The following is a 72089-nucleotide window of genomic DNA, read 5'->3' as shown; positions in this document are numbered from 1 at the left end:
TTCATCACTTTGTGCTCTACCTTTCCATGCATTGGTATAAAAAATAGGTTGAAATGAACGATTTTCTTCCAGCTATATTTACTTGGGAATCTCGAGGTAGGGATATAATCCAGTGAGTTATTAAAGATATCATACTTATAAGCAAACGCACAACGCTTGGTATGAATCCTCGTTAATGCTTGAATCCTCTTAACACATACAGATTACGTCTGTAATTGAATATTTTTGCGTTAAGTGTTCACTAGGAAGGTTGCATAACTTTTGTAGAAACGTAAGATTGCGATTATCTACCTCCAGCTCTAACGGGAACCACCCCAGCAGACGCAATGCCATATCAGTTCAGGTCCACGTTGTATGTATACGTTTAGTTGCTAATCTGATGTATTTTTCAAGCTTCAGACGATCGTGTGCTGATATGTCATCCGAGAGTTCGATACCGTACAAGACTGAAGGTATACATACTTTCTTGACTTATTGGCTTAGTGTTAGTGGGTTAACGTCACCAGTGGTCTTTTCCATTGCAATGATTGAGAAAAGAGGACAGGTGCACGCCCTTTTCTGACTCGGTCGTCAATTGCTTTGGTGCATTTGAGTGTACTTTCAAGTATGATGCTTTGCTGTTCCTGTGCTGGTTATATATTCAGTGCCGAAAATGTTATTTGTTGCAATGTTGTGTTTGTTAGGACAAAAATATTGTTTTGTTTCTGTAAACATTTAAGTCATATCCCCACGTATATGCATATTTTTTCACAATATGCAATTGCTATTCTATTGCTGTTGTATTTCCACATAGCAGTGTTATATCACCTGCAAGTGTTGGATAATGAATACTGTTGTTAAGGGTAAAATCTTTGACAGTAGTTTCTAGTTTGTTTAAGAGACCGTTTATAAAGAGGAGATAACTCCAAGTGGAAAGTTCTCCCCCTTGCCGGATGCCCCTGCTTTACATCGAAGTGGTTCAAATTTATCCCATTTACAAAAACTTACCCTTTAAGGACACGGTACATATTCGCAATTAAGCGTAGAAACGTTCCTTTTAACTCAATTTTTATCATTTCAATTATTATTGCACTGTGTGGTACACTGTCAAAAGCTCCGACGGTGTTCAGTAGAGCAGCATAGATGTTTGACCCTAGTTAGAAACTCTCCTAGATCGATTACTGAAGGTTGAAGGAAGCAGTAATTGAGTCCAGGTAATTCCAGGCGTTTTGTTAATTGGGGGCTGTACTCATACATTATGTAAATAATGCCAGTGAGTCGATCGTTTGAGTAGCAGGTGCTCAAAGAGATTGTATATAACTCGTAGTGATGTTATTGGCCTATAACTACTGGGATTTGTTTTAGTGTTCCGTCTTCATGTAATGGAATTATGATTCCAACTTCACAACTTTCAGGCACAAAATAACAGTTTATCATCATTATAAATAATTTGGCTATGTATCTGTATAAAACTTTGCCACCATGTTTAAAATGTTAAGATGTGATACCCGCATGACCTGGTGCTTTTCGTAGTTTCAGAACCCGAACCGCTAATTCTACATCTGCTGTTTGTACTTCTTTCTTTAGATCAGGGTCGTGGCTTCGATCTCCAGATGTATGAACTCGTCAACATTACTATCTAATGTATCAAGAAACTCATTGTTATAATCTGGTTTTCGTTTTTGAGAAAAAAAAATCAAAGAAACGTCCGAACACACATTCTATATCGTGGGATTCGCGCTCAGTTCTTGTTTCCGATTGTTTTCATTGATTGGAATTGAGCGACTGCCTTTATGCTTGCGAGTGACTTTCCGGAACAATTTCATCTCGCAGTTGGCAGCCGAGTTTAAGTCATCAAAATGTTTTTTTCTTTTTCTCTAGATATTGCAGTTTTCTGTTCGTTGATAACGCTCGATCGTTTTGCTGTTTTGTACTGCTTGAAGTGAACATTTTTATGACCTCTTGGTCGGCCCTCCGATATCCACTTCAAGCGGCAGGTACGCTATGCTTTATGCGCTTGTTTGACTTCTTCGTTCAAATGTGGTTTAGAATATTTATTGCATTTACTCAAGCGAAGACAATTCTCATAATGCTTTTTAGTTTTGAGTTTCTCCCTATACATATGTAACTTGCCATCTGAGCATTTGTTCCATGCGATAAATGGCTTTTCATGTAATGCATTTATAAACGATGGTATGATACAATGAGTAACAGTAGGCAAGTGATCAGATTCACATGTACAAGCTATTTTTACTAAAAACGTCAAGGAAACCATGCGTTCTTCTGTCACAATTATTTCCATCAAGTTGCACGTTAAAATCAACTCAAATCACTATGAGCCCTTCAGACGAGACCATCGACACATTCTTCGTAAGCGTCATAATCATATTTTTATCGACGGTAAGTATACATTTATTATGAATGTATTTGCAATTGCATTATTAACATTTGATATCAGTTATACGTTTGGATAAAATTTCACGAACAGTTATTGCCCTGTATAAGGAACGCAACGTTTTAAGAAATCCATCACAGTTTGGCTTCTGTTATGTTCGCTTATACAAGCAATGTCAATGTTGTATGATTCAAGTTAATGGCTAAGGGATCCCGCTGTAGACATCGCGCCACGGACGATTCAGGTGAGGATACTGCAATGTGGGGATGCCGGTGTGTCCATTAATGATATTGTAATGATTAGTAACACTATGAATGTGTAATCAATTTTCTTCATTGTCATAGATATTGGTGTCTCCATTAAATACGTTCTGCCACGCCGTCTGCGAATACCACTTCCGGTAATACATTTTACGTGGCCAAAAGATCTATTTTCAATCGTTTATGAATCACTTTTTTAATTAGTTAGTTTTGCAGCTAAACTCCTCAGATGTGTGTCAATCAGTTTTACTGAATCGGGGGTTATTCCGTTGTCAGTTAAGAATTTTAGAATACCGTCTCTGTTTGAATTCTTTGATATCCCGCCAACGTAATAGCGTTGTGCACGTCGCGCATGTACGCTTGCGAATACCGCTTTTTCAGGTTCTTCGTCGTACTGTCATTCGGTGTTCGAGGCTGCAATTGTTAGTTCACTTCTGAACTTCTGATGATCGTTGTTCGCAAATGCTGTTACCCACATGTATATCTGGATGGTTATTAGTTCTGCTCGTGAGCCTATCACTCACATGAACTTCAATGTGTTGCGCTTTTTCCGTAGTATTTGTTGAGGCGCAATTGTCAGTATGAGGAGTAATCTGCGATGTATCGGACGATCTAAATAACGAGGGTACTTGCATTTGTGGATTTGAAGAGGTAAGGAGGTTTTTGTGTGGACCTACGCTTCAATTACTTACATTTTCATTTCCGACTTGGGAATGTGACGTAACCTGAAATTATTCTCGAGGCAAATGAACATGACGTATGGTGTCCGTCACTGGGCTAGCTGTTGACTACTCGAGGACTTTTGCTTGTTGGTGTTCCGTGCATGTTTTGAGCTATAACGGCCTTTATCGTATTGTCCATATGTCTATTTTTTAAAGGGTCTTTGTTTTGCAATGGACATGCGGGGTCTGGTTCATGACATTTCCTACTTACAACGGATGCGTATGTTTGTTTAGAAACTTTCTTGCGATTTTTCAATAGAGGAGATACTACATTTCAACTTGTTGATATAGTCTAGGTCAATAGTGCGAAGGCGTTTACCTTCACTAATACTATCAGCAAGCATGCTTTTATACATGATCATTTCATTTGTTAGGATCACACTTGATCTGCTTTTGATAAACATTGTCCTGCTTCAGAATTTCGATATCACTGTGAGACATTGTATATTAGCTTTCATTTCAGCTAGCTCATGTTGTAGTGTGATACATAAATTAGACGTCATCATATTCATATTTTCTATGGGTTGCTCGCCTTTTGGTGGATATTTCATTGATACATTTTGCTTCTTGATTGTCAATTAAATCTTGCAGGGCACAGCAACTTTGGTGAATCGTACCGAACTTACATCTGACTTTGTGGAGCGTCTTTGCACAAGGGATGCCTTTAGGGCACGTTTCAATTTCTTTGGCTTGATTGAGCAAGATTGACCGGTATAAACATATAATCTGTATCAGAAGTAACTCCCTTTGGTTGCCAATAAACACAAACTATCCTTGCGTTTCATATATACATTAGGCATTTATTTGCCTTTTTGTAATCTAACTTCTATGTATTATTTCAGAAATTTAAAGCTAATATGCAAGCACATATTTCTTTGAATGTTTAGAGGTTTAAATTTGCCCTTGTTGATACTTGTTTAGCGGATATACGACAAGGCAACAATAAATTCCTAAGGCCAAAAAAAAATACCTGTGTTTCCGGTTACATGGCGAAAAGAATAGGGTCGGTCGGTCGGGATTGTTTTTTTGTTTTTTTTTTACAGTTTCGATTTCATTCAAAATTCTGTTCATCAGATCAATTATAAAAAAAAAATTATACCTAAGCTTTCCATAATTAACAAAAAGTCAGAAAAAAACACCATTGTGAAACGTCTGAAATCATTTCCTTACCTTCGACTACCGTATTTTCCCGCCAATTTTGCCCATGAAATTTGGTGTGTTTTTTTGTATACAATACTCCCTTATAAGACGCTATCGGTTTTTAGAACAAATCCAGCTCTTCAATTTCTACAAATGTATGATGATGTTCTAACGAAACAGTCATTTATCAACTAAATTTGTTAATTTGCTTGACGAAAATCGCCGATTTTCATGTCAACTGTGACCTCCCTTATGTGGAGGTAGGATAATAATTAAACAAGAAAACGCGGATATAGATTTATTTTTCGTATCTTATTTCATTATTTATAATTTATAATTTATCATTTTTCTCGTAACAATCAAACTTTCATTCATATTCGTAGTGAATTCAAAAACTTTAGTCATTGTTTTAAGATTCCCAGACGACGATAATTGATTATTATATTTTTTCGATCGTATGGTATTTTCTTACCAACCTAGACGAAATCCTCGCCTTTGATCTTATTACCGCTCGTCACAAATTGTACCGTTTGATCTGCATCCGACACACTCCTATAAATGTGTTGTTATCACTTTCGCAGGGATTTTGTTTGGATTTCAGTTCATGGGATTTAAATTAGGCGAAATAAATAACCATTGATAACTGTGGATATATATATGTAACGATTAATTAAATGGGAACCTTGCAGTTAAGCCTGCATGAATTCGCAAAGCCTAATCGTAAGAAGCCTGCATGATATACACAAAGCCTAATATTAAACAGTAAGTTATATTTTGGACATGGATAAATAACTACGCGAACTTTATCCTAAATATTTTCATTATAAAGACAGCAAAATGTGTCTCCTGTGAACAACCACGTGTTTCGACCATAAACATGCGTTTGTCAATTTGAAGATATCGGACAGGGATCGCCGAACTCCGCCATTTTGTTTCCCTGTTGACAAAGCGTCTCGGTAATACATAATCAGGAATGTAAGTTTATTCTCAGGGGACAGAGACAGACCAACAACGAAAGTAATGACGATTTTTTTTTACTTTTATGTCTAAAAAAGATTAGGGTTGGCGAAAAAAATAGGGTCGGTCGGGTCACCGGAAACACAGGTATTTTTTTTTTTGGCCTAAAAGTTTTAGTTGACCGCTCCCCGGTGGTACTCTTAAAATAGGTTGCATAACGCATATTGTTCTTTTGTTTTTGTATTTGAATGCATTCTTGGTTTGCTGTTTGGTGTAAGGACAACATTGAGGTAGTGTACTAGTAAACTAGATAACCTCGCAGTAAACCCGTCGTTACTTTGACCGTTCTAAGAAATAAACCCCAACATTTGTTGATAACGGTATTTGAATGTGTGTCTCTCTTTGTGTGTCTGCCAGGCCTTCATCCTTGTTCATTTCAGTATAAAATTATTCAATTCTGAATGTTTAGATGTTGAGCTTGTCATTAAAAGTCATCGGGACAGGTTGGAACTTCAGCAATATATCGTTCGCAGGTAAATTGTGTTATGTTAACATGTATTTGAAATATAAACTGATTAACGCTATTGATCAAATGTCAAACATCTTTATCAAAATCGACTAATACGGTGTTGTTTCTTTCATAAACACCAATTTCTTATAATGCAATGCGCTACAACGCATATTTGGCGTTGAACGAGTTGCCTTATATAAGGAAAAGCAGAAACAATGTGTTGACGCTAGCATCCGATAGGATCAAATGCTTTTCAGCGTCGATATTTACAAAGTACAATGTGCAGCTGAATATTATGATATCTCTCCTCCCTCAAAAATTGCGGACTCCAAGGTAAAGAGAAAGACGCAAACGGGTTCATTTATAATTCGTAACAAAATGACGCTGTATGGTTTATTTGCCGCAAGTAATATTGAAACAAAATGTTTCTTAGATGATATTTGTATTAACATTTATCATTTTTATTAGTATTGTTGTGCCCAGATCTTTGGACACAAGAGACATTAATTTTAAGTTGAAATTGTTATAAAATTTACATAAACACAAATTATAAATGTAACATATTATATTAAAAATGATCTTATTTAACATTTACCCGATTCTATTCAGAACATGATGAGATTCGGACGGGTTAAAATATCATGAACTGACTTTGTATTTACATTTGTCAAAAGTGCACTTCAGATAAACTTTACCCCACCCGGTAATTGTAAGCATTTAGTGAACATTTTTAACATATGCATGCTTTTAAATTTAAAACGTAAATAGCTTTCTTCGATATGTTGGTGTTAAAACGCATTTGTTTTCCTCACCGCTGGTGCGACGTTATATCCATATTTCTTGCATTATTTATCGTAAGTTTCTGTACTCCCACAACTTCCGCTGTTTTAAGGTCAAGTGCAGTCATATATAAGGTGACTCACCCTGTTAATTTATTTATGATTACATTCCAAAACTAAGGGATATGTTCAGAGCCTCTCTTTGTATCAGAGAAATGATTGCCATTAATTCCTATAAACGTTCTATTTTGTGGCAGTCACATGACTGCCATGTCACTGCCATCATTTTTCTTGACACGGCCAACGTTTTGGGTGGCATTGCCATCATTTTTCTTGACACTGCCAACGTTTTCGGTGGCATTGCCATCATTTTTCTTGGCGGTAGCGTTTCGCCAACCTACGGTTGCTGTGCGAGTAAAAACGCCACGATTTTTGTTGGCAGTCAGACTGAGTCAACCCTTTGTTCAGAGCAGAACCACGTTACGTTCGCTAATTTAAAAGTAATAAACCTGAGTTTCAATTGAAAAAATAACGATAGTTACATTAAATAACTGCTTGATATAATAATCACTCACCAAACATATAACTTATGTGACTTTGTATAATTAAACATTTATAAGTATTTTACTAACGTTCAATTTTGATAAAACTGATAAAGGCCTACAGTATTAACAAAACGTACGCATACGTATTGAAGTTATAAAGCACAGACAACTGTATTGAGCAAGTAGGGTGACTTTTGTGTGTTGTCTCGCTTAGATTGCCATTACCAGAACAATATTGAAATCGCGTTGTACTAAAGAAATAACACCGCTAGATTCGTGAATAATATAACAAATAAAATATATTATATATAATACGGCTTTTTCGGAACGTGCGCACCAGCAAAAACATTATGACCTTTAATAAATATGATGTTATAAATACATAATATTTCTGTAACATTTGTACCTAGTTCGAGTGATGTTTCACCTTTATTAATGCAATAAAACTTTTAAAAACTTATAAACTGATTTCAATACGTGGTTGAAATTCGTAAGAACTATATAGAAGATCTGCGTAATATCAGAGTTGAGTCGGTCACTTGAGAGCGCCAAGCTGAGCTTGTTAGCACGGCCCACAAGAAGTTGAAACGAAGTTGTGATATACATTTGTGTGAAGTACGTTCACTAGCGTGAAACTAGTGTGAGCCCCCTACAGTATTTACGGTTATTGACAAAGAGAATAAATTCATTTTGAAAAGCTTGTTTTACTGTTTCAACTTATCATTTTGGTCAGGTTTTCTGGTGTTAATGGTATTTGTGGTGTCATACATCTTCCTATCTTATAAGGCCTTATAGTGAACCGTAATATATATATATATACTTGAAATAAACAAAATATCATATTGTACGAGTATACAGTGCTAACCGCTTACCTTTTTTCTTCTTTTTCCTTTACACCCTAACAAATTTAACATCCTTATTAGTCGTAGTTTTGTAGGTAAAATGATAAACTTTAAACGGGGAACTTGATTACATTGAGTTTTATTTTCCTGTATATGTAGAACTCCAAACATCCTATTTTTTGTGCATGTTACACGCCAGTGCCCTTAGGTTACCTGCACTTTCATATGATATGTATGCAGTTGACTTCCATGATTTATTTTGAGTGTTGATTTGCAGTAAAAACTGTTTGATTGATATATAATTGTAATTTATTTCTATTGCTGTCGCTTTGGTTTTCAAAATCATGTGTATTTTTCTAGTCTAAATCAAACAACGAAATGATACTTAATTTCATTGCATTGCATTTATTTGGTTAACCAGATAAGCCCTTGTCACATACAACAAACAACACATATACAACAGGTCTATTACAGAAAAATTGGGAAAATCGTAGGACAGTCGTTGGTGTGTCGTACAAAAATCAGGTAATTTTGCGGCGGAAAATGCTGTTGTGGGCTCATGTCGTTGAGTCCTAGTTCAGTCAAGTCAAGTAATATTCATACATAAAGTCGCAAAGTATTACACAAGCTCTGAAAAGCTTTTATAGCCGACTTGTAATTGTATTACATGATAACAGACATAGCACATATTTAAAGTATATATATTATTAGTATGGTAATACAGAATCAAATAAAATTGAAAAACATAGATATTTACCTCTTAAAGGCACCACCTGAGCAAATGCGGGACTAAAGATAACAATCATATTTACTATCAAAAGCACAGTTGGTACATATATATCACAGAATTTGTGAGAAAGAACTCAAGCAATCAATAGTATATGCTAAGATGAATACAATACAGGCATACAAGCTTATGAATACAAACATTAAACACTTTTGTGGAAGCTGCTGATCTTGGCCTTGGCCTTAAACTGCTAAAAGAAAGAAATAAAACAATGAAAAAGATTAAAAGCACAAAAGTGCAACCGATAAGATAATACTAAAAATTATATTCCCCCCAAATCAGATTTCGAAAGAGCTGATCAGCAATTACCTCACAAGGTCACAAAAGACTCTGCAAATTAGAACAAAACACTCAAAAATTCAAGCAGCATGGGCAGTCAGAGGCCCATCCCCTGCTTCATTCATTTACAAATACATGGCAGCTATGGTAATAAAACGAGCAACAGACACATAACAAAATAAAAGACATTTGCAAACACTGAAACATGCAAGCAAAGAGAAATGAAAAAGGTTATAAATGAATGCATACACTCGAAATGAAAATAAAAAAGAAGGCAAATAAACCTGTAACAGAGAATAGAACAATAAAATAGCGTAACATAACTAGATAACTTACTTGTAAGCCAGCACGTGGGCCCACTTATCCGGCAATCGCAGAGCAGTGACACTTTGGTCCATTCTAGCTGCTGATCAGGGACTTGAACTGATTGTATGACGAACACTCTCTGAGTGTGTCAGGGAAGTTCTACACAGTTACTGTACCTAAAATTATATTTTGAATCTTTAGAGGTAATAAGATCGTGTAAATAACTGGGTCCTTGTTTATTTAAAATTTTGGAAGTTTCCAGAACTAAAGTTCGCATCATTCTAAGACGGGAACCCAGAAACGTGTTTTTTTCCTGTAATTTTTCATTTTTTCTTTATATTAACTTCTCCTGTGAAGTACCAAGTTAACAGACAATAATTTCATGATAAATGAAAAATACATATTAAATATTTTTATACTTTTGACGATTCTTTTAATGACATTCAGTTGTCTTGCAACATTTTACATATATTAGCTATGTGAGTGTTGAAGTTTAACATAAAATAAAAGGTTACACCTAATAACTTGACTTCATCACAAGTAATGTTTACGCCATCAAGATTAAAAGAGATGTCTATTTTATGAATCTCCTTGCCAAGGGCAATTGCCTAAAACTTTTCGGGGTTTGCTTTCATATGACTTTCACCAAACCAATCACCAATTTCGACACACTGTTTCCGTTCAGACAGATGTTTACAATTTTAAGGGCTGAATCAGACAAACCATAATGTTAACATTTCTGGATATTTATTTAGGTTATGTGGTAAGCAAACAAAGGCCTTTGAGAGAGGTCCATGAGCACTGCTGCCAGATAGCAGTCCTGGTCTAAAGCCTGTCTCCAGTTTTCGGCAATTTTAAGAAGTGTAGTACTGCACCCTTGATCCGATCAAAAGGCAGCTAACATTGGATTAAATATGCTGTCCAAATGTTCTAGCAGCTGGGTATAAATGGCTCTCTCAAGGGTCTTTGATGCTATGGGAAGAAGGCTTACAGGGCGGTAGTTTCCCTTATCTAAGATACTTTTTTCTTATGGATAGGTACAACTTACGCAATTTTCATACTATCTTACAGTCATTAAATGATCTATTTATAAGATGAGACAGTGGATTTGCTATAACCGGACTGGATTATTTTAACATTTAACCGAAATAGTTACTTAACATGTGGCTTTCTTGCCATTTTCTATTTAACTTTTTCAAAACAAAATTAACATTTATTGGTTTAAAACTCATATTTCTGTCTTTCCCTTCCATTGTTTTATTACATATAGTTCCTTTATTTGTGAAGAAAAGCTTAATTGTTTGTTTACCATATTACGAATTTTCCTATAATTATGCCAGTTTCTGTATCTTTTATCTTCCTTAAATTTATTAAAAACCATTTTCTTTTTATATACCAGTGTCTTTAACTCTGAATTCATTAAAGGAGCTGGGCATCTTGGTTTTTAAAGGTGCATGTGTTTCGTTACAATAAGTATTTTCTGAGCCAAAGTCCGATGCTGCATGATTTACACTATCTTGATACACAACTTCATTAAACTCTTAATTAGATAAATCATTATAAAAAGCCGATAGGTAAAAAAGTAAAAGTTCGATATTAACGACGAGAAACATCTGAGTTCAACTGAAAACAAACCATGTTATGACAATCGCTAACACCACAATTAAAAAAACTGTACCATTTATCATACATGTTGGTTAAAATATCATCAATAAGACTAGGTTTCGATTTAAAACATATAGGTTCCTTAACTATATATATGTTTTTCAGGTAACGAATATCACAGATTTTCAAGAGGTTTTTACACATATCTACCTGTTACATATCATTATCTCCAAGAAACAAAAAACTGTCATTAGTTACAGTTATTTTGTCCATGGTTTTAATAAAATCATTATAACAGTCGTAGAAAGGACGTAAGATGATGGAACACATAAAAAAAAATCAAAACACTGATAGTGCTGAATGGCTTGAGCGATGATTTATTCTATGTGATATTCAAAAAAAGATCATATGAATGACAGCATGGCACTCGCTCGCTCGCTCTCACGACTATCCGTCTACTCATCCAACCTACTGACAAAACCTGCCCGCCCGCTCACTGACTCACTCACTCACTCGTCACCAACTCACAGAAATAGCTAACCCACCATATCGATATGGTGTATCCCCTTAGCAACAAAATAAAGCGTACACCAAAGCAAGAAACTAAACTTGTATACTAGTGAGTTGTGACAATCAACAATTTTAAGAGAATGTGAGCGCAATTGTTGTATACAAAATAATCCTTCAATTCCGATCAAAGCTTAAACAAAGAGAGTATAAGAACTTATTTACAAATGTACATAGACCGATTATCCGTTACAGTACTATATGGAAATAAGAATCATTACACAAGCTTATGACTTGCATACGCAGGGGTGGATATATTTCAACTTCTGCGCAATTACATACCCCGTTACCCAAGAAGTTGAAGTATGAACGCCAAAACGAGTTTGCAAAATCTGAGGTATAACATGAAATGCTACTTGGTATAGTTCGACCATTTAACTAAGTTCACTGCTAGAACAGTGCAGGCATAAGAAAGGAACCGCACTGAATCAATTATGTATTGTTTATCTGAATTATCTCCCTGTGGTGTGTTTTTATAGAACTTTTATGCCATATTGCTACATCGAGGTCAAACCCAAAATTGCAAGGACTGTTCCAGTTTATAGAAGTTCTCTCTTACGAATTCGCGTTTGATAGGTGTGTTTAACTACTTATATACTCAAAATTGTTCATACTCTTACAAGAACTCTTACAACAAACAGTATTCCAGGTATGTTTCACAGTCTATTTTTCATTGAAATCTGGTACTTTCGAGTATGATGTTGAACTCCACATGGACTCAGGTGACTTTTGTAGTCTATTACAAAAGACTTGAGCTAAAGCTTAAGCCTTTAGAAAAAACATTTCAGCCTCGTTGGTAATTCTCTGCATCAGGTACATTTCGTAGGTTTGTCGTGCCATGCCATACGACTGTGTTGCGGTACAAATACGAATTGCGTACGATTTATGGGTCATAAGAGGCAACAATTCTCATAAGAATATCCAACGATAATCCTACAATTGTCTTACGTTAAATCCACGATAGTCCTGTGAATGTCACTTCTTATATTTCGTCCTTTCTATGACTGCTGTAGGTTAATCCTACTACTTTGACTTCTACATCCTTTATCTGTTTTATCACTGCAGTTGTAAAACATTTATTGTATATGTAAACAAAACTATGCAACTTTCAAGTCAATCTCTCCAAAACGTATGTCAGTCCACTCTGTTGTAGCCCTGCGGAAATCATACAACAAAAGATATCGTAAGGCTGTCTGTGACAAGGGCTTGAACTCGAAGAACTCTAAGTTTGAAAAGACAAGGAAAACACTTAAACCGTACGTTGTTGTGCGTAAGTATTGCGTTATACATGAAAAAACCTAAATAAACCTTTTTTTAACCAAAATGAGGGGTTGTTTTTCAAAAAAGGACTGAAAGTCAAAAAGATGGAAAAATAATGTTTCACCTGGTAAAAGCTGCACGACGTTCGCTATGTTAGGACTCTTATGTATTGTCATAAATTTGGCGTCGGCACTGTTGTGCTAAACTTGTAAAAGTGGAACTAAAAATACTTGAAACACTTTTTTAACATGTTTTAACGTAAACATATGACTATGAATCATACAAAAGACATACCTTCCGAGGCATTTAACATTCAGAATCAAAAAGCTTCGAATTGAATTGAGTAACCCTTCTCACGTAGTAACACGGTTTACAAAAGTTGGTGTTCTGCTCCTCGACATCATAAACATATCTATGGCAATCTTATCTTCGCGTGTCGTTCCATTCATTCCTTTCTTTACAGGGAAGATATATGGTTACCGCAGTTTCACTTACTATTGTGGTAACCACATCTCTGTTAAGTTTTGTCAAGTAATGAACACTGATAAATGTATTTTGTTAATTTATCCTTATTCTTTAAAAAAGTCCTTTTTAGCGAACTGAAATTAAAATATTTCTAACGTCCCTAAAACCTTTATGATATAGATACATATTCAGTGAGAATTGACATTATTTCAACTTTCGGCCTTTCTTGGGCTGTCTTGAAGAACCTAAAGTAGAGGCTGTATTATACGAATGTGAATGTGAAATTTGACTGCTGTGATGTCAACGGGTGTCTTACTGAGCTTTATCAGAATACAAACGATAGCGTTTATGTATAGTAACAATTTGTTATTGTAACCAACTATGTGTGCTAAGTCTATGTGTGCTAAGTCTATAGCCTTCGAACTCAATAGCTTTCATGCAAAACATCATCACAAGATATTTAAAGCTATACTCTCTGCTTTGGTTAGTTTATGTGTCAGTTGTCCTTAATTAGGTATATTAAGGTATATTTAACTATAGCTTACGTGTGCTATTCGGTTGACAATATAACAGGATATAACACCAATCTGTGGTTAAGTGGTAATTACCTTGATCATCATTGCAGGTGTCGCAGGATTGATCCCCCACCTCAGTATTTATAAAAAAAAAAGCTACCGTCTTTCTAGAGGGGTATTAAACAGGAGTCGCATATGACAATGCTAAACACTGGATCACGCTAAAGAAGAAGAGTTGTTCTAACGAATGTTGTGTCCGGTGTGTGAACTATGGCCAACTTCTAACTAGACTCTTCCTGGGTCAGACGCGGATGGATGCATTTTCTGATGGCGTCGTAAAATAAAAGAACCCAAAAAAGGCTAGTTCGCTTGCGTGAGCGACTGAACGCATGACTGAGCCCGGCTGCCGAGCTGAACTGTTTTTAATTACGTTATCCTTTTTATTCTTTGTTATTTCTATAAAATTTCATTTATAACTTTCATGTGTATAGTTAAGGGCACATGAACAATTTTGAGCACAAAGATACAACGTAAAATAGCTCTTTTCTGAGTGAGGTTTTTATTACCGGTGATCTCACACCATTGAGGATGAAGTTGCGTGAGCTGGTAAAAACAAATCCCGACACATCAAAGGTCTTTACAAATGATGGCAACTTCAACTGTACCTACAATGATGAGCATGTCGTTATCACTTACCATATCTTGTCCATATCGGATTGGACGTCGACCTTAACCAACTTTGGTTGCAGGACCTGATCTAGGGAGACTCGGGTGGTGATGACGCCAGTGAATCCGACACAGTTTCTAGTCATGGCATTCATTGTCGAAATACGCATCTAAATCATGACCATGTGTATTGTTTACTTTGTAATAATTCTTGTACTGTTAAACTTTCCTTTGTCAATGTATGTGGCTTAATACCAAAGGTTTATGATCCATACTTAATCGATTTTGTAAAGAGATATGACGTGTGCTGTCTAGCTGAAACATAATTTGATGTATATGATCCAGTTATTTTTGAGAACTATACTTTAAAAAGCATAAATAGAGAAAAAAATCCGTAAATCTGTTGGTGTCGGAGTACTTATTAAAATCAACTGAAAATGTTATGTGGATTAAATTAATATATGATTATTGCATTTTTGGTATAGTATACATTTCCCCGGAGTGTTCATCATATAGTTCCATTGATATTTTTGATGATTTGGAAAGAAACCTTTAAGGCTTTAATGAACAATTTGATGATTGTAAGTTATTATTATTGGTATTTGTGGGGATTTTAAAGCTAGGTGTGGATGTTTACCAGAGTTGGTTTACTTTTATAATTACATTGCCAATTAGAACTTTGATCATGTTACAAAACAAGCTATTTGTAAAGATAATCTTCTTGAACTTGGTTTTCCATTAGAGCATTCATCTGAGGATAAGATTTTGAATAATTATGGTTACAGAATTGTTGAGCTATGCAACTTTGTTGATTTGCATTTTGCAATTGGTAGATGTGTTTCTGATGCATACATTGGTACACCCACCTGTACTAGTGGCAATGTTATAGATTATACTGTATTGTCTGGAATTAATATTCCTAAACTTAGACATTTTGATGTTTTAGATTTTGATCCACCTTTATCAGATGTTCACTGTGTCATTGAAGCATGCATCATGCTAAGAGAAAACATTGTACACAATGATTTTGAGAAAGAGTCTGTTGTTGATGAATGTATTGTTTTGAACAAGCCTACATGGGATAAGAATTTGGCAGACAGCTTTAAAGACAGTTTTGATCAAACCTTTATTAATGATCTCTCTATTGAAATTCATCATTTGTATGACAGTAAAAATTATAATGATGATGTAATGAATAAAGTTACCAATAAAGTCAGCAATCTTTTGTTGAGGGCTGCAAATGAGTGTGATCTCATCAATGAGAATAAATCTGCACTACTAATAAACAAAGAATGTTAATAGGTAGTAATAAACCATGGTTTGATGAAAATTGTAGCAATTTAAGAAGTAAAAATTGTCAAGCAAAAACAATTTTAGAAGGAACAGATCCAGATATTATCAAGAAGAAATGTAATCTAGTTGTAGGAAGTACAAAAAGGAAATAAATAATAAATTAAATTCGTTCACAGGTGAGTATGTTATGAAACTTAAACGGTTAAAGAAATCAGACCCTAAAGCTCAATGGAATCTGTTAAATAAATATTATTCTGAGAAATCAAAAATTTTAACAAAATATCTAGTGAGCTGTTTTTGAACATTTTATTAAATTAAATGAAAAGGTCGTAAATGTAAATGATGATTTTATTCAACTAGATTTGCAAAATAGTTCAAATACAAATAGTGAACTCAACGCTACTGTGTCAGTAGATGAGATAAAAAAGTTATTGCATTGTTAAAAAATAATTAATCATCTTCATTATTTGATGATATACTCAATAAATATTTTAAAAAATGTTCATGAATTTATGTTGCCATTGTTTTGCAAGCCTTTTAATGTAATTCTTGACATTCTTGGTATTTTTCCTGATATATGAAGTAATGGCATTATATTGCCCTTGTTCAAAAATAAAGGTGATATTAAGGACCCTGATAATTATAGAGGTATTACTATTTTGAGTTATTTCAGTATTTTTTTACATCATTATTGAACGCACGTCTGAATGCATTTCTTGAAAATTATAACATTTTATGTGAGGAACAAGCAGGATTTCGGAAAAACTATAGCACTGATGATCATATATTCTCTTTAAAAATGCTTATTGGTATGTATTTAGCTAAAAGCAAGAAATTGTATTGTTCTTTTATTAACTACCGCAAATTGTTTGACTCTGTCAATAGAGTTGCTCTTCAACAAAAGTTGTTGAGCTATAATATTGATGACAAATGCTTTAATAATTATTTACAATATATATATATGATACAGCTAGATCTTGTGTTAAAACAAATAAAAAATTGTATGAATTTTTACCAGTCAGTCCGGTGTCCGTCAAGTTGAAAACTTGTTTCCTGTGCTGTTCTCATTAGTTTTGAATGATTTAAGTGAATTTATGGCGACTCAGTATAATGGTTTACAAACAGCCTGTGATGATGTTGAAAAATACCTTAGTGTCGATTATGTGCCTGTATTTTTAAAGGTATTTTTAATATTATATGCAGACGAAACAGCTATTCTGGTTGAAAATGCGGATGAATTGCAATCCGCTTTGAACGCTATGTCTAAATACTGCCAGAGATGGGGCTAATAAATAAAAAGGGCTAAAACAAAGATATTATATTTTGGAAGAACAAAGGAGGACTAAGAAATATGCCACATTTTCATTTTGATGGTAATAATGTTGAATTTGTTGATAATTTCTCATATCTTGGAGTTAAATCCTCTAATAATGAAAATTTTAATGGCACAAAAATATCTTAGCAATGAAGCTAGAAAGGCTATGTTTCAGCTGTTATCAAAGCTCGTAAATTATTACTGACTATCTTTTTGACTCAATGATAGCCCCTATTATTTTTATGGATCAGATGTGTGGGGAATTGAAAACCTAGAATTTTATCGCTTCCAGTTAAAGTTTTGTAAACTTATCCTCGACCTAAAGCAGTCTACTTTTAGTTTGGTTTATAGGGAATTTGGAATTTTACCAACTTTCTGTACGTATTAAATGTCAAATTCTTACTAATTGGTGTAATGCTGTTATTTCTAAATATTCGAAAATCTCAAATATTTTGTATAAAACTTTGATTAATATATATGCTGACGATGTTTCAAATTTCAGCAGGATTCATTTTGTACATACTACTTTAAATAGCCTTGGGTTGTCAAGCTTTTGGTAAGATTAACATGTTAGTTCTCCAGTTGCTTTCAAAAACCTTGTTAAACATCGCCTCCGTGACCAGTTTATCCAAAACTGGTTAAGCACAATAGATCAATCAAGTAAATGTCTAAATTATTGCATCTTTAAAAAGGATTTTTCCATTGAAAATTATTTTCATGTATTATCCCCTAACCTTGCTAATATATTGTGTTAATTTCGAACTGTTAATCATAAACTGCCTACTGAAAAAAGGAAGATTTTTTACTATAGAAAGAATTAGTAAAACATGCAATTCATGCAATGTTTACCACGATGTAATAGGTGATTAATTTCACTATATCTTTCAATGTTTATTTTTCAACTCAGATAGAAAAAAATGTATTGACGCTTATTATTACAATAATCCTAAATTTTAAAATTTGAACAGCTTATGAATAGTACAAATAAATTTAACTTTGTTAAGATTATCTGTATTCTGTTTAAAAACATAATTTCTTTGTTTTGATTAATTGTTATGCCCTGTTCCTTGTTCACATGATATAATTTTACACACAAATTAATCACAATAATATGTCTCATTCTCCATCTTTGAACATTTTTCTTGTATAGTCCACCTAACCCATTATCATTACCATTATTACTTTATTTTAAACATGTTTTAATGTTCATATTGCTTGTTGCATTTTTGTCAGATGCTTAAAATGAGCCTTGACTACAATCGGAACTCCTCTGCCATTTTTATCGAAAATAATCTCGGATGTATGCCAGTACACCTGTAAAGGTAGTTCGTAAAAGTTTGAATCCTATCATTAATTTAATGTAGTTGTTTAGCTTATGTTTGTTGATCTACGTTTAAATGATTGAGATTAAAGTGTATTATTGCAAACATACTTAAGATTACCATGAGTTAAGTCATTAACGTTAACTGCAAAATTGAATTACTAGGCGATCTACGTGCAGCGGACTTACACATTTTGTTGAGGGCTGCAATTTTTTACAATTTTTGAGTATGTAAATCGTCCAAATACATCCGAGTTTGTTTTCGATAAAAATAGCCGAGGAGTTCCGAATGCCTTGACTAATAAAACTTTCAAACTTTCCAACACAGTTACTACCCTTATTTACAATTACACCATTTGTGAACAATGAATTTTTACAGCACGATTGGCAGAGGTACAGAGAAATTCTTCACTGAAGAGCTAAAAGAGTTGTTTTCAGATAACGTAAAGGTGCTGTATTGAACCGTCTAAGTAGCTACTTTCGTCATTATTATGTCTGCCGCTGGAGAGTTCGTTTCTTTTTCACTTAGAGTTAAAGTCAGTTTCTATATTTCAATGACGTACTGTTCGTGTACTGTATGCATAGTACCGTATGATTACACTGTCATCATATCATTTAATAATACATTTAAACACCGTTCATCCGAAGTTGTTAGGACCCAGACAAAACTTTCGGAATAACGATATATTGGATAAACAATTTTAAGGAAAATGATAGCTTTCCCGAATTATTGGTGACGTAAATATCAAGTTGTGAAGATTATGCGTTACCAACATGTTACATTTGGTCATGATGATCGTTCAGTATACATGTTTGTTGAATTATTGTTTAAAATATGACAAATAGTTTGTTAATATACTTTTTTAATACTTGTTTTATTAAAACAATATTATACATTTAAAACAAAATAACAGCACATGTACTACATGTATATCATATTTTTGAACACTTTAATGGCATTTTGAATAAATGCCCTTTTTTCATTCAATCCATGTCTTTGTTTTTCTCTTCATCCATATCATCCATATTAGTTTGCCTTAGACTGATTTCGTGCAAATCTATCTTTAGTCAATATATAACAAAATGACAGCACATGTATGCTCATATCACAGTATTCCCTATGGTTAAAAAAATTAGATGATGTAGTTCGAAATAAGAATTGATAAATAGGTGTGAAATATCAAATCGGAACCGTAACTTTTCTACGAAATAGCTATTTCGGATTATTGATTTAAAATTTAATTAAAGAAAGAAGAAATAAATTGGGACCGAAAAAAATAGACTCGAAATAGTGATAATTTCGGATAAACGGTGTTCGGAAAAAAGGCTGTTTAAATGTAATTCATTTCAACAATTAAAACATGGTGTAATGAAATATAATGAATTATTCATTATGTCAAATGTATTTGATGAAATTCAAACGCCATCCACAAGAATTAGGGCCCTTTGTCATTTACCAGAACTAGGGCCCTTGTGTATTTATTATCGTTATAATAGACTAAATAGAGTGTCATGAAAAAATATTGGTAAGTCAAGCTCCTACAACAGTATGGCGTTAGGAGGATTTGATACAATTTTTACAGATGATCATGTGAGAATGGTCATTAAAAATGATTGTTTGCTGTGTTCATTTTGACCAAAATTAAATCCTTTCTGAAGTTTTTTTTATAAAATAGTGATTATAGAGAAAAGATATTGTGTGTTTATTAAACATACACGGTTTGGAAGGTTTGCTTTAAACTTGGTGTTCAGATATATTTTGAAGATGATCTTAATCATCCTTATGGGTTTTGCTGCATACATTTTGACCTGATAATTGTAGCTCCCTGTTTTTCGCTTCTCATGATATTAAAGATAGTAAAACATTTATATTTTGCGTGTTCATTTATAATTTCCATTGGACTTACTATAGCATAACGTATTGTGACAAATACATGATTGTGGGCCATCCAAATATTTATCTTTAAAAGTGGTCTTTACTGGACCTAAAAAAGGTTTCCTGGCACTTCTTGTTCATAAAAATAGTTGTGGCTTTTTGACGTCACAGAATTTTAAATAACTGGCCTTTGAGAACTCACTACGTAAAAAATTAAATACTTTGTTTAAAAATCTACTAAATTTTGGAGTTTCAATACTTATTATGTTTGCTATAAAGAGAGTTTTAAACATAAACAGTAAAAACATGACTTTGAGTATCAGTCAGTCGAATGAGTTTTAAGTTGCATTTTTTCCAATTTACAGCTAATAGTTTTTTTATAAAACTCATTGAAACTGAAACTTCTGACATTGAAAACTAGTGTTTGTGGAAGTCACCCATGTACCTGTGGACAAGAAAGGTGAACTTTGTCTTGCGATTGGATTTTAGACAGATAGGTATCTGATAAACAATTACATGAATTTAATTGCCTGGTAATGCCAAAAAACATTTATATTTATTTTACATGTTTGAAAAGAATTTATGTCCTTATGTAAGTTATAAAGGAATATGTAATTTTTGTTAACAAACAGGTTGGTTTTGCTTTCAACGGTTGTAAAATAAGGTATTTCACGTCATCGGCATGAAAGATACCATTTTGACTGTTACCAAGATTATAAAATCTTCGTAACATGTTCAGAATTGCCAGTCAATCAAACCAAAATATGCGAATTAAAATACAAAAATGGCTATAACTTTGAAATTTACCTGAATTAAGATAGCATCAAACAACATGACCAATACAGTATAACTCTTAAGAAGATAACTCGGCAGTTGCTCAAATAACAAAAGATGCAATAAAGCAAGATGTACAAGTCAGAATGCCAGATGAACAAGCCAAAAAGCAAAATGGAATTCAGTTTTGTTTCAATACCATTCCATACATTCCATTTGCATAAGGCTCCTCAATACGAAAAGGAAGCGCGAAATGCTTTTAAAAAGTTCGTTATCACTTATTTTAGTATGGCCACTGTAACAAAGTCAAGCAAGGTTTTTTGGCTATTCAGTATGCGTCCCCCTGTGTTCTATTTCCCGAAGTGAATAACTCTGGATAGTATGAATATCACTTGATAAAAATGGCTACTCAGAAACATGTGATACTCGCGCTACAAAATACTAATGTTAATAAAAAGTTCATGCAAATCAAACAGGTTGGAAGATCAGTATATACACACATATTCAATACTCAAAAAATAATTTATTTATGGTCGAAGGGTGTTGCCCTTGAAATCAAATAATCTAAGGGAGGGTATACGATATATTATTTATTTTGAATATATGCGGATGGTTTAAATAGAGATTATTTTGTACTTTAAGTATTTAAAACCGTCAATATGGAAAAAGGAATGATCCGATTGGTCGCCTTTGGTATTATTTCCAAATATAATAAAACAAAGCAATAGTTCTTTACAATTTTGGTTCTGCTGGTGCCCAATCGTATTATCTACCTTAGGCAGGAGCTAAATCAAGTTTTACTTCAACAGTTAAATATTTTATATGAAATATATGTTGTCATTTGTATATGTTCATGACACACATATGTTTAAACCAACTGCTTCAGGGTATATTCCCATCAATGGATATAGCTAGGGGCCGTTTTAAGGGTGACACTCCTCTGCTAGACAACGTCCAGGCGTCACGCTCACGTCATCAACGGCAATATCGCTGAGATAACTTTCACCCACTTCAGCCATAAACGTCCAGGCGTCACGCTCACGTCGTCAACGGCAACATCGCTGATATAACTTTCACCCAACTCAGCCATCAACGTCCAGGCGTCACGCTCGCGTCGTCAACGGCAACATCGCTGAGATAACTTTCACCCAACTCAGCCATCAACGTCCAAACGTCACGCTCACGTCGTCAACTGCAACATCGCTGAGATAGCTTTCACCCAACTCAGCCATCAACGTCAGCTTAATAAGTACACAAAAATAAAGATAAAGATATAATACAACAAAAACTATTTTATTAATTCATTAAATTGAATCTCTATATATAAGTATATCATTGAAGGATTACCACGTACTAGGGATGCAAACGAATGGCAAAATTGATATTTGATTATTCGATAATCCTTTCGATCGAATATTTGATTACCAAAATAAATATTTAAGAAGCGTAGTAAACTACTTTTGTTATAGTAGAAATAGCCGGGGCATTTTAACCCTTCTTCGTTGTAGCTTGTACACGCGAAAGACCCTGATTTTTCCAAAAAGTTAGCACTAAAAATCCCCATTTACAAAAAAACGAACAAAAGCAATAGCTTTTGAACAAACAAAAACGCAAACTAATTTCAATTTCACTTAAGAAGGCGAATATCGTATATTCCCGGTTTAATGTCGTGATGCACCAACGGATTCCTTAGGACGAGCAGCCTCGTTCTAAGATTGACCTCTACTCAAAATAACTATGGAAAACCCAAACCGACTCGGGAATTATTTAAAAAAAATAAAACGAAAATAACCCTGTGTTACTCATCTATTGTATAGCAATGTCCTAAAACGTTATTGTATACTACATTGTATTACATTTCAAAGCAAGCACGCGATATCGAAGCATGGCAAACAGTTTGTAGCTCATAACTAGCACATTTCATTCATATCATTATGGTGATTTGAGCAATGTTGCACAGCTAAATTGGCAGCCATGATACCATTTTGGTTGCCGATTCCGTATATCATCTATTAATGGTCATAACAGTTTACCGAAAATAATTGAAAATTGTTTGATGTCACTTGTCTGATAGCCATTTTATTTTTAAATTACGGGTACCGTTTATAGTTCCCGACGATATGTCCCTAATTGACATATGACGCGTGTATAGTGTCATCACGTTCAAGCATCAGACATAAGGGACAAATTGTTCTAAAAACAAGACAAGCAACAAAAACACAGTTGTAGGCAAAAGGTTTATTATTGTATTTATCAAACAAAAAACATCGAAAATTCGAATACCGAATTTGACATCCGAATTCCAAACGTTCGATCGAATATTCGAATATTCGTTTGCATCCCTACCACGTACAATGATTTAGTTACTGAGCCTTAAAATACGCATTTTGAACATACAACTATAGTAAGACGGTCATGTACTTACATAAAACGTGTCGTTCATAGGGTCAGCCTTAATGGAGCACACCATGCGCAGCCACTCTTTTCCTTGATTCTCCGATCATGTGAAAATATCCTTTCCTTTCTTCTAGTCCCAGTGTGTTTAGGGGAGCGAAGAACCGATGAGACCCCGTACATGTGATAAAACATTTTAACGCAGTACGTTCTTATGGGAAAGTTCGGGGATCTTAATATCGCCTTTCTTTCAGTGTTTCTTGTGGCGTCGACGTAAATGAAAAAAAACTAAATTGTAAATAAACTGGTTTCAATAACACGACCTCTAAACGCCAGCTCCACCACTTTACGGTGGTGCAAAGAAAAAGAGCTGTCGACACTTCCGTGGTTGAGCTGTGCCCTATGTTTACATGAACAAACGTGAGTATGATTTATATTTTATTTGATAATTTCATTTAACGGATATATTTCGAAAATCGGAGAATGTGGTACCGTGTTAGAACAATTTTACTGTAGACTGGTTACTATTTTGTTTCAATATTGTGCAAACTGTGGTGCCAGGAGCTTTTCTCCCGAATCGGACTTGTGCATATTTTGAGATCTGAGATCGTAAGATTTGAGTACATTTCGGTGCTTACGCACCCCGTAAGAACATTCTCACGCATGCAAACATAACTGGTATGTATGGTACCTATGCCGGAACACAACAAAACTGAAAAGCACTTCTTAAAAAGGAAAAATGTACATATTTATAAAAGTGGTGGCGCTGTCGCCCTAGTGGTGGCGCTATCGAGTATGTTTTGCGCTTGAAGTAATATAAAAAGTTAACGCTTTTGGAATTAATACAACAGTTGCTATGTTTATCATTCATTGAACATTATGCTGGTTATGCATACTACTTGCGGAAACAAAACTCTACGCGAACTACCTTAACCTTACTGATCTCAAACATGTTGTTTTATGGCACTCACACAACAAAACGAAGTAATTATTGTTTAGAATTTCACTAGGTTCACCTATTTTCATTGTAATTCCGCGTTTACGCCGCCATTTTACTTTTGAATCTTGGTGAAATCCTGAGATTCCCAAATGTAGCGTAGGAATCAGCATGTCTTTCAACCAGGTGATGATGCTTGTTAGTTAATTGTTCATAATTCACATTGAATGCCCTAATAAATCATTGTTGTAATCCAGTCTGATGTCTTATATCCCATTTCAGAAACTTCAAGGTCATTTATCGATTCGTCTGCATCCTTGAATATTTTACAATGGCTGTCGGTCATATCTAGGTCAGATCATTTTAGGTCAGGTCAATGACCGTGATTGTTGGGTCATTTAACTATAGGAGTCTACAAAGGCGTAAAATTTCAGTCTTGGGACAGTCGAATTTTGATCCTTAAAATGCTTGTCAATGAATATTATACTGTACACAGGAACAATATGAAATGGAAGATTAAAACAAACCTGATTATTTAAATAGAACATTAAATAAGTAAACAACCGATTGGCAAGAATTAAATTAACAGGCAGCGATTTTATATTGAATTTACAAGTTTATACAGATAACTATATTTTACTGTTTTACTTCGACGTGCTGTGTCATCGTAAATTTTAGCCAACGCGTTTTGCTGTGTACGGTGCCGCCGACTACTTCTGTATAGATCTGGTGTTTGACGTTTGTTACTTATATTTCTTTCATGCTTTTCGGTGAAATGTGGAGTTTTATCAGTGAAATAACAGCAGTAAAAATATCAATTTGATATTTTCACTACAAAATAAGGAGTGATAATATCAACTTTCTAAACTACTTTTAAAATCCATTGTAGTTACCCCCCCCCCCCTTGATCAAAACAGAACACTCCACTATTGAAACAGAATATGTTTGCAAATAAATAAAATATTTGAAATTTAAAGAAATGTTACAGTTTAAATAAAGAACATACCGTTTATTAGAAAAATGGTTATCCCGTTTTTTAAACGTTTTCCTGATCTTGAAGATGAATGTTCGAACGTTTGCTTTCATACCAACCAAATTACAGACGAAAACAACTGTTCGAACGAATGTTATATAATCGTTCAAATGTATTTTGCACTCTTTGTCGTTGTAATACGTTATACGAACTTCCCGGATAATTCACACAACAATTTACAGATTTACTGTTTTTTTATCCCACACACGCCTTAAAATCTGTCAACAAACGAGCGTGGTCCTCGTCTTAACCTGGAAATCGACCTATCTTCAAGCAAAACAGACTAGTCTTTGACAGTAAGATGACTGAATATCCATGTATCATACAACACACTCTTAAACTAAGAAAACTGTTTTATATCCATTTATTATCCACGATTGTTTGGCCAACACATTTGACCTTTCAAATTCTCATTCAATAAATGGCGGCGGAGTAATTTGGCTATGTATTCATACCACGCTTAACATAAAAGTGTTATCGTTATTTTTTGGAACATGGATGCACTTATAAAACTTCATTGATAACTGTTCATAATTTATTTGCACTAAAAAAACGAGCGAATAATATACTATAAAAAGGAATATCAGAGAACTCTGTCTCAACAAACCGGAAATAGAAAATTTACAGCATTTTTTTGCATGAGGGGCGCCCCACGGGTAGCGGCGTAAATAACACCCTTTTCAAAAAAGGGGGTAATTAAGAAAAATAATTAAAATTCTATAAAACTCGGAAAATAAGCATAAAAAAAACAACAGAAAATTAGTTTATTTCAGTGTAAGATTGTATTCTATTCCACTTGTGATCATAGAAAAACTATATCTTATTATTATAGAAAATATGTATTTCTATGACAATCGTAAAATAAAATACGATCTTACACTGAAATATACAATTAGCCTCTATTAATATGCCTATACTCCAAACATAAAACGTAAAACGTTCATTGGCGTCATCATTTTACGAAAGCGGGTATAACTTCACTCTCTCTCGAAACGTCTGTGTCGCCCCATTCATAAGGGGAGAGGTTAATACGGTGACATAGTAAACCTGTACTTTGTCACCTGAGTCACGGAACACCCTGGCCCAAAGCGAAAGGTAACTTGGACACTCTCAATAATGACATCGAACCACAGGGGCGAGGTCGTAACAATAAACATTATTTATATTCCCCATAAGCTTAGGACTATCAGCAGTATTGGTGGTACTGTATACTGTTTTAAAAGAATCGTATAATTATTCAACCTCGAAATTTCCAGCAGGTTGGACACGTTTTTATTACTGTTTCTTTAATTTTTCCAGACGTCTTTTGGTTTTGAGTCGCTAAGGTTTGCTAAAACATCTTTTTTTCTTTTATTCTATATTTATTTTTATTTACGCGTTTAATCTCAGTGTACATAGTAAGTCTTCGCTGCAATATACTCACAACGGAAATTTGCACAAGTTTTATTACGTACATATTTATTTCTAGCCTTCTTGAAATCTTACATTTTAGTATACAGCATTAAACTACGGCTTTTTATTAATATGTGAAATCTTGACCGTTTTAACTGTTCGTTCAACAGACATACACGCAGCTGAATCGTGAAGTATCTGTATGAATGAATTTGTAATATGATCAGACAGACAGGCAGACATACAGACAGACAATTTATTTCAACTTGAACACTGCTTATAATTATCAATGTCGTCGTGAATCTATAGTAAAAAATAATGTGGTACAAACGAGTATACAAGCAAGAAATAACACAAAAAGGTAATACGTAACAACTTATTGGTTAACTAATGTAATTGTTATAATTTATCTAAATCTACAAATTTTACCATAATAAATTCTAACATCAATTATAGAGGATCTTACTTTTAGAAAGTCTTTTAAAACGGACATAGTTTAATAATCTCAGTTCTGGTTTTTGATTTCTCAAATTGTAAATATTTAAATACAGACGATCTTAAATAATAGAATTTCTTAATATATTTATTTCCAATATTTCAAATGTATTCAATGACGGACACGCACAGACAAACTGAGAATAATCTTCAATATAGTTGGATTTACAACATAGACAATATCTTTGATTTCGTACATTATTATTTCTAGCATTACTACCGGTTTGAATATGAAGAGGCTGCAAAGACAGTCTAAGTATACAAAAGAAAAATCGTAAACTTTTGGGCAAAATGTCCGGATAACTTTCATATTTAAGACTAGTCTTTAACTGTCTATACATAGCTACCAATGTCCTTTGGTATGTCTAAGGTATCATACCAATCTTGTTTAAACGCATCGTATATTCTACATATGAAAACTGTCATGAATGTATTAACATCAATTTTGTGAATATCATCATAAACATAACTAAAACCAAATTCGTTTAATATCTTACTAATGATACACACCAAATAACGACGACCTTTACCACAATCATACTTAGCTTGCGAATGAACAGTTTTAATAATAATGTTATAAGTGGTAGCAACCTTAAACCACTATGATAATATACACACATATCTTGAAACATATAACGGGTATCATTCTAATTTGCCATAAACAGTCGCATTTCAAGTGTTGGTTTTGACTCTTAATAATCTTTTACAAAACTTCAGATAGATTCTCTCTAACTCCTAAAATTGATGGGTCCCCAAAGCTCCGCTGAATAATTTAAGATTGAACCATCAAATTATTTAAATAACTGACACAGTATTTTAGATTTAAGTCATACTCTTGACATTTACAAAATAAAAACATTCATCGCATTTAGGGCTTTACAGATCAAGTGTTCCTGGTTAAGGCCAAATTTCCAGAGTAATTAATCACAACAACCAGATAATTAAAGTTGTTAACAACCTGTATATCAAGGCCATAATTAGTCCATCTTTCGTTGGGCAATAATCTGCCTCTCTTACGAAACACCATACTTTTGGATATATCAATATTAACATTTTTTCCCCAAGTTTTGCAGAAGTTTGCTAAATTATCCAAATGGGTTTTAATTTCATCTGGAGATGTACCTACAATGGACGTGTCATCGGCAAATAATAAAAAAAATCAATACAATATTATCTATTTGTAATTCTGAATAAATATGACTTTGCAAATATAACTCGATATCTTCTACGAATATGGACAATATAAGGGACGTAAAATGCCCTTGTCGTAAGCCTACAGCATAACTACAATAATCAGAATGTGATGACAATGATTTTACACATGATTTTACTTTTTTTATTGATTCACGAAACAATTATAAGTGATTTTTCCTTGCATTCCACATTTATACATTTATAGCCGTAATGCATTTCTATAAATAGTATCAAAAGCTTCCGTCATTACTATAAACAAAAAAATACAGTCTTTTATTTTTAAATAAATATTTCTATATCAGGGATAACAGTATATATACAGCATCTGTTGTAGAGCGCCCCTTTCGAAATCCGAATTGGGCATCCGAGATAATATCATGTTTTTTATACAAAAAGTCAACATGGTTATTTATAACAGTAGTAAATATTTTTTATTAACAGTACTTCCCCTGTTATTATTTCCATCCTATTCTGAACCTTTTATGAAGGAGGATTGTGATACCTTCCGTTTATTGCTCGGGATAATAGCCCGAACGTGCAAACATTCTCTTTTTGCAATCAATATTCTTCTTTTGACTGACAATATTTTTTAACAAGTTTTTCGATTACATTAAATTCTCTGTTAGCATCTGATTTATCGATATTAAAGATTCTAACTGCTTCATAATACAAGTTTCGTGCAATAATGTAGTCATGTCAAACCAACCTTTAATATGATCTGTATAGTTTCAAAATAAACTTCATCTATATAAAACAAATCATTTTCAAATCAATGGGTCTGCTACACTATGTATCGTTTGTAAAGAAAAATAACATATCATTAACGGAATCTTTGCTCGCGCAATCAGCCCTATTGAATTATGGCACTGTCGAAATTTATTTGATCTGTTAGCATTGGTATTTGTTCACTATGTGGAGATATCGATTTTTTAATTCCTCAATTTTCAATGGATATCATTTAAAAAAAAAGTCTAATATTATCGTTGCAACTTCTATATCATGTATGTTTTATATGGTCTGGTATCACTTTTATATCAAAAATTAAAACAATAACCCTGAATTATCTGAAAAAAACATTTGGTTCCAAAATTTGAAAGATTGAGATTTAATTGATATCTTGTGGTTTTAATTCTAAATAATCTACATAACTCGATCCATTCATTTGATGAAATGTATAATCACCAAGACCGTGATAGCTTAGTAGTCGACCATTACCAATGATATATGAAGTGGATTGGCAGAGTTCAATCAGGCGTATACCATATGTATCGAGCACGTGATCTCTAGAAACACGAGCTGAAATATAAACATAATCTGACAGCTGATTGTCATTACAGTAAACTATATAAACTATAAAGTCAGTATTTAAGATTTTTCTGAAAATGCCATATATATTCCAGGATGAGAGTCTTAAGTCTGACCCCTATTGACTATCCTGGGCACTACCTTTGCTTGGTCACAAAGTTTACAGTTAACAAACTTTTTGGTAAGAGTTCGGGTTATGTTCAGTTTGTTCCCTATGACTTTCGCTGTCTTTCCTCGATCCTCAGCCTCTTTTGGAACGCTTTCTATGCGTCGCGATTTTCCTGTGGTGATTGTACTCCGATCCAGCAAGCTGCGGTTTTAATCGTCGCTCTCTAGCGACTTCACTCGCACCGCATCTCTTGAACTGTAGTTATGAAATTTAACAACAATGGGGCGGGTTTTCCCTGCCGCCTTAGCGCATTGACGACGCGCACACTCGAAGGCCATGTCGTCTGTGTTAAGCTTGAATCTTGTGTTAAGTTGTAAATGTAGCTTAATCAGGTATTTAACGTGTTCGTAACAGTTTTCAACATTTTCAGATGAGTTTATATTTGAATGTTTAACTACCGGGCTGTTACCTGTAGTTTTTAATTTATTGATGTCAGCTCTGTATATAAACGTTTAACAGGGTCACTTCCAAAACGCACTAGTAAACATATCAAAGGAATGATTCAAATCACATATAAAAATTCGTTAAAATTGTTCATTTATTGTTACACATTAATACAATTGCCTGCTTTATCCGAGGTTCCATGGAAACAATGAATTGATAGCAGTGTACCACGTTTTCTTCTCACAGTCCAGCGCAATGTTCTCATAATTTTTCCGTATAGGAACCCGGGTCTCATTGCACACTGAAACATATATTTCAGAAATAATTGGTTTTTAAATGTAAAAATATGTGTTTCTTAACTTTATTTGCATGCTATTTTAAATAAAAATAATGACATCTATTTCAATCTTTCTTAAGGGCTTTCCACAATGCATACGACGTTTGAAGGACCAAAACATAATATGTTTTAAAAAATATGTTTTATTTAGTACTGAGCTTCAATATTTAGCAAGCATACTACATATATCCGTTGCAACATATGTAGCTGTCATAAGGAGTTGAGCAAATTTCATCAAAGAAGATTTAATCCGATTTCTTATCAAAAAGCATCTGGAAATGTCTTAATACAAACTGAACATGTGCTTGTGTCAAAATTATCAGTATTACACAATCAAAATTTTCTTTAGACTTTGTGGTGATTGCAGTTATTTTAAGAAAGTATTTGCATTTTTGGAACCAGAAAATGAATTTATTCCACTATTTTTCATTATTTTATTGAAAATAGTTTTTATTTGAAAAATTAGCATCAATTACTCTCAAGACATTGTTGATTAGGTAGTCTGTGATAATTTTACACAAAAATAGTTACATTTTTGACAGAATTTTCCGAAAAAAAGTTCTTTGGTTCAAAATATGATAAAATCTTCTTAACGTGGTAAATTCCTTATAATCCACAACATGTTGCATAGGATGAATATTTTACTCCTCAAAACTAAATCAAGAATGAACTTTTGAAACGTATTATTTTTTGGCCTTCCCGGCCCACTTTTTTCACTGTCGCCCTTAACTTATAATCAACGCGACTTACAACCGAGAAAGGTTTTCAATATACACATATACTTTATACATACAATTTGCTTCACTTTCATCATACCTTCAACCACTGTATTACTTTCTGGCGATATATCTTCATCATCAAACTCTTTGTAATAGATGGGTGCTTCTCCGACCCTATTTTCTGGATTTTTTGGTGAGGGCGCTTGCAGGTAGACAACTGAAACACAGTTAATACATTCTGTGTCATAAAGTTAGAATGTCTATGAAAGGTTTTATCAATCATTAGGCTATTTTATTTAAAATCGGCCCTTTTCATTAACAGTGTGATGAAATAAATGATTAAATTGTTCTTATAAATAACTCTAAAACTGCACATATGCATAGCCGGAATATCGTTTGATGCAAATTAAACTCACATTTCTAGCTTAAATATTGGACTTTTATGCACTGAAAAATTGGCAGATGCAAACTGATAGTATCCGAGTTCCATTACTCTCTTGATCATGTTTAATTCATTTTATTTAGATATTGGGTACATAATCATGTAGGGACTAAATACTAAACCACAACACCACAATTACGCATAACATTGCTAAAGAGTGATTAATTTAATGTTTTAATAACTTCACAATCGTTTTCTAATAATAAGTATAAACTCGAGACTAAATAAAATAAAATTATCCAGTTAGAATTCATCCCTCAGAAACCATATACAAAATCATACTAACATAATGAGGATATCCGAGATTTAAGAGCATTTATCCTTAAACAAGCCCTTAACCTGCTCAAATATTGGTCAAATGTTTTTGTTTACCCACCATTCACTCTAAACACAATTCCAGCAGATGAGCTGTCAATGGATTTAGCCCAGAACCAAGTCGGGTACAACTCTTTGATTTCAAACACGTCTCCGATAGCATGCGAAAGTTCCTGTGGCTACAATAAAAATATTCGTGAAGATAAATAACTTCTTGATTAGTTGATACCGTTGTTATTTGCTTTGAGTATTTTGCACCGAATTGAGTGCTCAAACAATATACTATCTACGGGTCTTGGAATGACTTGTTTCCACAATTTATAAATACCAGTTCAACATTTTATATTACATACATGTAGTTGAAAAATATTATAGCGTGGATGGAATAATGAACAATAACTTTGGGGATGGCCACAACATTTTTCACCAATAACAACATTTATTTTCCCAAATTCCAGCCACTGTTATTTTAGTTAGTTTAGCTTGACAGTATTCTGTACAGAAATATTTACAAAAAGACGAATCCTTATAGAACATGAACAGTACATACGTTTTCCGCTGTATATGTGCTGATTGCCTTGATGTGCCGACAGGAGCCTGAAGGTAATTATATATAAGTGTCATGTCTGTGATGTATCACTATTCAGTTTAAAGTCAGATACTGTACAAATGTGCATCATTCTGACCACTACATTCTCAATATGGTTGAACATTGCTAGTTCATGGTAACACTTTATATAGCGTACAAACTCACAAAATAACGTACGTTTTCGTTTAATTGTACAGATCAAGGGACAACGTGGTGGTAGTTCCGGGACGTCTGATGTGCTTAGATCTGAAACGACATTCATCCATATGCAATCATTTTATATAAAAGGTAACTTCATATGTGTATAAAGATGTCCGAAAAGAAAGATGAAACACTTCCATACAACATTAACTTTTATTTAGTATTAGATAAATATACTAAAGTTCATAGAGATGTAGGTTTTCTTAGGTTTTTAGAATTATTATTTGACGTAAATGTAATAATCAACAAGAGCATATCGCTCGCAAAATTATGAACAGTATGAACTTCGCCTTACGGCAAAGGATTGCAATCAAACAAAGGGCATTTACTCAAACAATACTACATCCACAAGTATCGTTCTTGTGCACTGCTTTTCATCTCAATGAGATCTTCTTGACGTTTATGAACTTTGAGGCAATACCTTTGTATTGTGCAATACCAATACACATTTTCAAGTTATACTCCGGACAAAATGTAAGTAAGAACATTTACAAAGGGCAAAGTCTAAAAGATACTGCACATTGAGCTATGGTTCTATGGTTCTGCAATTCTCCTCAATAAGATATAACTGTAAATAAGGTTGGAAATCAGTTCTTTAAAGCCTTATCAATAGTTTTTTCTTCGGACAAAATTGCGCGGATGGAATCACACGCACACACGTACACACACACACACACACACACATCATTACTATATCTCCTTCACCCTTCGGTGGGGGAAATAAATGAATGAAAATGTAATGTTAATTGGTGATATTTTAATACAATAAGCTAGGATCATAACAGTCACTGATGAACCTATTTGCACTAGGATATTTGCACATTGCTTTCATCTCGCAAGTTTATTGCTAGTGTAAAGTTAATTGAAAGAAACCTATTATTTGCTGAGGACGGACGATATCAACCTATTTCCTTTTATGCTTAGTTATCTATAATAACCAATGCCCATCGGTTCATTACCAATTATTATTTAAGATTCTTGGGCTTGCTTTCAATTTCACTTAAATGTTTCAAACCTATAAACGTATTTAACAGCAGTATTTAGCGTCCATTTTAAACATTTGATATTTTGTTCAAAATTGGTTTAAGCTTTTAATTAAGGTTTTCCACATAATAATGACAGAGAGTATATAACCCATGTGAACTAAGAGTTTCATCATTCTATTAAAAAATCCATTTAAATTGGCGAGCACGCAAAGATGCACTTGAACTTGCATCAATAAATACTTTTCCACTTCATCGTACATCTGGGTTAAACCCGCTTCCTATTGTTTCTCTCTTGGTATTTCCTTCAATTGACGCCGTACATAGATATTCAGGATATTTCACGAGTCGTCATTCAAATTATATAATTTTTCATCGAGTTCAGGAAAAATGTTTGTAAGCGAGCCCATGGCGAGTAAAATGAGTTAATGAGTAAATGATCAGTTGCTTTTTTTCCATTTTACCATGCCTTACTTTTTGTTATCCAACTACCTTTGAACTTGAAATAAATGGCCTGTGTATAAATTAAATTGAATGGTTTCCAAACGGCTCACTGTTTACAAATTCATAGCGTGTACAGGCTTTGGAAAGATGTTCGAATTTTCTACAAAATATCATTGTCAAAAACAATATATTAAACCATCTCTGGGCATTAACACATGAATAGATGTGTGTTACAGCTTTCATCTATTATAACCAGAAAGTGTTTCCATGAAAAGTGTTTGCCCAAATATTTCAGTGCTTCAACGTATGATTTCAAATATCATATGGTTAGCGCACTCGCTTCAAACTTAGGCGACCTGTGTTCGATTCCCGACTTGGGCGCATGTGAATTTGGTTTGTGGTCACCAAGTCGGACAAGTGGGTTTCCTCGGGGTTCTCCGGTTTCCCTCACAACGCTGGACCAAATCCTTGCGCAAAATCGTAAGAGTGATTAGTATAATCTTGTAATATCTTGCTTCACAATAGTTGTAAAATATTTAAGTTTAAACTTTATATCTTAATATCATCTTTATGTATAATGCTTGTTTGCTTACATATTTTATTATCGTTCAATAAGACTACTAATTATTTGTTCTAGTTTATGTATATGTATCAGTGGAACTCCACTTGTTTCAACATGTATTGCAGTAAACACTAGTTTCAACTTGCAGAATGTTTCCTTGTTAAGTTAAATTTCTTGACATCGATACTTGTAAGCATGTCTGCCTCTATTTTGGCTGTGTCTGCTTTCAGCCCTGATGATGTAACCATATGACCAAAATAAGGTATCTCTGACAGTCCTACGCGGCATTTGTCTACGTTGAATCGTATGCCTTTGTCGCGGGCACGGTCTAGTACTGCTTTCAGATTTTTGTCGTGCTCTGCTTTTGTCCGACCATATATCAATATGTCGTCAACAATTGCCTTGACACCTGTCATGTCTCCAAAGATTCCGTCTACTTTTTGACAAAATACATCTTGACTACAGCAGAGACCATAAGGAAGACGGGTGAATCTGTATCTACCAAACGGGGTGCTAAACGTTGTCAAATATGACGACTCTTCGTCCAGTCTAATGCTCCAGTAAGCATGAGTTATGTCTAAAAGACTAAAGTATTGACAACCAGCTAACTGTACTGTAACGTCGTCAAGTGTCGGCATAGGGTAGTGCGGTCTACGTATTGCCTCATTCAATGCTTTTGGGTCTAGACATATTCTCAATTGTCCAGTTTTTGGTTTTTCTACTACAACAAGGGAGTTAACCCAATCTGTCGGGGTGTTAACCTTGGAGATTATGCCATCGCTCTCCATTCGATTCAGTTCTTCCTGAAGTCGGTTACGTAATGCTTCAGGTACCCTCCTTGCAGGATTCACAACGGGGATAGCATCCTGCTTCAAATGAAGCTTGCAAGACCCTGGAATTACACCAATTCCCGTGAAAATGTCTTTATAATCAGATAACACCTGTTGTTTGTTTAACACTTGACCAGTACTTTCACAGGACTGCTTATCAATGGTACATGTCAGTTCGATTAAACCTAGATCTATGGAGGATTTCAGGCTCAATAAAGGCACAGTAGGGGTATCTACTACATGAAACCATGTGTTGATTGACCTTTCTTTGTATCTACAATACAACTGAACTTTTCCTAGAACTGGAATACGATTACCTGTATAGGATGTCAATCGTTCAGAGGGGGGCTCTAACGGGGAATTTAAACCTAGCACTTGAAAATCTTTGCGGGGAAGAATATTTTCTGCGCTTCCTGTATCAATGTTGAAATTTACAGGACATTGTAAACAGTTTAACTCATCTATAATAATAAAGCGAAAACATATTTGTTAAAAATGTCACGTCGTCAATAGTATAGATGTTAATATTTAAATCAGCCATCAAGTGATGTCGACTAAATTAGGGTGAAATTATGGCCAGAAACCGATTGAAATATTTGTTCGTGCAATATCTTGGTTAAGTATGCGTTTTTGCGACAAGTTGACAAATAGCTAATTAAGCGTCGTTCTTTTGCTCAAGCCCAACACTAGGCGCATTGTTTTCTTACTAGCCTACTGTTATAACTAATCCATGCTACATGAAAAACGGCGTATACATTAAAAACTAATGTTTTAGACTGCCATTATTATAGCGCGGCGGCAGTAGCAGGCAAGTTTAAGGGCCCACTTATGGCATAACTGTGAACGCCCCATTCAAAAGATGGAACAGATAACGGTTGCGATTACAAAGTCAATACGCGTATATGTAGCAAGGCTCATGGTCGTGGGTAAAATAAGTGTCGTGTTATGCCCATTGACCAATTTTGGAGACACTATCAAGACTTGACCGCGTTGTACTCTCAAGTTCAATCAGACAAGTGTTTTTAGTTTTTGCCACGACGACTATCCATGAACGTTGTCATAAAACAATGCCTTTAAGAAACGTAGTAGAGTAACAAGTGTGTCTAAAAACAATTACGAGGTGCACATTTTGAAACATCAACGTCGGTATTAAAATACCAAACAACATTTGTATTGGTTTTAGCGAATACTCTAGAATATGAATGTGTATAAATTGAATAGTGTTAAACATCTCATCATGTCACGTGTACAGGTTAAGAAAGCTTTACATTTCACTGCTTTACAATACAATATTGATACCTTATCTTCAATTATTCTTCTCGTTTCTGAGCATTCTCGGTAAGTACATATGTCATGGACTTTATAAATGTAGCAACGGAACTTCAGTGTTTTCGAAAATATTTTTCGATATATTGAGTTAGTTTTGCTTGTTTGATTTCATTGTTTCAGTTTGGCATGTCCATATATACCTTTGTTTCTTATATAACTTCCATCTAGCAAAGCACTTGGTTCTGCCTTCTTGTCAAATTAAAATATGGCAGGTCTGCCATGTTTGATAAAGATTGATATTTGAGAGAAAATCCTTCATAAATCAATTTCCCTGGACTGTTCTTTTGAGTGTTTGCGAAGCATTTTAACCAACCCTCTAGATACAAGTAAACCCATGATCAATTACACTGGCCATAAATATATATAACAAATATATTATTAAACCCTTATATGTATTGATTTAGAGATTGATAGTACCTGTGATATTATGTGTATACATTTGCTTAACTTAAGCCAATATAATCTCTAAAACTCAAAGATTTCCAAAATAATACCCTGAATCAGAAATTATTTGTACAGAGAAATCTTATCTATTATTACCGTCATATGTGTCAGTTTCTAGTTTGCTTGGTGGGATTGGTATTCTCGGTGGCAGTGGCGGTGGACGTAACTGGTCAACTGTAAAAAAAATAGTTGATGGAAATATTTTACACAACTTATTAACGTATGTAACAGGTGAGAGTAAATTGCAAAACAAGCAATTTATTTAAAAATTGAAAGTATAATAAGGCGTTCATTGGTGCAGTTTATTGGGCAAACTTTATACCGGCATATATACAACTAGCAAAACTGTGTATAAATTAAATTGAATGGTTTCCAAACGGCTCACTGTTTACAAATTCATAGCGTGTACAGGCTTTGGAAAGATGTTCGAATTTTCTACAAAATATCATTGTCAAAAACAATATATTAAACCATCTCTGGGCATTAACACATGAATAGATGTGTGTTACAGCTTTCATCTATTATAACCAGAAAGTGTTTCCATGAAAAGTGTTTGCCCAAATATTTCAGTGCTTCAACGTATGATTTCAAATATCATATGGTTAGCGCACTCGCTTCAAACTTAGGCGACCTGTGTTCGATTCCCGACTTGGGCGCATGTGAATTTGGTTTGTGGTCACCAAGTCGGACAAGTGGGTTTCCTCGGGGTTCTCCGGTTTCCCTCACAACGCTGGACCAAATCCTTGCGCAAAATCGTAAGAGTGATTAGTATAATCTTGTAATATCTTGCTTCACAATAGTTGTAAAATATTTAAGTTTAAACTTTATATCTTAATATCATCTTTATGTATAATGCTTGTTTGCTTACATATTTTATTATCGTTCAATAAGACTACTAATTATTTGTTCTAGTTTATGTATATGTATCAGTGGAACTCCACTTGTTTCAACATGTATTGCAGTAAACACTAGTTTCAACTTGCAGAATGTTTCCTTGTTAAGTTAAATTTCTTGACATCGATACTTGTAAGCATGTCTGCCTCTATTTTGGCTGTGTCTGCTTTCAGCCCTGATGATGTAACCATATGACCAAAATAAGGTATCTCTGACAGTCCTACGCGGCATTTGTCTACGTTGAATCGTATGCCTTTGTCGCGGGCACGGTCTAGTACTGCTTTCAGATTTTTGTCGTGCTCTGCTTTTGTCCGACCATATATCAATATGTCGTCAACAATTGCCTTGACACCTGTCATGTCTCCAAAGATTCCGTCTACTTTTTGACAAAATACATCTTGACTACAGCAGAGACCATAAGGAAGACGGGTGAATCTGTATCTACCAAACGGGGTGCTAAACGTTGTCAAATATGACGACTCTTCGTCCAGTCTAATGCTCCAGTAAGCATGAGTTATGTCTAAAAGACTAAAGTATTGACAACCAGCTAACTGTACTGTAACGTCGTCAAGTGTCGGCATAGGGTAGTGCGGTCTACGTATTGCCTCATTCAATGCTTTTGGGTCTAGACATATTCTCAATTGTCCAGTTTTTGGTTTTTCTACTACAACAAGGGAGTTAACCCAATCTGTCGGGGTGTTAACCTTGGAGATTATGCCATCGCTCTCCATTCGATTCAGTTCTTCCTGAAGTCGGTTACGTAATGCTTCAGGTACCCTCCTTGCAGGATTCACAACGGGGATAGCATCCTGCTTCAAATGAAGCTTGCAAGACCCTGGAATTACACCAATTCCCGTGAAAATGTCTTTATAATCAGATAACACCTGTTGTTTGTTTAACACTTGACCAGTACTTTCACAGGACTGCTTATCAATGGTACATGTCAGTTCGATTAAACCTAGATCTATGGAGGATTTCAGGCTCAATAAAGGCACAGTAGGGGTATCTACTACATGAAACCATGTGTTGATTGACCTTTCTTTGTATCTACAATACAACTGAACTTTTCCTAGAACTGGAATACGATTACCTGTATAGGATGTCAATCGTTCAGAGGGGGGCTCTAACGGGGAATTTAAACCTAGCACTTGAAAATCTTTGCGGGGAAGAATATTTTCTGCGCTTCCTGTATCAATGTTGAAATTTACAGGACATTGTAAACAGTTTAACTCATCTATAATAATAAAGCGAAAACATATTTGTTAAAAATGTCACGTCGTCAATAGTATAGATGTTAATATTTAAATCAGCCATCAAGTGATGTCGACTAAATTAGGGTGAAATTATGGCCAGAAACCGATTGAAATATTTGTTCGTGCAATATCTTGGTTAAGTATGCGTTTTTGCGACAAGTTGACAAATAGCTAATTAAGCGTCGTTCTTTTGCTCAAGCCCAACACTAGGCGCATTGTTTTCTTACTAGCCTACTGTTATAACTAATCCATGCTACATGAAAAACGGCGTATACATTAAAAACTAATGTTTTAGACTGCCATTATTATAGCGCGGCGGCAGTAGCAGGCAAGTTTAAGGGCCCACTTATGGCATAACTGTGAACGCCCCATTCAAAAGATGGAACAGATAACGGTTGCGATTACAAAGTCAATACGCGTATATGTAGCAAGGCTCATGGTCGTGGGTAAAATAAGTGTCGTGTTATGCCCATTGACCAATTTTGGAGACACTATCAAGACTTGACCGCGTTGTACTCTCAAGTTCAATCAGACAAGTGTTTTTAGTTTTTGCCACGACGACTATCCATGAACGTTGTCATAAAACAATGCCTTTAAGAAACGTAGTAGAGTAACAAGTGTGTCTAAAAACAATTACGAGGTGCACATTTTGAAACATCAACGTCGGTATTAAAATACCAAACAACATTTGTATTGGTTTTAGCGAATACTCTAGAATATGAATGTGTATAAATTGAATAGTGTTAAACATCTCATCATGTCACGTGTACAGGTTAAGAAAGCTTTACATTTCACTGCTTTACAATACAATATTGATACCTTATCTTCAATTATTCTTCTCGTTTCTGAGCATTCTCGGTAAGTACATATGTCATGGACTTTATAAATGTAGCAACGGAACTTCAGTGTTTTCGAAAATATTTTTCGATATATTGAGTTAGTTTTGCTTGTTTGATTTCATTGTTTCAGTTTGGCATGTCCATATATACCTTTGTTTCTTATATAACTTCCATCTAGCAAAGCACTTGGTTCTGCCTTCTTGTCAAATTAAAATATGGCAGGTCTGCCATGTTTGATAAAGATTGATATTTGAGAGAAAATCCTTCATAAATCAATTTCCCTGGACTGTTCTTTTGAGTGTTTGCGAAGCATTTTAACCAACCCTCTAGATACAAGTAAACCCATGATCAATTACACTGGCCATAAATATATATAACAAATATATTATTAAACCCTTATATGTATTGATTTAGAGATTGATAGTACCTGTGATATTATGTGTATACATTTGCTTAACTTAAGCCAATATAATCTCTAAAACTCAAAGATTTCCAAAATAATACCCTGAATCAGAAATTATTTGTACAGAGAAATCTTATCTATTATTACCGTCATATGTGTCAGTTTCTAGTTTGCTTGGTGGGATTGGTATTCTCGGTGGCAGTGGCGGTGGACGTAACTGGTCAACTGTAAAAAAAATAGTTGATGGAAATATTTTACACAACTTATTAACGTATGTAACAGGTGAGAGTAAATTGCAAAACAAGCAATTTATTTAAAAATTGAAAGTATAATAAGGCGTTCATTGGTGCAGTTTATTGGGCAAACTTTATACCGGCATATATACAACTAGCAAAACTAAACAATAAAAAAAATAAATCGGCGCCAGTATCAACTTAAAAAAATTGAATCCTTATCAAAACTTATACTTTAAACTGATACAAATGATAAACCATTTTTAAGTACTGAACGATCGGATACAAAAATCACTTGCAAAGGAATCAATCTAGACGAAGCAAGACTTCTCATACGTACGGTGAAATAATACTATCAAATTTTAGAAAATATTACGGCTACTTTATTAAGGATTGTTGGGATAAGAGTGAGGTTTGTGCCCATAAACTGGTTTAAACCCCAGTAAATTTAAATTTTACTGACCATTCCAAGGCGGTACCTAACAATTTTTGATAAACATACCCATTTTTATATATATATATAGTGTGTATGCAATGTGCTGTTTGTGGAGTTTTGTGCTGTTCTTCTATGTTTCTTGTTTGTGATTTTGTGTTTTATGTTTTTGGCGTTTGCCCAGTGCCACGAACCTTAATTTACTACTATTGTACTTTGATATGAGATTAAAATGACCATTAACAAATTTTGAGAAAATTTTCCTTAATCTATAATATCTGAAACCCTGTTTTAGAAGCTTTTGCGTCATAAGTTTACTGCGAGAGCTGAATTATTTTACATATGTACATATTCTAGCAAATCTTATCAACTGTGCAATAAAAACGCCATATGATGGTGAACTAGGAACATCACCATCCAAAGAAGGGTAATTAATTATTTTAAAATTAAAATCATCACGTTTATCATAAAGATTGATACTCAATTTATCTTCCTTTACTTTGAGTTTCAGATCTAAATAGGATGCTTTTAAAACGGATGAATTAGATTTATTAAGTGGCAATTGTGGAGGGTATATCGAATAAATGTTATCTGTAAACACAGGATTATCTAAACTTAGAATATCATCAATATATCTAAAAGTGCTATTGAATTTATCAACAAGAGCTAGATCTCCAGACTTAAAAAGAGGTCTGCAAGTAAAGGTGCATAATTGGCACCCATTGGAATTCCAATTGTTTGCTTATATAAACATTTACCGAATTTTATGAAAGAATTATTGAGTACAAAATTTAAAACTTCAATGACATCTGTGCATGTCCATTAGATATATTTATCTGAGCGATCATTAGTAAAAAAAAGCTTTTTTAACATTAACTGCCATGTAAGTAGTTTTCTCCCTCGCAAAAGTTTTTTCGATAAGAGGGGTCAATTTGTTTGTAACTTACGATTGTGGAATAGATGTTTAGAGCGTTGAAATGTCATAAGTATTAAGCACTGAGTCCTTATACCGTCAATTTTCAAAATTATTAACTAAATCTAAAGAATTATTGATAGACCAAAAGAGATTAATTCCAGAATTCTCATAAACTTTACTACAGTATTTTTTCACATGAAACTTTATAGCAGTTAGGCAAGATGTTAGTAAAATTCAAACTTGTTTAGTAGAACAAGAAATGGAATTAACAATAAATCGTGATTTATACTGATTTTTATGCATTTTAGGCAACCAGTGTATTGTAGGAATGTTTTTATGATCATCATTCAAAAGAACTTGAAATTAAGCATTATAATCAATATGTATTTTAATAACACTTTCTTCATCGAGTTGGCTAGAAATGTAAGTTCTGGAAGATTGTAACTCTTCAATAATAGTATTTACATAATATAAACGTCAAACTATGATTACATTATTAGCTGCTTATTCAGCTGGTACAAATACATTTTTTTTTATGTAGGGATTTGATATCAATGATCAACTTTGGAGTACTCGAAATAGACTTTGGGGGAAGGGCCAACGGATTATTGTTGCAAAACTCTCTATCTATTAAGTACAATATTTTATTCAGCCACGGCTATAAGGCATTTGGTTCGACCCCTTCTCTTTTGCACCAACTTTCTACTATTTGGATCAAGTGTCTGTCAATTCTAATTAACCTATATGGAAATTAAGTTCAGATGCTATCCGGTATTTAAGACCTTTATTTAGCAGTTTTCTAAGAAGATTATTTTTAATAAAGGCTTTTTATATTTGTAACATAATTGGCATTTCTTTATTCTTAAAGTATTGTGGAGTACATTTTTCTACATTTTTATTCTTAAATAAATTATTTAGATAAAGAAGATCTATACTCTTGTTGCTTAAAGAAAGTTTTATGTGATATCTTTTGCCAATATCAACATTCTCAATAGTGGGATGAAGGTAATGGTTAGTATATCCATTAACGATACAAGCGCATTCATACTTCGGATCAGTTCTTAAAATAATATTATCAGCTTCCCTATCAAGTGACCGTAAAGAAGTTGCTGAAAGGGAACATAAAGTAGAAAGAAGTCGATGTTTGCCATTTTGTAACAAGAAACTATTACACTGATCCATATCAATTGTTCTACGTTGTTTTCTTTTAATATCTCCATTAATTCTCTTGCCATGTGATCTTGCCTTACGCTTTCTATCTTTAAATAATGAAAAAATATCAATATTATTACATTTTGAAATATTATTTTCATTAAGTCCAAGCGGATATGGAGTTTGCAAGCGTTTAATCCAGTTAAGTTCTGCGATGCGTCTTGCTTAAAATTTATAAGAACTACTTTCCTTATCTGTAAATATAAGGCGTTCTACTGTATGAATGGTTAATCTATCTAAATTATGCCCCTTCTTGTAAAAATGTTGATATAGAAAATTTAAGGAGTTATTATTCTTTTGATTTTATAAACTTGTTCACGTAATCGGGCTTTCAATGGCCTCCCTGTCTGACCTTCATACTGTATTCCACTAGTATCTACATTTCAAGTGAGAACATAAATAATATTAGATGTTTTTCAAGAGACGTTTTCAGTAAGTAAACAATTAAATGTCCTTTTATTTATGGACGAGGTAATATTAGAGCTATTTCGAAGAAGGAACAGCCAATACATTTCCCAGAAATGCACGAAGAAATTTTAGGAAACAAGCCCCATCGTAACGTTCGCACTATTGGTAATTTTAATGGAGAGACTTCCACTCTTAAATTATTTGAATCTGTGTTATAACTTACTTGACAAGTATTAGCTAGATGTAAATTCAATCTACGAATATTTACTACAGGTGTCTTTTTAAACAGATCAGGGAAAGGATGTTGATTCAAAGTTAACGAAGCCTGCCTCCTAGTTAAAGGTTTTTAGTACATATTTTTAGGTACTGTAAGTTTTTATTAATTCATAATTATTTGTAAGTATAGCCACCTCGTTAATAGAAACGTTGCAGAACATTGCCAAAAAGCTATATTTGGAACTACCTAAAATCAACGTAACAAATTTGAGTGTAGGATCCTGGCATATTAAATGAGGTCTAAAAACTCATGAGTGATTAGTAATTCAGTAATATAAATTGTGTGAATAAAAAACTGAGTGATTAGAAAAATGTACTACAACCTTTGTATAAAAAATGTCTTCAACATGGCTAAGATTATGTAAACTAAACACTACCGATCACAGTCTCTGTAAAACTGGAAATTATGACAAAATTAAATGTAAGAGCGGGGCAACTTTTAATAGCTTCCACACGGCACTCACGTCTTTCCTTAAAATTTGCATTTATGTGCCGATGAAAGCAACGTCTTCACAATACCTTGGTGGAATAAATGGGATAAAATGAATGTTCAAAACAGCCTTAACTATCTTTGACGTCTTACGTTGTTGCGTATAAAAAGGATTATCCAAGATATAATTTGAAAAATATGAGTGTAAAAATGAAGATTTAAGAGATTAGAATTCAGATTTACATTTGTCGGAATAAGAAAATGTGCATTCATATAAGTTCTTAATAACCCCAGCAATAGTACCATTCTATAACAACTTAAGTTTATAAAATGTCCACATGCCTCGAGGGAGTTTCTACCTATATCATAGTTCACTTATGTTACAATATATTAAACAGCCTGAACTCATTAACTCATGAACATATTGACATTATCTTCGACAAATGTCTTATAATGCCATTTTCCCACAAAGATATTTTCTCTTAATCCGCATTTTTGTATAATAAAATACCAGAACCCGCAGAGATGCATTTGAACTTGTGTAAATAAAATACTTAGATATATATGATAGTTCACAAGTCGCCAATTAATTTAAAACAAAAATCAACGAGTTCAGGAAAAAACATTTGTAAGCGAGCCCATGTCGATTTAAATGAGTTATTGAGTAAATATTCAGTTGCATTTTTTTCCTTTTTACCATGCCTTACTTTTTGTTATCCAACTACTTTTGAACTTGAAATAAATTGTATGTGTTTAAATTTAATTGAATGGTTTCCAAACGGCTTAGTGTTTACAAATTCATAACGTGTTCAGGCTTTGGATTTTTTTTTCGAATTTTCTACATAATTTCATTGTCATTTTTTTATATTTTAAACCATCTTTGGGCATTAACACATGAATAAATGTGTTTAACAGCTTTAATCTAATAAAACAAGAAAGAGTTCCCATGTTTTGACCAATATTTCAGTGTTTCAACGTATTATTTCAAATATCATCTTTAGGTTGTCCGGTTAGCAAAATGGTTAGCGCACTTGCTTGAAACCTAGGCGACCTGTGTTCGATTCCCGACATGGGCGCATGTGAATTTGGTTTGTGGTCACCAAGTCGGACAAGTGGGTTTCCTCGGGGTTCTCCGGTTTCCCTCACAACGCTGGACCAAATCCTTGCGCAAAATCGTAAGAGTGATTAGTATAATCTTGTAATATCTTGCTTCACAATAGTTGTAAAACATATAAGTTGAAACTTAATATCTTAATATCATCTTTTTTTTTATTGCTTGTGTGCTTTCATGCTTTATTATCGTTCAATGTAAAATTACTAATTATTATACTAGTTCATGTAAATGTATCAGTGGAACTCAACTTGTTTCAACATGCATTGCAGTAAACACATGTTTAAACTTGCAGAATGTTTCTGTTTTAATTTATATTTCTTGCGCTCCTGGCTAATTAACCGGCGTTCTTTCGTCCAAGTCCCACACTAGGCGCGTTGTTTTCTTACTAGCCTACTGTTATAACTGATCCATGATATAGAATCATAGAACGTTTAAGCGTTGAATGGTTATCGGCCTGAGTATAGTCATGTAATTGTAAAACAGAATTATTAACATAAACATCTAAAGATAGTAAATGCTTGCTCAAAATTTCCTTAATAAAACTTTTAGAGTTTAATTTTGATTCTCATTGAGATCATGAGTCACTTGAAATGTGAAATACGCCGAATAATTACTTATAATGTATAGGGTAATTCTCAATATCATATAAAACCTTATATGGAGCTTTGGTTTCATAAACAATGGACTGCCACGGATAAAGCATTAAGGAATTTTCAATAACATCTACTCTACACTCCAAAATTGACTTAAGCGTATTGAGTATACTACCAGGGTATGCCAGCTTAACCAAATGCATCCCAACAAAATGAATTGGACATATTAATTAGGTTTATGTTTAAGGCTTCATTCAACAATGCCAAATATCTATGACTCGAATCACCCTCATACTATTTATTACCTGTATGTTTGATGTACATGTATCTTATTAATTCCTTCAACATATGTCACTCTTGGACAAAAAGAAACCGATTTATATCAGGGTTTTTAAAAAAAATATGCATTTGCATTATGCTGCATGCTCAAGATATAGGTCTGAAATTACTGAGACAAACTGAGAAATATTCACATACTTTCCGTTACATTCGGCATTACATGACTATGACACAAAGTGTGTAGCAGGTCGATAGCCTGTCAACGTGTTACGCGATTTGATTTAAATAGTAAAAGTGTATAATTTTCAAATAGTAATGGTTAAAAGATTGTTAGTATGCACTTACACAAGATAATGGTTTTATGCGACACCTATTTTACAAACACAAGTAAAAACTAACAATCTCAATAAAAATGTCAAGAAAACGTAGAAAATATACTTATGAATGAACTACAATCACCAAAAAACTGATAAAATGAAGCATTATAGTTTCATTTAAAACAAAAATAATTCATAGTTTACGCCTAAATAGCATTTAATTGCATCACAATACGATCCATATCTTTTTCGGGTTTTAACAACTTCCCAGAGTTTATTTCAGGGGAAGAAAACCTGTCCAAATGCGATGGCTCATATTCTATTCTTAAAAACAATGTACGTGTAGATAACATCGGCCCTCGGCCGGAGCAAAATCTAAACAAAGGCATATAATACATGTGTTTATGTGATTCAGTGCGCGTTCATTTTAAAACTATTTGCGGATTCTGCTTTCTATATTGCGTTCTGTAACTAGCCGATATTAAAATATTTGCTTTTGGCTTCAATTGCGTTATTTTACGCAAATAAATATATGTTCAAACCTTCATATTTATTATGAGATTGATATTGCATGTGATATTGTGTGTTTACATTTGCTTAACTTCATCCAATGCAATCTCTAAATTCAAAGATTCAAAAACATAACGCTGAATCTGAAATTTATTGTACAGAGAAATCTTTACTATTTTTACCGTCATCTGGGTCTGTTTCTAGTTGGCTCGTTGGGATTTGTGTTCTTGGTGGTGGTGGCGGTGGGCGAAGATGGTCAACTGTAAAAAAATGAGTTGATTTATGAAATATTTTTATTATCTTATTTACGTATGCAACATGCCGGTTGATGCAGTAAATTTCAAAACAAGCGAAACATATGTTACTTTCAGTTAAATGAGTTGACTATGTTATCACATTCGATATACAATATAATGAACAATAAAGTTTGAACACGTCTAGAGTAACTTATATTGCTGGTGTTGTAGTTAAAGTCACCAGTGATGATTATATAACTAGTTCCTGTATCAAATCCAAGTTCCAAAGAATCCTCTGTAGAATCGCAAAATGTGGCAGAGGAGTTAGGGGGGCTTAAAATGTACCAACTAATAATATTTTAAGGTCCTTAAGTGTAATCTCGACCCATACGCATTTGCATTCGAGACATTGGAGCTCTAAATCAGGACGACGCGAGAAGTGAATAGACTTTTATACTTTTTATACTTTTTATAGACTCTTATATGTTTGTCTACTAGTGTATCGCGTCTCTCAGGCCCGTGATAACCATTGAAGGATTTATCTTAGAAAGAAATTTAATGTTTCAGTGAAAGCTATGCTATCAAACCCACTCAGTTTAGAGAAAAGTTTATCTTATTTGCTTAATAGACTTTGTAATGGATGAATTAAACATGATGTTGTGACAAAAGAAGTGGGGATAACTCTGAGCTTGACTCTGGTGTAAATGAAACTGAATCAGGGCCAGGATTTGGGTAAACATCACCAGATAATAAGCCCAACAATCCAACATTCAACTATAAGTTAAGCAAAAAATGAAAAGACCAGCACAAACCATAACCCACGATGTTCAATTTCATTAGGTCGGATTTTTACCAGTGATTGGTATTGGGTACGGAGCATGGTATAATTTAAGAAAAATCAGAGCTAATACGCTCTATAGGATTGGAATGGAAATTATAAAAGTAATACTGCTTTTCCAACTTCCACTGACGTTTAATTGTGTCAAACCAGCGGCCGGGGTTATATTACAAGATGTTTTCATGAAATAGAGTGAATAAGAAACACGAACGATATGACCGCCGGTAGCTTGTGATTGACGACATAAAGTGTCGCTGATATGTACCCACAAACTATCATGAAACAAATGACATGCAAAGTTGGGGAATAGAAAGAAGAACTCTTGATTTGAATATGACACGTGATGTTGTTTCCAAAACAATGTCAAGATAGTTTGTGTAGGGAATGGTGATGGAGGGTTACAATAATATCAATTATTTGTTGTAAATATTCGAACATTAGTATTAAGTAATAATAATTTCTGTAGAACTATACAACTAATCTCAAAATCGATCTCATCAAATTAGTAATCCAGACAGGTTATTGTTATTCATATTACACAATACTTTATATACATATATATAACCATTTACACAAGCATTCGATGCTCATATTTAACATTGATATAGGCATAGTCTACGATAATTATCTAATGTAGTCCGTTGAACAGTACAGCTGAGTACACAGCTCGATTATGCGATTACTCGAACTAGTAATGCATTTAGCTTTCCGTATAAATATTAAACAGCACTTATATATATGTTAACTTCTAAGACTAGTAATTATTATACAGGCAATGCATACAATTAATTAATATTAGTTTAGTTTATTTTACACAAGCAATGAATAAACAAAATTACCATTAAACAGGCTTAACTTCAGCTTAATTGATATATTGACATATGCAAACCGACTTATCTATTATGAGAATAATTATGTTTCGGACCAGAAATACAGGTACAAGAAGGGAAAACCCACAAAAAGCCAAACAATTAGCCAGTTAAATATCAGAACATGCGAACAATAAGTTATTTCTTAGCTATACCTAACACAAGAGGAATTTCTTTATTCAAATTAAAAAAAAAGTTTTTAGGAAACCTTATGATTTAGGTAGCGGTAGTAAAACAATCACAAAAAGTAATAACCTGTGATTATCAATTTAATATAGTACAATCAATGGGGGGATTAAGTACGATGCCAAATACAGTAAATGATGAAAACAGGTGTGGTATTTATAAAGGATATTGATAAATAGCTTAAATTCCTAGATAATGTATTGACAGGTGTAAAATACCAATATCAATGTAGGTGAGAGTAATCTACACTGATCAACAATAAGAGCGTATCACGAAATTTTACTGGACATTGCTATTATAGTAATTATTTCTATGGCCCTTTCCCACTAAGATCGGGCAAGGTAGAAAACGTCACACCGCGCCATGCAAAGATCTTCATTCACAAACACCTACCTGAGATTCGGGTGATGCTTGGCCTGTGAACGTACTGAATACAGTTTCTTTCTCGCACGGAATGACGTAGATTTTACAATGATACCACGTGGCGTGGCCGAATCAGTGTGCCTCGGAAGGCCAGCACGATGGAAATGATTGATTTCACTTAGCGATACCGTACCGCCCAAGTCATACCCAAGTTTAATAATGATATCGTCTGTATTTTCGCCTTCCCGCTTTCCAGGCTTTTACGTCTACTGTATTGTTCGAGATGTTTTAGGTGGTCTTCAGTTTTCTCGAGTGCACTAATGCGAGCTTTTAGTTGAGCATTTTCAGCCTTCAGCGAGTCGACCTCGTCTGATAATCTCGCATACATTACCTCGATGACTTAAGGGATCAGTGCATCGACAGCATTGTTGATAAAGCTTTGAATATCCACAGAGAAGTTCATTCGGGTCATCAGGCGTTGAAGTAGTTGATAATTTAAATGTACCGAGATTGACTTTTAATGTTCAGCAGTGTAAGGTCGAAATTTCAAAATACAATACCTCGCTAGAAATATTCATCAAAGTCATCCATATGCGTTATTTTTCTACCACCTTTTTTAGAACTGTACATCACAAACACTGAATTAGTCTTTATCTCCATTTCCAAGACACATATTTAATTCAAAACATCATAATTGAAGAGTTTCACTAATCACAAGAAATAACACGTCTGTCATCGCCGATACGATGGACCACTCATTTTCCCGAGGGAAATCATTGGGACTCTCATTCTGATTTTAATATCAATATATACACTGACAATATTACCAATGCCAATTTTACTAAAGCAAAAAGATGTATTCCAACTAAAACAGTCATTATTCGACCAGATGACGTACCTTGGATGACTTAACATGTAAAAAATCTTATACACAAACGTAAACTTTAATTTAGTTAGGCTTGAAATACAAACTCAAACCAACTATGGGGAAAATTTTGTAAGCTTCGGAATGAAACAATTTTGGCCATTCGTGACGCAAAAGAAACCTATTATTCTAAATTCTCAGAAGATTTTGCTCTGGGTCTTTTCAGTCTAAAGGGTGGTGGACGGTTCTGAAGTCATTTCTTAATCCTCAACTGAGGCCAAGCATAAATGCAATTCAAGATCCCTCCAACGGTTGACTTTGCCTAGGTGACGCTAGTAAAGCTGAAATTCTCAATACTAACTTTAAAAATCTTTTTTTTTTAGATTATAGCGGCCATATTGTTCCTTCAGCTAGGAATTATTACAGTAACCGCAATATTGACAATATCACAGAGCTACCAAGTGAGATCATCGACATTATATCATCACTGTCTGCTTATAATGCTTCAGGACTTGATGGCATAAGCAATCAAATCCTAAAAAAAATGTTCTCACTCGTTAGCTCGCCCGTTGTGTTCCCTTTTGAGCATGTCTTTTTTCAATCGGTAGATTTCAAACCGTTGAAAGTTGCAAATGCTTGTGCAGTTTTTAAAAATGGTGATTTCATTCTTCCTGTTAACTATCTTCTACTTCTCCCTACTTAATACAATGGAAGATTTTTACACCGTTCCAGTCAGATTTTCGGCCAGGCGATTCTACTGTTAATCAGCTTGCATGCATTTACAACACATTTTGTTAGGCATTAGATGATGACCTTGCGGTTAGAGCAGTATTCTTTGATATCAGTAAGGCATTTGATAAAGTTTGGAACAAGGTCTTGATTGTGAAGCTACAGGAATCTGGTGTTAATGGCAACTTACTTTCGTGGTTTAGTGACTATCTTAGCAAACGTAGGCAACGTGTAGTTCTCCCTGGCTCCTTGTCCGGTTGGGTCATTCATGAGGCTGGCGTACCCCAAAGTTCTATTCAAGGGCCCCTTTATTTTGGATATTTATCAATGACATTGTTGTCAACATATATGGTTGTCAACTGCTATTCGTCAATCATACGCATTTTTCGGGTAAATAAGTAATAAAATGCCTACGAAAAATAACTCTATAAGCTATGCTATCGTTCCCTTCCATTTCAATATTATAGACAACTTGTGTTTGTGCATATTCTGTGTGGTTTGTTTGTATATGTTGAATAAAATATGTTAAAACCAAGAAATAAGTTACGCAGTTTTAAAAATTGATAGTATAAATAGTCGTTCATTGGAACAGTATACTGGGCTAACTGTATACCGGTATATAAAAAAATAGCAAAACTAAACAATTTATGCCAAATCGGAGTCAGTATCATCTTAAAAAACATGAATCCTTATCAAAACTTATACTTTAAACTGATACTAATGATAAACCATTTTCAAGTACTGAACGACGGGATACAAACATCACCTGCAAAGGAATAAATCTAGACGAAGCAAGACATCTCATACGTACGGTGAAATCATACAAAGGCAGCTATCAAACTATACAATAAAAAACTTACGATTACGGTATAACATTCTGAAAAAGGTGTCGTCTGATTTCGAATTTTGACTTATCGAAATTGCTTCATAGTCACTGAACAGTTTGACTCAAGTAGTCAAAATTACGACATATTCAACAAAGTCTTAATTTATGAGTCTTAAGTTATCAAATCGAGTTGTATCTTATTATCTCAAAATGTCGACTTACTAACTCTTAATTTGATCATTATAGACATTTAGCATCTGAAAATTTCGACTTTCGAATTTCGAAGGTTTCTCAGTTTCTAATAAAATAGATATATCGATCAACTTACACCAAAAACATATTTCAGTAATATATTCCGTAATAATAGCTGATGATGGAAATAGTAGCAAGCTAAGGCGCAATTAATGTATGTCCTCTTACAACTGAAACTGCCATCGCTTTCTATACAGATAATATACAAATACATACCGATTGACGGTAGTGGTGGAAATATTTAAATATTAACTATTGATATTCGTTCAAGGTCCAATAACACATCGAACACATGCCAATAGCGTATAAGTACGCTTATATGTATCAAGGCTTAAAACGCTGGATTAACACTTCTCTTGGTGTTCCCATTGACAAATTTAGAAGAACGTACACGTCCGTTGACCGAACTTAATACTTTTATAGTTTCATGTACACTCAAACAATGTTTTATATATGTTTTATAGTTTTTACCATTACGGCTATCACTAAGTTTTGTCATAACACCAAACATATGCATTACAGATACACATTCGAGGGGCTCGTGAATTCGAAAGAACAACAAACGAGCACGAGGTAAGCATTTCGGAATACCATCGTCGGAATAAAAATACCAAGTAAGATTTGTATTGGTTTTAGTGATTTCATTAGAAAACTAATAAATAACTTTACTTATCTTGATGTTAATAAAACCAATTTTTAAGTAATAGTTAATCAGAAATACAATTATGGATAAGAGTGCTGAGAGAAATCCGTTTCAGGTAGGTTTGTGGGTTGGTCAGGTCTCTAAGGTGGCGATGTAAGGTTTCGTTTTCGTCCAAAGACTGCAGCAGTTTAAGTGTTTTAATGATTACAAATTGCAGTTAGTTTTACATGTGGATTGAATTTTACACCTATTTTACAAAGTTTATACATGTATGCGTTTAATAAATTATTAAACTCCGGAATTAGAGAGAGTGTATGGAAAAAAATAGAAAGAAAAGCGTTCATTTTTGCTATCTATAGCTGTTTATGAAAATTTAATGCACCCTTAGGTGCCAAAGGAAATCAGTCTGTGCAATAAATAGCAAAACTGTGTGAAAGAAGTGTTTTCTTTCATTGTCGTTTCTATAAATACATATTTATCGAAATTAAGTCCACACAGAGCTGAAAACAGTCCCGGGTTTTCGAAAATTTTCCTTAAAAGTTGCATTTATGTACCGATGAACGCAACGTCTTTACAATACCTTTGTGGAATAAATGGGATAAAATGAGTGTTCAACCGCCTTAACTATTCATGACGCGTTTTACGTTGTTGCATATAAAAATAATTTGAAAAATATGAGTGTGAAAATGAAGGTTTAAGTGCTTGAATCCAGAATTTCGTTTTGCTTTACTCGGATAAATTTAAACGTCATGTATTCTTGTTAAAAACCAACGTCCTACATACGTCACTCTTAAGAAACTATAATTTATTTAAGTCATTTACAAACTGCCGAATAATCAATATTGAACGGCTTAAGATTTTTACCTGACAAAATCAACGAAGAACATTGTCAAGCCCCTTATTCTGTATTATACGAACGGAATAAGAAAATGTGCATTCATATCAGTTCTTTAATAACCCCAGTAAAAGTAAAATTCTATAACAACATAAGTTTGTAAAACTCCTACATGCCCCGAGGTAGTTTCTACCTGTATCTTAATTCACTTATGTTACAATGAAATTGAGGTAAACAGCCTGAACTCATCAAACTAATTGACATTTTTTCGACAAATGTCTTATCATGCCATTTTTCCCACTAGGATATGTTTCTCTTAATCCGCATATGTGTATAATAAAAGCCCAGAACACGCAGAGATGCATTTGAACTTGCATAAAAAATACTTTTCCAAGTCATCGAACATCTTGTTTAAACCCGCCTTCTCTTGATTCTCTCTTGGTATTTCCTTCAATAGACGCTGTACATAGATATATACGATATTTCATTAGTCGTCACTTAATTTAAAAAAAAAAACGAATTCAGAAACATGTTTGTAAGCGAGTCTTTGGCGAGTAAAATGAGTGAATGTTCTGTTGCTTTTTTTCCATTTTACCATGCCTTACTTTTTGTTATCCAACCACTTTTGATTTTGAAAAAAATGGTCAGTGTTTAAATGTAATTGTATGGTTTCCAAACGGCTGAGTGTTTATATATTCATGACGTGTTCAGGCTTTGGAAAGCTGTTCGAATTTACTTCAAAATTCCATTGCCTTATTATAACAGTTACCATCTCTATGCATTTACACTTGAAAAAAAATGTGTGTTACAGCTTTCATCTAATATACCAAGAAAGTGTTTCCTTGTTTTGCCCGGTATTACAGTGTTACAACGCATAATTTTAAACATCAACCTTTGGCTGTCATCCGGCAAGCGAAGTGTTTAGAGCACTCGCTTCTCAACTTACCGACCTGCACCCCCCCCCCCCCCAATCGATCGAGTCATAAATATAATGTTGTAATAAATTGTTTCACAATCGTTGTTATATATTTTAGTTTAAACTGAATATCATATTAATGCTTGTATGCTCATACGTGTTCCTCAATGATACTTTTTTCTCGCTTTAGATTGGCCTTTTAACGTTCAATGTAAAACTACTAATTATTTGTTCTAGTTCCTGTAAGTGTTTCTGTGTGACTCCTTTTGTTTCAAGGTTTTTTGCCATTAACACTAGTCTTAACTTGCAGAATGGGTCCTTGTTTAGATAGATTTTCTGACCTCGATACTTGCTACATGATTTTAATGTTTTGATATTTTACCGTCGTAAGGCTTTCGTCATCTGTACCGAACACATGCAAAATTCGAGAGTTTTACATATTTTTGGATCAAGCTAATTTCATTTAAACATTTCCCCAGTAAATAACAGTGCAGTTGTATTCTAATGCATCTTTGCATCAAATGCTTTCATTCAAGCTTAAGTATTGAAATGAATATAGCGAGGGGCCTCCATTCTTTGCGGAAATCTGTTCGTAATCGACATACATATTTGGCTGTTTTATTTCATTTTTGCAGTTTGGCATGTCTACGTCTATCTTTCTTATTTTTCTTTGTTTAGGAATGTAATTGGGTTGGCTTGGACGATATACAGGTCAATCCTCTTTAATAGAGGGTGATATTTGAAAGAAATTCGGTATAAATACAAATCTAATATATTCAAATCTTTAGGTCCGAACAGAGAAGCTTAATCAGCAAGAAATTATACAGTGAAATCTTATCTAATTATATTACCGCCATCTGGGTCTGTTTCTTTTTCGATTGGTGGGATTGGTATTCCAAGCGGCGTCCTCTTTGGCGGAAGAAAGTCAACTGTAAAAGTAATTTTGAAAAAAATATTATTTTGCTTTATGTATTATTGATAGAAATATTTTGAAATTATTTACGAGTGCAGTATATCAGTGAACATAAAGTTCAGGACTTATCGTAAACAATTATTGTGAGCGTTCAATATTTGCCGTATAGTTGTCAAGTTATTTTCCTTGGTCATTTGCCGTACAAATAATGATTAGTACCATGATATAAATATAATCAGCTTTATAAACAATTTCACTAGGGGCACCAGTCTCTTAGATTAGCGTTAGGCCTGAATCCCTAGTACCCAAGCCCAATTATAACAAATGGGGTTGTGAGCCTGTTTGTAACCCTGATGTACATATACACCATTAGGACCTGAGCAAAGCCGGTCGGTGCGAGTAAATAGGAAATATGCTTGAAAAATGTTTTCGCAATTCTGAAAACTGTTAAAATTAATTTATTGGCTAAACTTCACACCGTTCCGAACGGTAGCAAAACACTACGATGTATGCACTAACGGAGCCAGTTTCAACTTGCAGATAATGAAAAGAAATTTAAACAAATACTTATTTACTGATTATGAACTGATAGTTTCAATTACTGAATGACCAGATACAAACATACCATGCATAGTAAAAAAAATACTGAGTCAAACGTTTGAGATATTAAAATGAAATTTGTGAGCATTTCGAGTTTATTAGTCGAAATATCGCGATATAAAGTAGAAAAGTTTAGTTTAAATATGACTGGCCTACATAAAAAATAAGTTTCATTTGGCATTTATGAGCTTACGCAATGATACCATATGACGGAAAAAATATTAAAATCGGACGCAATCAATAATTTTATCTTACCAGTGGAATAATCATCCCATTCGCTATCGCTTTTCGTCTCTTTTTCAGTTTTTGCCGGAGTGAAACTGAACGTCTCATCTAAAATCATAAAGCGAAAATATATTGATAAAAAATCACGTCGTCGATTATATAAATGTAAATAATGAAATCAGCCACCCAGCGATGTCAACTAAATTGAGGTTAAATGATAGTCATCAATCAATTTTTAATATGCGTCCTAATCCGAACGTCGAAATCAAAAGACGCATAATTTACCGATATTTCACAATTCAGGTTTTCAGATTAAACTTGCAAGCTTTCTGTATTGCTATAAAACTATCAAGTGGACAAGTAGCGCTTCTAGCTATTAACCGGCGTTCTTACGTTCAAGCCCCACACTATGCGCACTGTTTTCTAACTAGCTTACTGTTAAAACTGATCCATGCTATATTATATGAAAAACGGCGTATAAATTCAAAACTTACGTTTCAGACTGTCAATATCGCATTCCAAGACCCAGTACGAATAGGCGGCAGTAGCAGAATTGTTTAAGGACTAACTGATGTCATAACTGTGTACGCCCCATTAAAAAGATGGAACACATAACGATTGCAAGTCAATACGCGTATATGTAGAAAGGCTCATGGTCGTTGGTAAAATAAGTGTTGTGTTATGCCCATTGACCAATTTGGAGACACTATCAAGACTTGACCGCGATTGCGGTACCCACATGTTCAATCAAACAGGGTTTTCTACATGCTTTTAGTTTTTGCCACAACCATTATCATTAAAATTTGCCATAAAATAAAAATGCATTCGTGTTACAAGGGTGTTTAAAAAGAACGAATACGAGGTGCACATTACGAAACATCATCGTCGGTATGGAAATAACAAATAACATTGATATTGGTTTTAGCGAATATTCTTAAATATGTTTGTGTTTAAATTGAATAGTGTGATTCCAAAACATTTGAGTGTTAAGAACCTCAACACGTCTGCAGCTACGAAAAGCTGTACATTCCACTGCTTTAGAATCAAACATTCATACTTTATCTTCAACCATTTTTCTCAGTTCTGAGCATGTACTGATAAATGCATTTAAACTAAAATATATACACATTTCTTTCCTATATTACTTCTATCCAGCGATTTCAGTGGTCCGACCTTCTTATTACATTATAGGAGGGCTATAGGACAGCCATGTTTAATGGAGTGATATTGTAGAGATTTCTTGTATAAATCCATTTGATCGAACTTTATTTGGAGTGCTATAGAAGCCTTTTAACAAACTCTTTCGTTACAAGTGAGCCCATGACTAATCACACTTGTCATAAATATAAACATGAGTTAAAATTATTATCAAACCTTCGTATTTATTATGAGATTGTTATTGCATATACATATGCTTAACTTAATCCAATGCAATCTCTAAAATCAAAAGTTCAAACATTTAACGCTTAATCAGAAATCATTTGTACATGGACATCTAATCTATTATATAATTACCGTCAACTGGATCTGTTTCTAGTTTGACCGGTGGGATTTGTGTTCTTGGGGGCGGTGGCGGTGGACGTAGATGGTCAACTGTAAAAAAAAATACATAACTTATTTAAGTATGCAACATACCGGTTGGTGCCTGTAAATTGCAAAATAAGCAAGAAATATGTTGTGAGTTTTTCCTCAAATTGCATGTATGTGCCGATGAACGCAACGTCTTCAAAAAACATTTGTGGTGTAAATGGGATAAGTCGAATGTTCAAAACTGCCAAAATGTTTATTATTTTAAATATCTTTCACGCTTTACGGTGTGGCTTTGAAAAAGAAATATCCCAGATATATTTTGAAAACATTAGTGTTAATTGAAGATTTAAGAGTTAAGAATTCAGATCTACACATTGATGCACTCGGATAAAAAATGCATTAATCGTTATAACAAGCATACCATAAAACCGAGAGTAAAGTCAAATTTAGCTCGCATTTGCATATCACGTGACTTTCTTATAGCTAAGAATACCATATTGGTTTAAACACTAATGTTTTTCATATTTTAACTTATAAGTAATTCGTTTAAATATGTTTTAAACATACTTACACTGTTATTTGCATATAAGTATTTGAATTAAACGCTAATTATATTAATTGAAAAAGGGAGGTAATAAGACAATGGTACGGCCATAATTATTGCATAGTTTGATTACGTACAGTTCCAACATTATATCATTCATATTGTTATCTGTGTCAAATGTCATTGAATTTTCAAATTTATCCATTTATCAAAAATTGGATTATTTTAAATATGCGAAACATCTTACGAACATTTTCGGATTTTTGATGAATCGGATCCCACGGTTCGTAAACCATGCTGTAAAACCCCAGAGCAAACGAGTTTGGAAACAGATTATTAAATTCCCATTACATAAGTCTAAAGGGTTGTAAAAACGGTAAAAGACATACATTTTTTGTATCTTGATGTTTATCTTTTCTTAATCAGTTTAGACACTTGTTTGTTCATACAGGTTTTTTTTTTTTATCAAACATATTTCATAGTTTTATTTTACAATAATAATGTTGGCTGCAGGTCCATTTTGATCACATGACCCTCCATGGTACAACATTGAAACCTATTTTAAACTGACATCGCGTTTCCATGCGACGGAAATAACTTAAATCTATACATGAACGCAGTTTATTAATACTTACTTGATAAACTATTTTCTTGTAAGTCAATTGACTTCATGTCCAGCATCTTTGCAACGTCTGTTTGCTTGGTCGCACTAAGAGCATTCCGTAAAGATCTGTACCCAAACTGCGACTTGCATGTGATTCTCTCAAGAAGTAAATCCGTTGCAGATATGTCGCCTTCATTTCGCTGTCTTTGTTCTATATTTTCTTTATCATCACTGTTTATAACCTGGTCATTCATAAGATTAGGTAACAGTTCTAATGGTTTAATAAATTCACGGACTGTTGGAGCCATTTGTCTCAAAAATTCTGTATGGTGAGATGTATCTACCACTTCATAGCCAACGATTATATTTGCCAGGGTTACAAAGCCTGGAAAAGAAAATTCGTAAGGAATGGGTATTTTAAATGTTATTTCATTTAGCTTAGATTTGGCAAACTGATAATAATAAGTTCCATGATTTATATATGCCTTCCTATTCTCCCAACTAATATTTCTATTTTGTGTCCCAATCTCCCAACTTATAATGCAATATATCTTGTACAAACGTCCGTCTGTCAGACCTCATGCTGTTTGGTAAGACGAGATATATTAAATAAACAGGGAGGTTTGCTATATTCCTTTTCCAGACATTATGATCTCTATGTAATCGAGGAAGAGGTAACTTTGCAGTACTTATATTAAACGGTCTTGAGAATCCTAGAGAACGAACGTTGTTTCTTGTATGTGTTTGCATGCATAGTTTCTTTATTCCGCGAGTGTATATGAATGTTGCGAAAATATAATTTTTCAATTTTAGATAACACTGATTGAATAACAAACTTCACAAATATATTTGCATGCCATTTAACATTTTTACTTACTGAAGGTTAAAGCTTGTTTAAACATAGTTTGTATTTAATTACCGGCTTTTTTTAAAGCTTGTAGAAATTTCGTCCAAACACCTCGTTCAGGCGAATTACCAAGAATGTCGAGTAATATATCTATAGCACGCTTTGGGTCACTCTTAGCCATGGAGCTAATTCGTCTTTGCTCTGTCCCTTCTGCAATTTTATTTAAAAACCCTCATTAAATTAGATGATCAGTTCCGTTAAATATGTCAAAGGATTGAGACAAAGTCATAATATCTGGGAAACTTACACAATTCTACTAGACCTGACATAGTGTCAAAGCTCGAAACCAAACGGCAAAGAACACACGAACACACGCATGTATGCACACACTCTATTTTTTCTTCAAACTAAAATTATTATTTTTAAACACAAATACTGTTTTTTTAAAAATTGATCAAGGTAATGTTCAAGAATCGGCCATGGAACGTCCTTGGAAACCTCAGCGGGGATGGATACCATGTATTTAGCCTGCTTTCTATAACTAATTCCAACATGAATCTCGCTTTAAAATATAAATGCTATATCAAAGTAATAAACATATACTTTCGTGGTGTACAGTTCATCTGACGAAAAGAATGCTCGCGTTTTTGCCTAGTCTTCACATCAGGTGGCGAAAGGACGAATAGGTAATAATTTAAGTAAGCACTCTTTATATTTAAGAATGAGACTGCTAATTTATATTGATGTTTTGCTTAAGTCTACATAATGCACATTTTCATACTTGTTATACTTTGAAGTCAGTCCAATACTTGCAATCGGAAAGAAACATTTCATGAATATCTCAGAACTTAAATATTTTCTGCTGGACTAGAACATGCTTCCGGCAACATAGATTCAGGGCGGCCGCATGGAAGGACGGAAAGACGGACGGACAAAGCGGCGATTACATTATCCTCCCATTGGGAAGTATAAAAGTTAACAGCTAGGTCAAATTACTACAAACGTGCAATCCCATACTTATCCGTAAGGCAAAACAACTTTAAACAGCTTTTTGCTTAGAGGTCTTCTGTATAAATTGTATACATTGGCAATATGACATATATGTTCGCTTTCTTTAATCGTTGTAAAGATTACCTATAAAGGTGAGGTACGGCAACACTTGTGAAATATCCAACTCATTCAGAATCTTCCGCTTGAAAGTCGTCACCCTGTCATTGTAAAATCGATTTTCTTTCGTATTGCTTTCCTATATAGGGTCAAAAAGCAGATTGAACAATATGTTTAAAAGATCAATCAATAGAGTTTCAAAATATAAAAATGGCTTTAAATTACGGATGCAAACGAATATTCGAATATTCGATCAAACGTTTGGAATTCGAATGTCGAAATCGGTATTCGATTATTCGATGTTTTTGGGGTTATTTTTAACCCTTTTGACTACAACTGTGTTGTATATATTCGCTTGTCTTGTTTTTACAAGATTGATCCCTAATGCCAGAGGCGTGAACATGGTGGCACTATACACGCATCACACGTTAATTAGGGACATTTCGTCGGGACTATAAACAGTACCCTTAATTTTACGAAAATTGGCTATAAGTCAAGTGACATCAAACAAGTTTCAATTATTTTCGGTAAATTTTAATGACCATGCAAATAACGGATAAACGGAATCAGCCACCAAATAAGCTGTGCAATATTGCTCAAAACGCCGTAATGATATGAATGACATGTGCTAGTTATGTGCTCTTAACTATTGTCCATGTTTCAATATAACGTCCATGCTTTGAAATGTAACTGTATGGAAAAGCGTTTTAGGACATTGTTGTATAATAAATGAGTAAACTATTCAGGGTTATTTTCGTTTTATTTTTTAACTAATTTCCGATTAGGTTTGGTTTTTCCATTGTTATATTTAGAAGAGATCAATCCCAGAACAAGGCTGCGCGTCCGTTGGTGCATTACTACATTCAACCGGGAATTTACGACCATGGCCTTGTTTACAAATATGAATTTAAATTATTTTGGGTTTTTAATTGTTAAAAATCTATTGCTTTTTGTTGGATTTATTTTCTGTAAATGGGGAATTTCAGAGTCTAATTTTGCGTAAAATTAGGGTCCGTCGCGTGTACCGGTTATTACAAAGGAATCGGCTATTACAGCAGCGAATAATAACAGTAGTTTACCACATTTCTTAAATATTCATTTTGGTTATTGAATACTAGAATATTCGAGCGAAAGAATTACCGTATATTCGAATATCAATTTTGCCATTCGTTCGCATCCCTACTTTAAATCGTCTGCGACTCTAACTTACATTCGTTTTTTACGATAATGACCTTCTAAGATAGTTTTGAGAACATAAGAAAAAATACACATTGCGGGTGTGACGTATTGGTTGTATAATTTCCTCGTGGACCCTAAAAATGCGCTTGAAGTCGGCGTCCCGTACATTTTTTGTATCATCATTCCATACAATACTTAGAAAGTACTATAATTACTAGTAGTATGGATATTGATCCCTTTCTCTGTATAAATGTAAATAATATAAATGACCCTTCTGACGATATATTTTAAAAAAAAAAATTTTGAGGCGCATGTTTTTTACACTCGTTAGTGAATGTGTGTCTTTAAACAAATTATTTTTACCTTTGACTGATTTAAGTCCAGGAATTCCGGTATTTCTGGTATTTCTGGTATTCCGCATCTCTTGAAAAAAAATATCAAAATGAAACAAATCACAAAATTAGTTACGGAAATGATATCATATGTATATTCGATTACAGAGATGAAAACTTGTTTGAAAGCCAAAACCATGCCAGGTCGTTAAGTATTTATGTAAAACCACTATAATATACTTTGAAATTATCAGGGATCCAACTTCAATATCCATTATTATAAAGTGTGATCTAAAATCTGAACTTATTTTGATTGTTTTTGATACTATTACTATCAAATATTTAGTTATATGTCTCCCTTATTAGCTTTCGCAATCCAAATTTCTGTTTTTACTTTCTCTCAATGTAAGACTTATATACTACTTATACTAAATTTCCGTGACTATATATATATAAAGTTATTGAAATGTTAAATGCAAAGAGTAAGGAAATATAAATATGTGAACAAACAAAATAGTATGATGTGCGTTAAAACATGTAAACACAATAGCAAGCAATAACAGGAATTAAATTGAGTCAAAATGGAACGCAGGTAGGGTCTCTGCTTGAAATAGTAAATTTCATGTTCAGCACTTTTAAGAAAGCTTACAAAGTTAGACTCACAAAGCATAGTTCCTTAAACAGTTTTTCCCTGAGCCAATCTGTGCTATTGCAGTTTTAAAAAACTGGCCAAGTCAGAGCTTTACATATTTAACACGTGTAGGGTTTGAAGTACCGTGCGATTTAAACATTCATCGCGAAGATTTCACCTCTACCGTTTGCAAGCAACCAAAGGTTTGAAGGTGAAATGCTTTCGGGAAATGCAAGAAATCGCGAAAGTCTTCATCACTTTGTGCTCTACCTTTCCATGCATTGGTATAAAAAATAGGTTGAAATGAACGATTTTCTTCCAGCTATATTTACTTGGGAATCTCGAGGTAGGGATATAATCCAGTGAGTTATTAAAGATATCATACTTATAAGCAAACGCACAACGCTTGGTATGAATCCTCGTTAATGCTTGAATCCTCTTAACACATACAGATTACGTCTGTAATTGAATATTTTTGCGTTAAGTGTTCGCTAGGAAGGTTGCATAACTTTTGTAGAAACGTAAGATTGCGATTATCTACCTCCAGCTCTAACGGGAACCACCCCAGCAGACGCAATGCCATATCAGTTCAGGTCCACGTTGTATGTATACGTTTAGTTGCTAATCTGATGTATTTTTCAAGCTTCAGACGATCGTGTGCTGATATGTCATCCGAGAGTTCGATACCGTACAAGACTGAAGGTATACATACTTTCTTGACTTATTGGCTTAGTGTTAGTGGGTTAACGTCACCAGTGGTCTTTTCCATTGCAATGATTGAGAAAAGAGGACAGGTGCACGCCCTTTTCTGACTCGGTCGTCAATTGCTTTGGTGCATTTGAGTGTACTTTCAAGTATGATGCTTTGCTGTTCCTGTGCTGGTTATATATTCAGTGCCGAAAATGTTATTTGTTGCAATGTTGTGTTTGTTAGGACAAAAATATTGTTTTGTTTCTGTAAACATTTAAGTCATATCCCCACGTATATGCATATTTTTTCACAATATGCAATTGCTATTCTATTGCTGTTGTATTTCCACATAGCAGTGTTATATCACCTGCAAGTGTTGGATAATGAATACTGTTGTTAAGGGTAAAATCTTTGACAGTAGTTTCTAGTTTGTTTAAGAGACCGTTTATAAAGAGGAGATAACTCCAAGTGGAAAGTTCTCCCCCTTGCCGGATGCCCCTGCTTTACATCGAAGTGGTTCAAATTTATCCCATTTACAAAAACTTACCCTTTAAGGACACGGTACATATTCGCAATTAAGCGTAGAAACGTTCCTTTTAACTCAATTTTTATCATTTCAATTATTATTGCACTGTGTGGTACACTGTCAAAAGCTCCGACGGTGTTCAGTAGAGCAGCATAGATGTTTGACCCTAGTTAGAAACTCTCCTAGATCGATTACTGAAGGTTGAAGGAAGCAGTAATTGAGTCCAGGTAATTCCAGGCGTTTTGTTAATTGGGGGCTGTACTCATACATTATGTAAATAATGCCAGTGAGTCGATCGTTTGAGTAGCAGGTGCTCAAAGAGATTGTATATAACTCGTAGTGATGTTATTGGCCTATAACTACTGGGATTTGTTTTAGTGTTCCTTCTTCATGTAATGAAATTATGATTCCAACTTCACAACTTTCAGGCACAAAATAACAGTTTATCATCATTATAAATAATTTGGCTATGTATCTGTATAAAACTTTGCCACCATGTTTAAAATGTTAAGATGTGATACCCGCATGACCTGGTGCTTTTCGTAGTTTCAGAACCCGAACCGCTAATTCTACATCTGCTGTTTGTACTTCTTTCTTTAGATCAGGGTCGTGGCTTCGATCTCCAGATGTATGAACTCGTGAACATTACTATCTAATGTATCAAGAAACTCATTGTTATAATCTGGTTTTCGTTTTTGAGAAAAAAAAATCAAAGAAACGTCCGAACACACATTCTATATCGTGGGATTCGCGCTCAGTTCTTGTTTCCGATTGTTTTCATTGATTGGAATTGAGCGACTGCCTTTATGCTTGCGAGTGACTTTCCGGAACAATTTCATCTCGCAGTTGGCAGCCGAGTTTAAGTCATCAAAATGTTTTTTTCTTTTTCTCTAGATATTGCAGTTTTCTGTTCGTTGATAACGCTCGATCGTTTTGCTGTTTTGTACTGCTTGAAGTGAACATTTTTATGACCTCTTGGTCGGCCCTCCGATATCCACTTCAAGCGGCAGATACGCTATGCTTTATGCGCTTGTTTGACTTCTTCGTTCAAATGTGGTTTAGAATATTTATTGCATTTACTCAAGCGAAGACAATTCTCATAATGCTTTTTAGTTTTGAGTTTCTCCCTATACATATGTAACTTGCCATCTGAGCATTTGTTCCATGCGATAAATGGCTTTTCATGTAATGCATTTATAAACGATGGTATGATACAATGAGTAACAGTAGGCAAGTGATCAGATTCACATGTACAAGCTATTTTTACTAAAAACGTCAAGGAAACCATGCGTTCTTCTGTCACAATTATTTCCATCAAGTTGCACGTTAAAATCAACTCAAATCACTATGAGCCCTTCAGACGAATATATGTCATATAAGCTTTTAAGTCCATCGACACATTCTTCGTAAGCGTCATAATCATATTTTTATCGACGGTAAGTATACATTTATTATGAATGTATTTGCAATTGCATTATTAACATTTGATATCAGTTATACGTTTGGATAAAATTTCACGAACAGTTATTGCCCTGTATAAGGAACGCAACGTTTTAAGAAATCCATCACAGTTTGGCTTCTGTTATGTTCGCTTATACAAGCAATGTCAATGTTGTATGATTCAAGTTAATGGCTAAGGGATCCCGCTGTAGACATAGCGCCACGGACGATTCAGGTGAGGATACTGCAATGTGGGGATGCCGGTGTGTCCATTAATGATATTGTAATGATTAGTAACACTATGAATGTGTAATCAATTTTCTTCATTGTCATAGATATTGGTGTCTCCATTAAATACGTTCTGCCACGCCGTCTGCGAATACCACTTCCGGTAATACATTTTACGTGGCCAAAAGATCTATTTTCAATCGTTTATGAATCACTTTTTTAATTAGTTAGTTTTGCAGCTAAACTCCTCAGATGTGTGTCAATCAGTTTTACTGAATCGGGGGTTATTCCGTTGTCAGTTAAGAATTTTAGAATACCGTCTCTGTTTGAATTCTTTGATATCCCGCCAACGTAATAGCGTTGTGCACGTCGCGCATGTACGCTTGCAAATACCGCTTTTTCAGGTTCTTCGTCGTACTGTCATTCGGTGTTCGAGGCTGCAATTGTTAGTTCACTTCTGAACTTCTGATGATCGTTGTTCGCAAATGCTGTTACCCACATGTATATCTGGATGGTTATTAGTTCTGCTCGTGAGCCTATCACTCACATGAACTTCAATGTGTTGCGCTTTTTCCGTAGTATTTGTTGAGGCGCAATTGTCAGTATGAGGAGTAATCTGCGATGTATCGGACGATCTAAATAACGAGGGTACTTGCATTTGTGGATTTGAAGAGGTAAGGAGGTTTTTGTGTTGACCTACGCTTCAATTACTTACATTTTCATTTCCGACTTGGGAATGTGACGTAACCTGAAATTATTCTCGAGGCAAAGGAACATGACGTATGGTGTCCGTCACTGGGCTAGCTGTTGACTACTCTAGGACTTTTGCTTGTTGGTGTTCCGTGCATGTTTTGAGCTATAACGGCCTTTATCGTATTGTCCATATGTCTATTTTTTAAAGGGTCTTTGTTTTGCAATGGACATGCGGGGTCTGGTTCATGACATTTCCTACTTACAACGGATGCGTATGTTTGTTTAGAAACTTTCTTGCGATTTTTCAATAGAGGAGATACTACATTTCAACTTGTTGATATAGTCTAGGTCAATAGTGCGAAGGCGTTTACCTTCACTAATACTATCAGCAAGCATGCTTTTATACATGATCATTTCATTTGTTAGGATCACACTTGATCTGCTTTTGATAAACATTGTCCTGCTTCAGAATTTCGATATCACTGTGAGACATTGTATATTAGCTTTCATTTCAGCTAGCTCATGTTGTAGTGTGATACATAAATTAGACGTCATCATATTCATATTTTCTATGGGTTGCTCCTCTAAAGTTGCTCGCCTTTTGGTGGATATTTCATTGATACATTTTGCTTCTTGATTGTCAATTAAATCTTGCAGGGCACAGCAACTTTGGTGAATCGTACCGAACTTACATCTGACTTTGTGGAGCGTCTTTGCACAAGGGATGCCTTTAGGGCACGTTTCAATTTCTTTGGCTTGATTGAGCAAGATTGACCGGTATAAACATATAATCTGTATCAGAAGTAACTCCCTTTGGTTGCCAATAAACACAAACTATCCTTGCGTTTCATATATACATTAGGCATTTGCCTTTTTGTAATCTAACTTCTATGTATTATTTCAGAAATTTAAAGCTAATATGCAAGCACATATTTCTTTGAATGTTTAGAGGTTTAAATTTGCCCTTGTTGATACTTGTTTAGCGGATATACGACAAGGCAACAATAAATTCCTAAGGCCAAAAAAAAATACCTGTGTTTCCGGTTACATGGCGAAAAGAATAGGGTCGGTCGGTCGGGATTGTTTTTTTGTTTTTTTTTACAGTTTTGATTTCATTCACCGGTATCCGACCGACTGATCTAATTAAATACAAACCATAGCCACGCGCCTTTGATCTTATTACCGCTCGTCACAAATTGTACCGTTTGATCTGCATCCGACACACTCCTATAAATGTGTTGTTATCACTTTCGCAGGGATTTTGTTTGGATTTCAGTTCATGGGATTTAAATTAGGCGAAATAAATAACCATTGATAACTGTGGATATATATATGTAACGATTAATTAAATGGGAACCTTGCAGTTAAGCCTGCATGAATTCGCAAAGCCTAATCGTAAGAAGCCTGCATGATATACACAAAGCCTAATATTAAACAGTAAGTTATATTTTGGACATGGATAAATAACTACGCGAACTTTATCCTAAATATTTTCATTATAAAGACAGCAAAATGTGTCTCCTGTGAACAACCACGTGTTTCGACCATAAACATGCGTTTGTCAATTTGAAGATATCGGACAGGGATCGCCGAACTCCGCCATTTTGTTTCCCTGTTGACAAAGCGTCTCGGTAATACATAATCAGGAATGTAAGTTTATTCTCAGGGGACAGAGACAGACCAACAACGAAAGTAATGACGATTTTTTTTTACTTTTATGTCTAAAAAAGATTAGGGTTGGCGAAAAAAATAGGGTCGGTCGGGTCACCGGAAACACAGGTATTTTTTTTTTTGGCCTAAAAGTTTTAGTTGACCGCTCCCCGGTGGTACTCTTAAAATAGGTTGCATAACGCATATTGTTCTTTTGTTTTTGTATTTGAATGCATTCTTGGTTTGCTGATTGGTGTAAGGACAACATTGAGGTAGTGTACTAGTAAACTAGATAACCTCGCAGTAAACCCGTCGTTACTTTGACCGTTCTAAGAAATAAACCCCAACATTTGTTGATAACGGTATTTGAATGTGTGTCTCTCTTTGTGTGTCTGCCAGGCCTTCATCCTTGTTCATTTCAGTATAAAATTATTCAATTCTGAATGTTTAGATGTTGAGCTTGTCATTAAAAGTCATCGGGACAGGTTGGAACTTCAGCAATATATCGTTCGCAGGTAAATTGTGTTATGTTAACATGTATTTGAAATATAAACTGATTAACGCTATTGATCAAATGTCAAACATCTTTATCAAAATCGACTAATACGGTGTTGTTTCTTTCATAAACACCAATTTCTTATAATGCAATGCGCTACAACGCATATTTGGCGTTGAACGAGTTGCCTTATATAAGGAAAAGCAGAAACAATGTGTTGACGCTAGCATCCGATAGGATCAAATGCTTTTCAGCGTCGATATTTACAAAGTACAATGTGCAGCTGAATATTATGATATCTCTCCTCCCTCAAAAATTGCGGACTCCAAGGTAAAGAGAAAGACGCAAACGGGTTCATTTATAATTCGTAACAAAATGACGCTGTATGGTTTATTTGCCGCAAGTAATATTGAAACAAAATGTTTCTTAGATGATATTTGTATTAACATTTATCATTTTTATTAGTATTGTTGTGCCCAGATCTTTGGACACAAGAGACATTAATTTTAAGTTGAAATTGTTATAAAATTTACATAAACACAAATTATAAATGTAACATATTATATTAAAAATGATCTTATTTAACATTTACCCGATTCTATTCAGAACATGATGAGATTCGGACGGGTTAAAATATCATGAACTGACTTTGTATTTACATTTGTCAAAAGTGCACTTCAGATAAACTTTACCCCACCCGGTAATTGTAAGCATTTAGTGAACATTTTTAACATATGCATGCTTTTAAATTTAAAACGTAAATAGCTTTCTTCGATATGTTGGTGTTAAAACGCATTTGTTTTCCTCACCGCTGGTGCAACGTTATATCCATATTTCTTGCATTATTTATCGTAAGTTTCTGTACTCCCACAACTTCCGCTGTTTTAAGGTCAAGTGCAGTCATATATAAGGTGACTCACCCTGTTAATTTATTTATGATTACATTCCAAAACTAAGGGATATGTTCAGAGCCTCTCTTTGTATCAGAGAAATGATTGCCATTAATTCCTATAAACGTTCTATTTTGTGGCAGTCACATGACTGCCATGTCACTGCCATCATTTTTCTTGACACGGCCAACGTTTTGGGTGGCATTGCCATCATTTTTCTTGACACTGCCAACGTTTTCGGTGGCATTGCCATCATTTTTCTTGGCGGTAGCGTTTCGCCAACCTACGGTTGCTGTGCGAGTAAAAACGCCACGATTTTTGTTGGCAGTCAGACTGAGTCAACCCTTTGTTCAGAGCAGAACCACGTTACGTTCGCTAATTTAAAAGTAATAAACCTGAGTTTCAATTGAAAAAAATAACGATAGTTACATTAAATAACTGCTTGATATAATAATCACTCACCAAACATATAACTTATGTGACTTTGTATAATTAAACATTTATAAGTATTTTACTAACGTTCAATTTTGATAAAACTGATAAAGGCCTACAGTATTAACAAAACGTACGCATACGTATTGAAGTTATAAAGCACAGACAACTGTATTGAGCAAGTAGGGTGACTTTTGTGTGTTGTCTCGCTTAGATTGCCATTACCAGAACAATATTGAAATCGCGTTGTACTAAAGAAATAACACCGCTAGATTCATGAATAATATAACAAATAAAATATATTATATATAATACGGCTTTTTCGGAACGTGCGCACCAGCAAAAACATTATGACCTTTAATAAATATGATGATATAAATACATAATATTTCTGTAACATTTGTACCTAGTTCGAGTGATGTTTCACCTTTATTAATGCAATAAAACTTTTAAAAACTTATAAACTGATTTCAATACGTGGTTGAAATTCGTAAGAACTATATAGAAGATCTGCGTAATATCAGAGTTGAGTCGGTCACTTGAGAGCGCCAAGCTGAGCTTGTTAGCACGGCCCACAAGAAGTTGAAACGAAGTTGTGATATACATTTGTGTGAAGTACGTTCACTAGCGTGAAACTAGTGTGAGCCCCCTACAGTATTTACGGTTATTGACAAAGAGAATAAATTCATTTTGAAAAGCTTGTTTTACTGTTTCAACTTATCATTTTGGTCAGGTTTTCTGGTGTTAATGGTATTTGTGGTGTCATACATCTTCCTATCTTATAAGGCCTTATAGTGAACCGTAATATATATATATATATACTTGAAATAAACAAAATATCATATTGTACGAGTATACAGTGCTAACCGCTTACCTTTTTTCTTCTTTTTCCTTTACACCCTAACAAATTTAACATCCTTATTAGTCGTAGTTTTGTAGGTAAAATGATAAACTTTAAACGGGGAACTTGATTACATTGAGTTTTATTTTCCTGTATATGTAGAACTCCAAACATCCTATTTTTTGTGCATGTTACACGCCAGTGCCCTTAGGTTACCTGCACTTTCATATGATATGTATGCAGTTGACTTCCATGATTTATTTTGAGTGTTGATTTGCAGTAAAAACTGTTTGATTGATATATAATTGTAATTTATTTCTATTGCTGTCGCTTTGGTTTTCAAAATCATGTGTATTTTTCTAGTCT

General features: G+C 34.1%; 1 protein-coding gene across 2 annotated transcripts; it reads right to left on the bottom strand.

Moving 5' to 3' along the window:
- Positions 1-26964: 26964 nt before the first annotated feature.
- On the bottom strand, positions 26965-71814 carry LOC128210005 (uncharacterized). Of its 2 annotated transcripts, none has more exons than XM_052914297.1 (16): positions 71757-71814; positions 63238-63297; positions 61723-61834; positions 60661-60798; positions 59773-60126; positions 58579-58656; positions 57094-57171; positions 56177-56254; positions 47950-48027; positions 41194-41271; positions 37754-37831; positions 33042-33110; positions 32826-32872; positions 32337-32454; positions 31616-31735; positions 26965-30763 (listed from the first exon to the last, which is right to left on the bottom strand). In XM_052914297.1, the coding sequence occupies exons 1-16, from the start codon at positions 71796-71798 to the stop codon at positions 30648-30650; spliced, it is 1644 nt and encodes a 547-aa protein (XP_052770257.1). In that variant the 5' UTR covers positions 71799-71814; the 3' UTR covers positions 26965-30647. The 2 variants fall into 2 exon arrangements, with proteins under 2 accessions (XP_052770257.1, XP_052770258.1); XM_052914298.1 differs by having other exon boundaries at positions 61723-61796; positions 71757-71800.
- Between the last annotated feature and the right edge of the window lie 275 nt (positions 71815-72089).

Source organism: Mya arenaria, chromosome 11 (genome assembly GCF_026914265.1).
Source record: "Mya arenaria isolate MELC-2E11 chromosome 11, ASM2691426v1".
NCBI lineage: Eukaryota > Metazoa > Mollusca > Bivalvia > Myida > Myidae > Mya > Mya arenaria.
The sequence above is the reverse complement of the archived record's forward strand: the minus strand, read 5'-3'. Positions and strand labels throughout refer to the sequence as shown.

Coding starts and splice junctions, on each gene's coding strand:
- LOC128210005 (XM_052914297.1), bottom strand. CDS start 71,798: ATGTTAAATTTGTTAGGGTGTAAAGGAAAAAGAAGAAAAAAG. Junction 37,832..41,193: donor AGAAACTGACACATATGACG/GTAATAATAGAT, acceptor TTTTTTTTACAG/TTGACCAGTTACGTCCACCG. Junction 30,764..31,615: donor AAGTAATACAGTGGTTGAAG/GTATGATGAAAG, acceptor TATATGTTTCAG/TGTGCAATGAGACCCGGGTT.